The sequence below is a fragment of the Malus sylvestris genome, chromosome 2 (assembly GCF_916048215.2).
Source record: "Malus sylvestris chromosome 2, drMalSylv7.2, whole genome shotgun sequence".
Taxonomy (NCBI): domain Eukaryota; kingdom Viridiplantae; phylum Streptophyta; class Magnoliopsida; order Rosales; family Rosaceae; genus Malus; species Malus sylvestris.
Window position 1 is genome coordinate 29,291,538 of NC_062261.1, and position 70,348 is coordinate 29,361,885.

At 38.2% G+C, this 70,348-nt stretch overlaps 6 protein-coding genes, 1 long non-coding RNA gene and 1 pseudogene across 19 annotated transcripts in view; 4 read left to right on the plus strand and 4 right to left on the minus strand.

Annotated features, from left to right (window-relative positions):
• The first annotated feature begins 1,879 nt into the window (after window positions 1-1,879).
• On the plus strand, window positions 1,880-18,601 carry LOC126602895 (uncharacterized; annotated as a pseudogene).
• Window positions 18,602-19,029: 428 nt separating this feature from the next.
• Window positions 19,030-21,819, minus strand: LOC126587256 (glucosidase 2 subunit beta). 2 transcript variants are annotated; one of them, XM_050252298.1, is made up of 6 exons: window positions 21,645-21,817; window positions 21,391-21,504; window positions 20,754-20,849; window positions 19,757-19,939; window positions 19,571-19,676; window positions 19,030-19,467 (listed from the first exon to the last, which is right to left on the minus strand). In XM_050252298.1, the coding sequence occupies exons 1-5, from the start codon at window positions 21,751-21,753 to the stop codon at window positions 19,579-19,581; spliced, it is 600 nt and encodes a 199-aa protein (XP_050108255.1). In that variant the 5' UTR covers window positions 21,754-21,817; the 3' UTR covers window positions 19,030-19,467; window positions 19,571-19,578. The 2 variants fall into 2 exon arrangements, with proteins under 2 accessions (XP_050108255.1, XP_050108262.1); XM_050252305.1 differs by lacking the exon at window positions 19,571-19,676 and having other exon boundaries at window positions 21,645-21,819.
• Window positions 21,820-22,693: 874 nt separating this feature from the next.
• Window positions 22,694-28,603, plus strand: LOC126611635 (acyl-CoA-binding domain-containing protein 4-like). Of its 3 annotated transcripts, none has more exons than XM_050280015.1 (15): window positions 22,694-22,996; window positions 23,647-23,700; window positions 24,126-24,251; window positions 24,424-24,501; window positions 24,580-24,693; window positions 24,847-24,913; window positions 25,031-25,092; window positions 25,328-25,467; window positions 25,559-25,685; window positions 26,610-26,724; window positions 26,857-26,945; window positions 27,266-27,349; window positions 27,462-27,779; window positions 27,859-27,918; window positions 28,033-28,603. In XM_050280015.1, exons 3-15 carry the CDS (start codon window positions 24,135-24,137, stop codon window positions 28,207-28,209), a joined length of 1,548 nt encoding a protein of 515 aa, XP_050135972.1. In that variant the 5' UTR covers window positions 22,694-22,996; window positions 23,647-23,700; window positions 24,126-24,134; the 3' UTR covers window positions 28,210-28,603. The 3 variants fall into 3 exon arrangements, with proteins under 3 accessions (XP_050135972.1, XP_050135964.1, XP_050135955.1); XM_050280007.1 differs by lacking the exon at window positions 23,647-23,700 and having other exon boundaries at window positions 22,695-22,996; window positions 28,033-28,219; window positions 28,314-28,603; XM_050279998.1 differs by lacking the exon at window positions 23,647-23,700 and having other exon boundaries at window positions 22,695-22,996.
• A 19,133-nt stretch (window positions 28,604-47,736) lies between these two features.
• On the plus strand, window positions 47,737-49,569 carry LOC126613937 (UPF0548 protein At2g17695). The gene is made up of 5 exons (XM_050281547.1): window positions 47,737-48,040; window positions 48,555-48,615; window positions 48,713-48,889; window positions 48,976-49,174; window positions 49,327-49,569. Exons 2-5 carry the CDS (start codon window positions 48,557-48,559, stop codon window positions 49,513-49,515), a joined length of 624 nt encoding a protein of 207 aa, XP_050137504.1. The 5' UTR covers window positions 47,737-48,040; window positions 48,555-48,556; the 3' UTR covers window positions 49,516-49,569.
• Window positions 49,570-51,220: 1,651 nt separating this feature from the next.
• Window positions 51,221-57,816, plus strand: LOC126613860 (protein ROOT PRIMORDIUM DEFECTIVE 1-like). Of its 8 annotated transcripts, none has more exons than XM_050281473.1 (4): window positions 51,221-53,442; window positions 54,684-54,735; window positions 55,277-55,514; window positions 55,804-57,816. In XM_050281473.1, exon 1 carries the CDS (start codon window positions 51,976-51,978, stop codon window positions 53,236-53,238), a length of 1,263 nt encoding a protein of 420 aa, XP_050137430.1. In that variant the 5' UTR covers window positions 51,221-51,975; the 3' UTR covers window positions 53,239-53,442; window positions 54,684-54,735; window positions 55,277-55,514; window positions 55,804-57,816. The 8 variants fall into 8 exon arrangements, with proteins under 8 accessions (XP_050137430.1, XP_050137435.1, XP_050137431.1 ...); XM_050281478.1 differs by lacking the exon at window positions 54,684-54,735 and having other exon boundaries at window positions 55,804-55,977; window positions 56,061-57,816; XM_050281474.1 differs by lacking the exon at window positions 54,684-54,735 and having other exon boundaries at window positions 51,221-51,630; window positions 51,894-53,442.
• LOC126613861 (probable CoA ligase CCL5) lies at window positions 55,552-57,586 on the minus strand. The gene is made up of 3 exons (XM_050281481.1): window positions 56,109-57,586; window positions 55,901-56,006; window positions 55,552-55,811 (listed from the first exon to the last, which is right to left on the minus strand). The coding sequence occupies exons 1-3, from the start codon at window positions 57,584-57,586 to the stop codon at window positions 55,683-55,685; spliced, it is 1,713 nt and encodes a 570-aa protein (XP_050137438.1). The 3' UTR covers window positions 55,552-55,682.
• Window positions 57,817-58,630: 814 nt separating the features above from the next.
• The window catches only part of LOC126612063 (uncharacterized), a 12,658-nt gene continuing 940 nt past the window's right edge, over window positions 58,631-70,348 (minus strand). The window contains exon 2 of one of the 2 annotated variants that reach the window (XR_007618955.1): window positions 58,631-62,267. This is a non-coding gene — a long non-coding RNA (uncharacterized LOC126612063). Of the gene's footprint in view, window positions 62,272-70,348 lie in introns of both variants that reach the window. The other variant, XR_007618954.1, reaches the window with a different exon arrangement.
• Window positions 65,843-68,952, minus strand: LOC126612048 (uncharacterized). 2 transcript variants are annotated; one of them, XM_050280358.1, is made up of 2 exons: window positions 68,175-68,952; window positions 65,843-67,358 (listed from the first exon to the last, which is right to left on the minus strand). In XM_050280358.1, the coding sequence occupies exon 2, from the start codon at window positions 66,608-66,610 to the stop codon at window positions 65,936-65,938; it is 675 nt and encodes a 224-aa protein (XP_050136315.1). In that variant the 5' UTR covers window positions 66,611-67,358; window positions 68,175-68,952; the 3' UTR covers window positions 65,843-65,935. The 2 variants fall into 2 exon arrangements, with proteins under 2 accessions (XP_050136315.1, XP_050136308.1); XM_050280351.1 differs by having other exon boundaries at window positions 65,843-67,576.

The window sequence follows — 70,348 nt, forward strand, 5'->3', positions numbered from 1 at the left end:
GCCCATAATTTTTAAAGTTTATTTGTATTGTACCCATATTTTTTTATTTATTTGTACCCATTTTTATATTTGCTAAATGTACCCATGTTTTGATACAATAATTTTTTGGTTATTTTTTATGAATGTACCCATGTTTACACACACACACACAATAGTATATTTATGTTTTAATATTTTTAATCCCACAAATTATGGTTTTTTATTTAAAATCTCATTACTATAAACAACTATAAATTTTAATTTTTAATTTAAAAAATATAGTAACGTACATAGAAATAAATTATTAATTAATTTTAGGGACTTGAATCAAAAATTGAAAACCAACAAGGTTTCAGTAAAAAACTGTTCATAACTAGGGACCGCATCCAAAGTCTCCCAAAATAAAATAACAATTATAGTGCAAAAGTTATATTTAATATTGTTAATTTAACATAAATGCTTATTTAAATTATTCATTCCATTTTCTCATAACAATTCAAATTGTAAAAAAAATTAATTTAACATAATATATTCTTATATTACTAAAAATGATAAGTTTATGTTATATTAATATTGTTAATTTAACATAAATGCTTATAAATATTATTCATTTCATTTTCTCATAACCATTCAAATTGCAAAAAAAAATTCTTTAACATAATATATTCTTATATTACTAAAAATGATAAGTTTATGTTATATTAATATTGTTAATTTAACATAAATGCTTATAAATATTATTCATTTCATTTTCTCATAACCATTCAAATTGCAAAAAAAAATTAATTTAACATAATATATTTTTATATTACTAAATATTATAAGTTTATGTTATATTTAATATTGTTAATTTAACATAAATGCTTATAAATATTATTCATTCCATTTTCTCATAAATATTCAAATTGCAAAAAAAAATTCTTTAACATAATATATTCTTATATTACTAAATATTATAAGTTTATGTTATATTTAATATTGTTAATTTAACATAAATGCTTATAAATATTATTCATTCCATTTTCTCATAACAATTCAAATTGCAAAAAAAAAAAAAAATAATTTAATATAATATATTCTTATATAACTAAATATTATAATTTTATGTTATATTTAAGATTGTTAATTTAACATAAATGCTTATAATTATTATTCATTCCATTTTCTCATAACAATTCAAATTATTCTCATCTAATCCATTCTAGTAAATAACAACAAAAAATTATCAAAATAACAACAAATTAAAATAACAATTAGAGTGCAAACAAAATTAATTTAACATAATATATTCTTACATTACTCAATATTATAAGTTTATGTTATATTTAATATTGTTAATTTAACATAAATGCTTATAAATAATATTCATTCCATTTTCTCATAACAATTCAAATTATTCTCATCTAATCCATTCTAGTAAATAACAACAAAAAATTATCAAAATTAGAACAAATTAAAATAACAATTAGAGTGCAAAAAAAATTAATTTAACATAATATATTCTTAAATTACTCAATATTATAAGTTTATGTTATATTTAATGTTGTTAATTTAACATAAATGCTTATAAATAATATTCATTCCATTTTCCCATAAAAATTCAAGTGACAAAATTAATTAATTCGCCTAAATATGAATTAATTTAACAAAAATAATAGAAATTTATCTAACTACTTAAATTACAATTTTTAAATAAATAAACTTGTGTATTATACAATTTAAAAATTAAAGAATTTAGTGATAGAAACCTGAATTATAGAAGAATTCCGTCGTCGATCAATTCTTTATATACTCAACCAGCTCAAATAAATTCCCTACAACAATAAATTGTATCAAAACATTAAACATAAGAGGAGAAAATAAAAATACTACAAGCAAGAAAAACTTACCTTTGTGAAGAATGAACTTGGAAGAACTCGGAAGGTAAGAGAGAGAACAACAGAAGTTTTGTAAACCGTGAGAATGAGATAAATGCAAGAGAAAACGAAGAAAACACGGGGGAGGGTATATAAAGACCATCAGTCTGTCGCTTACAACCGACACTGGGTTTCAAAATATTTAAAAAAATAAAATATATGTCGCTCAGAAACGACGTAGGATTTAAAATATATAAAAAAATCAATTAGTGTCGCTTCTATATGCGACACCCATACTTTATGTCGCTTAAAAGCGACACTGTTTTATTTAAAGCGACGCCAGTATTTAAAATTATTAAAATGTGTGTCGGTTATAAGCGACATTAAATGTTTACGTCGTTTAAAAGCGACGCAGGCTTTCTAAAACCGACGTCATATTCAGTGGGTGTCGCAACTCTCTTGTGCGCCACTATATTATATTAAACCGACGCAACAACTGACACTATAGGGACCTTTTGTAGTAGTGACGTTGAAGCTCGCGTCAAACAACTCCTGTCTCGTATGACTTTGAAAGGCAAGGTTGGCCAGATGACCCTAATCGAGCGCCAGGTCGCCACTTCCGCTGCAGTTAGAGACCACTTCATAGGTGTACAAATATATATATATATATAGTAATTGATGGAGGGCTATTTATATTATGGGGTTGGCAGGGAGTACATTCAGTGCTCCAGGCAACGTGCCCTGTGAAAAGGCTTCGCCGTCAGAATGGGCGGACATGGTGGATGGGCTTCAGAGGTCAGCGCTAACGTCGAGGCTTGGGATTCCTCTCATATATGCGACTGATGCGGTTCATGGCAACGGTAATGTTTATGGTGCTACTATATTCCCTCACAACGTTGGTCTTGGCGCCACCAGGTAATTAGTTTGTCTTTCATTTTTGTTTTAAATTTTCCTCAATGTTGTAATATTGTTACGTGGTGTTACTGAACCACCCATGGTATAACCCGAGTTTAATTTGTCAACTCTATAAACACCTCGCTCCCCTGACCTAGCTATATTGTAACAAATGGATTATAGTTTGGTTTAAATTACTGAATTGTAGACTCATAATCATATTTTGGTTAAACCAAAATGAAAGGGATGAGTCTTCGGTAGTCCTCCTTCATTTCCTCTAGTTTAACTTTTGAATTGTGTTATAGAGATGCGGATTTGGTTCGAAGGATTGGTGTGGCAACTGCTCTTGAAGCCAGGGCTTGTGGTTTTCAGTATATTATCGCTCCCTGTGTGGCTGTAAGTCATTATAGATTCCGTACTAATTACGTTTATCTGTTTTATATTCAGAATGCAGTTTATCAGATTGGGAATTTAGTGTCAATTTGCAATATATAAGTACTTACCCAGGCTCTGTTTGGATCTTAGAATTTGGATTTTAATTTTCAAATATATATGAATTTTGAAATCGCTCATTTTAAGATATATTAGACATGATAATGAGGCATGAACTGGATGGGTTTGTGAAGAAATTCAGTTGAATGGATTCCGAGAGTTTTGACAGGTATGCAAAGATCCGAGATGGGGAAATTGCTACGAGAGTTACAGTGAAGACACTGAAATTGTATGCAAGATGACATCTATCGTTTCAGGCTTAACGGGGCAGCCTCCCCAAGGACATCCAGAGGGCTACCCTTTTATAGCGGGAAGGGAGAGAGGAGTTATATCAGTCGATATTTTATTATTCATGCTTCTTTTTCATGGAACATTTTGCATTTATCTCAGTTTGATAAGTTACTGTTGGAATGCATGCAAGTCATATCTTTTGTTAAAATGCATGCATGAAATAAACATGTTGGATGACTAGTGAAGTTAGGCTAGTCAACATTCTTTGTGTAAATTAGGTTAGGCAAGTTAGGAAATTAGGCAAATTAGGCAAGTTAGGCAAGTTAGGCTTATGTTCTCTTTCTTTTCCTATATAATGTTTCATCTTGTAATTGTTTTGATATGAAATACACATCAAAAATTCTACATGGTATCAGAGCAATTATAATTATGTAGAATTTTTTATGTGTATTTCATATCAAAACAATTACAAGATGAAACATTATATAGGAAAAGAAAGAGAACATAAGCCTAACTTGCCTAACTTGCCTAACTTGCCTAATTTCCTAACTTGCCTAACTTGCCTAATTTACACAAAGAATGTTGACTAGCCTAACTTCACTAGTCATCCAACATGTTTATTTCATGCATGCATTTTAACAAAAGATATGACTTGCATGCATTCCAACACTCCCCCTCAAGCTGGATCGAGGGGATTCCTTGAGCCAAGCTTGGACAGAAGGCGCATGAACTGAATCGTAGGAAGAGGTTTAGTAAAAATAACGCTTTGCTTCTTGCTGCGCCATGTTACCAAATTCCCACTTGAAATGGCTTCGTGCCGCAAACTAACAGTAATGGCTTCGTGCCGCAAACAAACAAACTTGAAATGGCTTCGTGCCGCAAACAAAGAATAATGGCTGGCTTCGTGCCACAAACTTGAACAACGTTAGGTAGAGCTAAAGCATCCATCGAGCTCTCAGCTTCATAATGTTCTCCAACCATCTTGGCTTAGAGTAAAAGAAACTTAGCGGAAACGATCAACAGAGCCAGGAATTTCGAGTTCCTGCTCTGATACCATATAGAAATTTTATGTGTATTTCATATCAAAACAATTACAAGATGAAACATTATATAGGAAAAGAAAGAGAACATAAGCCTAACTTGCCTAACTTGCCTAATTTCCTAACTTGCCTAACTTGCCTAATTTACACAAAGAATGTTGACTAGCCTAACTTCACTAGTCATCCAACATGTTTATTTCATGCATGCATTTTAACAAAAGATATGACTTGCATGCATTCCAACAGTTACACACTTGTACGTTTTCTCTGTTCCAAAGAATTTGGAAAAAGAACGTTGACATGTTTGAGGTCATTTCTTCACTCTGACACTCACTCTTATGCCTACCATAATCTTAAATATTTTTAATTTTCTCCTAATTCGTTTTATATTTCAGCAACAACACTATTGCATGTGCCATGCATTATGTTGTGGAAGAGGGGAATGAGGGGGATGCTCTATTATCTTACGACGATTTAGAGAGGATTCATATGAAACCTTATCTGGACTGTATTTCTCAAGGAGTTTGTACTGCTAATCAATGAGGGGAATGCTGTATTATCTTACGAGGATTTAGAGAGGATTCATATGAAACCTTATCTGGACTATATTTCTCAAGGAGTTTGTACTGCTATTATGGCTTCCTATAACAGCTGGAATGGAGATAGAGTACATGGTCACCGTTTTCTCCTTACAGAAATCTTGAAAGATAAGCTAGGTTTTAAGGTGAGGAAACCATATAATTTGCATAATTTCTCATCTCAAAGTTTAATTGGACCGTTATTAAATGTAAACATCGGCATCTTGTTAGTGTATCTTGACTCTACTGGTTTTATTTTCAGAATGCTGAACAGAAGCAAAGCAAAGATAGAAGTTGAACCGAAAAGTTTTTTTTTTTTTCTTCTTTCTCTCTCTGCAAAAGTATTGCAGAGGAATATTTGTACTGCACAGAAAAAATGCGCACTAACACTGCTTTACATTTTAACTGATGGCCTTAGCTTTAGGACCACACAAAACACTACTTTTAATCTTAGTCACTCATCACCTAATTACATGGATTAAATACCACATGGCACTCATGGCCTTACATCATTTAACCTTACACTTGGCAGATATGCTCAAGTGAATACACACATTAAAACTCATCTTATTTCTAATACTTAATCAGCTAGAGACTTATAATTCAACACTCCCCTTTAAGTCTTGAGCTGATTTCACTCCTAGCATGCTCCTGAGATAATTAAACCGATCTTTAGGCAGAGGTTTTGTGAAGATATCAGCAAGTTGCTCATTAGTTGGACAGTACACCAGATCAATGATGCCATCCTTCAGTGCATCCTTGATGAAATGGTATCTTCTGTTAATGTGTTTGGTCTTTTGATGGAACACAGAGTTCTTGGTGATTGCAATTGCTGAGGTGTTGTCACAGTGCACTGGAGTGGCTTCGGTTTGAAATTCTCCAAAGTCTTCAAGAACAAATCTCAACCAAATGGCTTGAGTAGTTGCTTCTGAAGCACTGATGTACTCTGCTTCTGCAGTGGAAAGAGCAACACAATTTTGCTTCACAGATGCCCAAGAGAATACTCCACTGCCAAAAGAGAAAGCATAACCAGAAGTACTTTTACTGTCCTCAATTGATCCACTCCAATCACTGTCACAGAACCCAATTAACATTGAGTTCTTACCCTTCACATATTCCAGACCATAATCAAGTGTACCCTTGATGTATCTTAGGACTCTTTTAGCAGTTCCAACATGCTTACTGGTAGGACAGTGCATAAATCTGGCTAACAGACTGGATGCATACATAATATCAGGCCTGGTTGCAGTGAGATATAAGAGGCTTCCCACCATGCTTCTGTATAACTCTTCACTTGCTGCACCACTTCCATCATCCGTGGTTAACTTCTCAGTTGCAACCAATGGAGTAAGCACAGGTTTGCACTCTTTTAGACCAAATTTGTCTAACAAAGAGCTTGCATATTTCTTTTGGTGAATGAAAATGCTTGAAGTTGATTGAATTATTCCCATTCCAAGGAAATGATGGAGAAGACCCAAATCAGTCATCTCATACTTTCGTGTCATGTCTTCCTTGAATTCTTCAAGCATTTGTTTGTTGCTCCCAGTATAGATTATGTCATCCACATAGATCGACACAATCAAAATGTCTTTCTCTTCTGCCTTGATGTATAGTGTTGGTTCACTTAAACTTCTTGTGAAACCACATTGTAAGAAGTATGTATTAATCTCTCCATACCAGGCCCGTGGTGCCTGCTTTAAACCATACAAGGCTTTGTGAAGTCTATACACCCTGTCTTCCTCCCCTTTAGCTACAAAACCATCAGGCTGCTCCACATAAACCTCTTCCTCTAGAACACCATTTAGAAAAGCCGATTTGACATCAAGTTGATAGAGTTTCCAACTCTTTTGTGCAGCCAATGCTATAAGGGTTCTGATTGTATCTAATCGAGCAACAGGAGCAAAGGTCTCATTGTAGTCTATTCCTGGTTTCTGTGCATATCCCTTTGCAACAAGCCTTGCCTTGTTCTTTTGCACAGTTCCATCCAGGTTGAGCTTGGTTTTAAACACCCATTTTACTCCAATTACAGGCTTGTTACTTGGCCTGTCTACTAACTTCCAGGTTTCATTTTTTTCAATCATGGAGAGCTCATCCTTCATAGCATTCATCCAAGATTCATCCTTAGCTGCATCTTCATATTTCTCTGGTTCTATAATACACAGATTACACTGAGCAAGAACATCATCCAGCTTTCTCCATTTTAATGGAGTATGATCAAAAAACTGAGTGTCATTCACACCTGCACTTGACTGAAAATTTATCTGTGTATCATCAATACCACTTGCAGATTCTTCCAATATGCCAGATGATAAATCACTTGGAACTTGAGGGCCATTTTCTGCATTTTCACTTCTTTGTGTATCAACAGAGTCAAACTCATAAGTAGGCAGTGACCTATATCTTTCTGTGCTTCTTTCCCATTCCCAAGCTGAGTTTTCATCGAACACAACATCTCTTGACAGAATCAGTCTCTTAGAGATTGGATCAAATACTCTATACCCTTTCTCACACTTTGCATATCCAACAAAAACTCCTTTTATACTCTTGGGTTCTAGCTTGTGTCTTAACTCGGATGGAGTATGGACATAACAAACTGATCCAAAAACCTTCAAATGAGCAATGCCTGGTTTCCTTTTGCTGTAAGCTTCAAAAGGTGTTATACTATCCAGTGATTTGGTAGGGCATCTGTTTAACAGATAAACAGCAGTATGCACAGCTTCTGCCCACATACAGTAAGGCATTCCTTTGTCATGAAGCATAGACTTGGCCATTTCGATCACAGTTCTGTTTTTTCTTTCAACCACTCCATTTTGCTGTGGAGTGTAAGAGAGAGACAGTTGCCTTTGGATTCCCTCTGTGTCACAGTATTGCTTGAATTCATTTGATAGGAACTCCCCTCCTCTATCACTCCTTACACATTTTACCTTCATTCCACTTTGCAACTCAGTCATAGCCTTGAATTTCTGAAAACAAGTAAAAGCTTCAGATTTAAATCTAAGAAAATACACCCATGTCATCCTGGTTGCATCATCTACAAGCAACATGAAGTTCTTGTTTCCTCCAGTAGACTCAATTCTCATCGGTCCACACAGATCTACATGAACCAATTCAAGTAGAGCACCAGCCCTTTGTGCTTGACCACTAGGAAACCTTTCTCTGTGTTGCTTACCATATTGACAGCCTTCACACACTTTGTCATACTCATCTAGATATGGTAATCCATGAACCATGTCATTATCCTTCAATTTCTTGATTCCACCAAAGTGTAGGTGGCCTAATCTTCTGTGCCAAGTCAGAGAACAATGAGCAAAACTGGTCTTCAACACAAGTTGCTTCTCAGGCCTTAGAGATAGAGGATAGCACCTGTTTTCTTTCATTTTTACACGGATAATTTGACATTTCAGAGAAGGACCATCAAAAACAGTACACATATGTCCACCAAACATAAGATAATATCCGTGCTCATCCATTTGTCCTACACTTAATAGATTCTCTTTCAAACCAGGTAGGTACATGACTTCTCGAATGTATTTTCTTCCTCTGTTAGTCTCAATTTCCAGTGATCCCATTCCTGCCACATTAACTAACCCTCATGTTGGCATTTGAACTTTCCCTGCAACATTTGTATTCACATCAACAAGAAGATCAACATTTCCTGTCATATGATTACTGCAGCCACTATCTATGTACCAATCTCCATTAACCTTAGTCTCAGCAACTGCACAATTTGCATAGAATAAGTTTCCTGTTACTTCCATTTTACTTGCACAGTTTGCCTTTTGAACAGACTTTCCAACAGTACACTCTCTGGCCCAATGACCAAATCTATCACAGTTATGGCACTTGGATTTCCCCTTATATCTACATTCACCATAATGAAACTTTGAACACACCTTACATTGAGGTTTTACACTCTCTTGACCCATACCCTGTGAGGAAGTACTATTCTGTGCAACATTTGTGTATGATCTTTGCTGAAACTTTGATTTTGAATCCCATTTCTTACCCTTTTGATTCCAATTTCTCTGTGGTTTAAAAATACTAGACTGAGCATAACTTCGATTCTGCCCTTTTGAACTAACAGTAAGAGAAGAAAATGCTCTCTCAGTTGCATCTGAGGAATGCAAATCAAACCTCTGCTCTTGACTCTTCAATATAGCTAGTACCTCTTGCAGTTCAACAGATTCTAAACATTTGGTATTTTCTATCACTAAGCATATAGGATCATATATCTTAGTGAGACTGATTAATACCTTCTGTACTAATCTCTCATTTGACATAGTTTCACCAAACGTTTTCATTTGATTAATCAGATCATTTAACCGAGTAAGATACCCAGTCAAGGATTCATCATCACGCATTCTAGTGTATTCAAATTCTCTTCTAAGATTCTGGAGTTTCACATATCTTACCTGATCCCCACCGTGATATTCGCCATATAACAGATCCCATGCCATTTTTGCTGAGTCTGCGTTTGCGATTCGAGGGAAAATCTGATCAGAGACTGCGTTTTGAATGATTCCGAGTGCTTTTGCATCTTTCATGAAGGTTGCAGCCATTTTCTCATCATCGTCAGCATCAACTTCTGTATCTTCATCAGTCTTAGCTTTCTTCTTCTTCGAATCAGAAACCGAAATCCCTTTTTCCACCAGATTCCACAGTCCATATGACTTGAAAATGGTAACCATTTTGATTCTCCAGAACTCGTAGTTCTCACCGGAGAAGATCGGGGTCCTCACTTCAGCACTCCCAGATCCAGCCATCGTGAGCTTGTGTGAATCCAGAAACACGTAGTTCTTAGATCACAGATAAGCTCCGGCAAACTTCACCGAGTCCAGAAACGGTGATGTTTGAGCTCACAGAAACACGCCCAGATCTAATCGAAACAAGGCTCTGAGGCCATGTTAGTGTATCTTGACTCTGATGGTTTTATTTTCAGAATGCTGAACAGAAGCAAAGCAAAGATAGAAGTTGAACTGAAAAGTTTTTTTTTTTTTCTTCTTTCTCTCTCTACAAAAGTATTGCAGAGGAATATTTGTACTGCACAGAAAAAATGCGCACTAACACTGCTTTACATTTTAACTGATGGCCTTAGCTTTAGGACCACACAAAACACTACTTTTAATCTTAGTCACTCATCACCTAATTACATGGATCAAATACCACATGGCACTCATGGCCTTACATCATTTAACCTTACACTTGGCAGATATGCTCAAGTGAATACACACATTAAAACTCATCTTATTTCTAATACTTAATCAGCTAGAGACTTATAATTCAACACATCTACTGTTGCTGCAGGTAATTTTGATTTCTGACTGGGAAGGAATTGACCAACTTTGCGAACCTGAAGGTTCAGACTATCGTTTATGCATTTCCTTAACCATTAACGCAGGAATAGACATGGTATAAACACTCCAAGCTTATTGGCCAAAACAATTATTCACTTTCCTTGATCTTTACATTGTCTGATTGGGTAGGTATGCGTGCAGGTCATGGTGCATTTCAGATATGAAAAATTCATCGAGGAATTAATATATCTTGTGGAATCCAGGGAGATACCAATGTCTAGGATAGATGATGCTATTGCAAGAATACTGAGAGTGAAGTTTAAACTTTGCAGGACGTAGTTGATTGCATGGTAATCTTCTGAGCTCAGTACGTCTTACAATCTTCTCGTTGAACATTCTGTTAGATTAGAATTTAGTCTCAGACTTGGATCACAGCATTCATATAAGTGTTAGTCAATTATGATTGAATAATCATATACATATACACGTACCTGAGGAAGCCATGAAGTATGAGATGAATGCACGGAAGAGAAAACTATCAAAACGTGTTCTACTCACACAGTCCTTATGTCCAATACTAGTGATAGTCTAGTGATCGAGTGAACGTGTGTGTGGTGAGCAGGGACATTCGTACTTATAGAGTATATTCCTAACATGATCCCAGCTATCATGGGATCAGTTAATACCCATTAATTTACACGTTCGAATGAGGCTGACTAACCTCATTTGTATCACGTTCCCTTAATCCTAAATAAAAGGAAAGCAGTTTTTTCATATGGCCACGACTCCTAGTTTAAACCACATTTAGTATCCTTATCATGATATGTGTAAGTTCAAAACCTAACATTTTCCCACTTTAAACTTTCACTTATCATGTTCCTTGTGCAATGTATTAAACCAATCCCTTGTGATCACATGAGTCAAATCAACCATATAACAACTCATGCGCCATGAATAATTTCAAAGATTTGAACCCCAGAAAATTTGTACTTCATAAATTGTACTAACACTCTGAGATCACATCCTCCAAAACTATTCATGCATGATATTAATGGAGCAGACAAACATATTAAAATGTCCATCCTATACACTCCCACTGATCAAACCAAACATCATTGAAAAGCCTTCATTTGGCTCCAATGAAAAGCTTAAATAATTCAGTTTGTTAATCCTTGGTCTGCTCTCAGTTTCATTATTTCAACACACACACGTATATGTATTTGTATTCACATACAATAACTGAAACAATCAATTCTCATCAATTGCCATGATAATATAAATATACGCGTACATTAGTCCATGCTTATTCAAAACACATGGAAAATTGAGATGAAAGGAACAACCTTTACTACCACATAGCAGCTGAATCAAATAAGTCAATGACTCCCATATTCATGACATGATCTTTGAACACTCCAACAGCCAAGGGCTTCGTGAGAGGATACTCCTGCCTTCACCTTTTCTTTTATGGACAAATATTTCACGTCCATCATTCATACATGTTTATGTTACACCTTTGTGTAAGAAACATAAACAACCATCATTTTGAAAATAGATTATGTAACCTTAATGTATAACAGTCATGTAAAAGATTAAGAAAACAGACAAGATTTCAAGTCTTTGGACAAGAAAGCGGTCAACTTAATTCTCTTGAAAATGTTATACCCTATAAAATCTCAAACCATTTATGTATTTCTCTCTTTGGAAAAGAATATTGACATGTTACAAGTTTTAAAACCATAATTTACATAATCCAGTTCCTGAAGTCTTTTCACTTTGGTGAAAAACATATGTACACAAGTTTGCACTACAAATCTCGTTCAAAAGATTTTTCCTGAAGAAGTAAAGGTCAGTGAACAAAATATTATCGCAAAATACTTTATAGCTATGATTGCAACCATCTGAAGAAGCCAATAAACATCAGTGAGGTAAACCCCAAACCCTACCGATCATAAAATAATCATTGGTCAAAACCAATTAAGCAGTCTTTAACTCAAAATTGCCTCAAAACTCAATCAGTCGTGAAAACAAGTTCATTTAATCATGCATATTTATGTCACACTTTTGAACAAGAGACCTAAACCGCCTTAATTCTTTACCGTACAACCATCATAATAGATTAAGATAGAATAACCCTTTGATAACTTAATGCCCAAAACCTTCTTAACAATATGATTAGAATAACCCAAGAACAACTCCCATTAAGTTTTTAGAACTTATACACTTATTGCAAATAAGTTAATGAGTGTGAAGCTCAATTTTCTTTCACTAATTCTCCCACTTGGGCAAACACTTGTTAATATATTATTTCAAAAAATGTATCAAAAAATTATTTTCTTCCTAAGGAAACATCTCCAATATATGCCATAAATTAGCCTTGAATGAATTCCACATGCCTTTAAAATTCATATGTTCATCACCTCCTTATAAACATAACCACTTGACCAACGCATTACATAAGAACCAATATTTAATTATCACATAATTACTACAAACCTCATTGATTTGTATAATGTCTTGCCATAATTACTACAAACCTCATTCATTTGTATAATGTCTTGCCACTGAATGCTTTCTTTTGTTCCATCCATGAATAAGCAATGATAAGTACGGAGAAGCTCAAGCATTAGCCTTCAATTCCGATAAACCTCCCTCATCAGAATTAGTGCTCACACCAATGACAAAAGCTTGAGATATAACTAACCGCATTGCATCAAGTAAACTATAAAGCAATCTCTGTTTTTCCCAGAGAAAACAAGTCAAACTCATCCATAACAAAGATAATTGTATGAGCTAATCCACACTCCCTTTACATGGCTATCTTAAAGTGGGTTATCATCAAATGATGCCATTCTCAACAGCACCAACTGATGGACCATGCATAGCTGCCTACTTGGTACATAATGTTGGAACTTTATTAAGGTTAGCTCATAATCAAGGATTACAAACAATTAGGGAACAAGGTTACATACATACATACATACATACATACATACATACATACATACATACATACATACATACATACATACATACATATATATGGGTAAATTACATGGTAGCCTATCAGGTTTAAAGTCTATTACAACCACATACAACATCTTTAAAACATTTCACTTTCATACCTCACGTTCTATTTTATTTCAAAATAATACCTCCGTTACATTTTTCATCCATTAATCTGTTAAATGCTGACGTGACTGCCACATTTGTACCACGTGGCTACCAAATGTGTGCCACATGGCAAAAAAAATAATTTTTTTAATTTAAAAAAAAAAAACTAAATCTTCTAAATAAATTATAAAACTTAAAAAAAAATTCAAAAACCATACAAACCCAAAAAACCCCCGATCCACTTCTCCATCTCCTCCCTCTTCACCCTCCCATCCCTTCTCTCTCTCCCCAGACCCACACCTCCCATCCCTTACAAACCGTCACCCTCACCCTTCTTCTCCAGTTCACCCGTGTCCCGCCGCCGCCGTCTTCCTCCTCAAACCCCCTGCTTTGTTTATCCAAATCCATCAAACAAAACAAAAGCAACACCAATTTCACATCTTTACAAAAAATTCAGAAATGCCAATTAAACCCAAGCCAGTCGGGAACACAGTCGATTCGGAGCAGGGCCTGCGAGCTCCAGTCAATTAGGAGCGGTGGGTCGGAGGCTGTGACCAGATCGAGATGAAGGGGGTTCAAAAGATGCAGCCTTGGGGGTAGCCATTTGCGTGGGCGAGCTTCCAGTGCACGAGGTCGAAGAGTTCAGGTTCATGGTGGTGGATTTAGGGTGGGAAGAAGGGAGTGAATTTTTTTCTGGTTGGGCTAGGGTGGTGGTGGGTCGAGTTCGTTGGGGTCGGGGGGGGGGGGGGGGTTGGGGGATAATGGCTGAGGTAGGTCACGTGGTGGGGGGTGGGGGGAAAGGTGGGAAAGTTTTTGGGTTTTGGTTTGCAGGGGTAGGGATTGCAGGGAGGTGTCTCTGACGTTTTTTTTTTCTGGGTTGCGGAGAAGATGAAGATGGGGAATAAGATGGGTGCAGTGGGGTGTGTAGAGGAGGGAAGAGGGTGGGTGCAGGGGGTGGGTGCGCGATGGGTGCCACAGGGAAGATGAAGATGATTTTTTATTTTTTTTCCTCCTCTTCTTCTTTTGGGTTGCAGGTTGCAGGTTGGGTTTTTTTTAGGGGGGGGGGAGGAGGGAGGGAGGGAAGACGAAGTGGGCTTTGGTTTTCGATTTTTTTTTTTTTTAGTTTTATAATTTATTTAGAAGATTTAGGTTTTTTTTTAAAAAAATTAAAAAATTATTATTTTTGCCACGTGGCATACATTTGTCAGCCACGTCAGCATTTAACATATTAATTGATGAAAAATCTAACGGATGTATTATATTGAAATAAAATAGTACTTGAGGTATGAAAGTGAAATGTTTTAAAGATGTTGTATGAGATTGTAATAGACCTCAAAACTAAAGGGACTACTGTGTAATTTACCCTATATATATATATATATATATATAAGCGTGCATTGCAAGCATATAGTAGAAACACAGAAAGATTAGATATTCCATTGCTCCATCCATCTTGCAGCAGTACATGATTGCATACACAAATGGAGGTGTGAAACAGTCGAGAAATACCTGCCCAGTTCAAAACAGTGACGCCCTTCAATCAATGGCCTGTGTTCAACTAACCACTTTGAACGAAAATGTCCCAGGCCATATTTAATTGGCATTCAACTGATTGAATGAAATTTTCGGACGACCAACTCCATCCCAGGAAACGCGTGCCTCCTCTCTACGAAGCTCTGCTGGCTTTCTAGGGAAGAAGGCAATAGAAGCTTTGGGAATTTGAAACTCGAATTCACAAGATCCAAAACCCAAATTCAATCCATCAACCACAGAAACACAGCAATCCATCCCAGAAAAGGAGAGAAAACTCACACACATTAGTTGAAGAATTATATTGCCCAAGATCAAAATATAATCAACGACAATAGTAATTAAAAGAATCGAATTTGTTCAACATTCCACCAAATACTATGTTCAAATTCACAAATCGAACCACTCAAAATATTCCCTTCTTTCAAAGGAAATATATGCACGTTATCATGGATGAATCACAATTTCGTGCAATCACAGAGTCTTTCCGAGATCTTTCCTTTATCCATTTTGATGTAGTTTGAGACAGGTGATGCACGGTGATGTATTGATATAAATTGGAATAAAGGTCGTACCCAGTGCACAAGGCTCCCGCTTTACGCATAAATGAGACTAATATGGCTCTGGTACCATGTAAAATTATCAGAGAAATGGGCCGAAGTCCCACTTTTAACAACACCGATATTATCCTCAACTTGATAATTACCACCTGCACAATCCATCAGGTTTGTTGTTTTATCTCAAAATGCCTAGGTATTAGCTAGAGTGGGATTAAAATATTTAAACTATTACTTTTGTTTTTCTATGACCGATGTGGGATTTGACACACCCCCTCACGTGGGACCTAATTTGTGGGTCACACATGAGAGATCCACACATCGGCAACCACGCAGGGCCAAGGGACCCACCATCATTGCGCAGGGACAAGGGGACCCACCCATCACGTGACAGTACGTACGAGCCCGCTCTCTGGCGCTGATACCAAATGTTAGATTAGAATTTAGTCTCAAACTTGGATCACAACATTCATATAAGTGTCGGTCAATTGTGATTGAATAATCATATATATATGAGATGAATGCACCGAAGAGAAAACAATCAGAACGTCTTCTACTCACACAGTCCTTATGTCCAATACTAGTGATGGTCTAGTGACCGAGTGAACGTGTGTCTGATGAGCAGGGACATTCGTATTTATAGAGTATACTCCTAACGTGATCCCAGCTATCGTGGGATCAGTTAATACCCATTAATTTACACGTTCGAATGAGGCTGACTAACCTCATTTGTATCACGATCCCAAATCCTAAATAATAGGAAAATAGTTTGTTCATATGGCCACACAATCAATTTAAACCACATTTAGGTATCCTTATCAAGATATGTGTAAGTTCAAAACCTAACACATTCCACAAGCTTTGCCTGTTACCATTTGAAAGTGCATGATCAGTGAACATCTGACAAAACCAGTTTGAATCAAGTTAGTACTAGTGAATTAATTTTAACTTCAATGATTCTTGGGAGCAGCTGCACAGAGATCTAGCACGTGAAGCAGTTCGCAAGTCATTGGTTCTTTTGAAGAACGGAAAGGACCCAATGAAACCTTTTCTTCCATTAGAAAGAAATGCTAACAGAATACTTGTTGCTGAAACACATGCCGATGATCTTGGAAATCAATGTGGAGGATGGACGGCTACAAGACAAGGTAGCAGCGGCCCGATTACTATTGGTATGGAATCATGTGGCTATTTCCATTAATTTTTTATAATTGAGAGACTAATTGTGATCAATATAACTTAACAAGACTACGATTTCCCTTTCTAAGAACTTTAAATTCTCAAGTTTCGAACCAGAATTCTTCAACTTTTCAATAACCATTACAACAGCCTACGTAGAAGTTGTGTTTTCTTGTGCTTGAAGAAATCTGGCTATATATTGCTACTTTTAACGGATATTATAATCTTAATTAGGCTTAAATTGATAGCCTGTAAATCAGCATTGTTATATCTCCTCAATTAGGCCTGGCATTTTGGACCCAACCCGTTAACCCGACCCGACCCAACCCGTTAATATTTGTATTTGGGTGGATGCTTAACGGGTCGGGTCGCTAACGGGTGAACCCGTTAACAACCCGTTAAATAACGGGTCACTTTGGGTCAACCCGTTAGACCCGTTAGGACCCGTTAACATCCGTTAGCACCCGTTAGTTGAGGATATTTTAGTAATTTTAGTAAAGTCTTAATAACAAAAAATAAACTTTATGAAAAAAAAATAATAATAATAATTGTTAACGGGTGTTAACGGGTGAAACGGGTGACCCGTTAGCTTAACGGATCGAGTTCGGGTGACCCATTAGCTTAACGGGTTGGGTTCGGATGACCCGTTAACTTAACGGGTCGGGTTGAACCCGACCCAAACCCAATAAACCCGACCCGTTTACAGGTCTACCCTCAATGCCTTTATTGCCCTAACTTATTAGCACATGTACATGTTTAGGGACAACCATCTTGGAAGCTATTAAGAAAGCAGTTGGAGATGATACAGAAATAATTTATGAGAAATATCCGTCACACTTTAGCGCGTCAAGATATCTCTTTTGCGATCGTGGTTGTTGGTGAAGCTCCGTATGCATTAGGGGCTTACAGTTCGGAACTTATGATCCCGTTCAATGGAATGGATGTCATAAGCTCGATTGCTGACAGAATTCCCGTTTTGGCAATTCTGATTTCCGGAAGAACCTTAGTTTTAGAGCCCTGGCTCTTGGAAATGATGGATGCTCTTCTTGCTGCTTGGCTCCCTGGTACTGAAGGAGAAGGAATTGTAGATGCAATCTTTGGAGATTTTGACTTCGAGGGTAGACTCCGGGTGACATGGTTTAAAAGGGTTGAACTACTGCCTATGCATGCTGCAGACCCTTTATATCCGCTTGGCTTTGGGATGACATTCAATAAGGAGTAATGTTTGCACCAAAGGATTTGAAGATAATGCTGTTTTACGTTTTGATTCTGAGTTTATTGAACTGGTTTTAGCATAACATTTATGTTGGGATTTACGGCTCAAAATTAGGATGATGCAGAAATTAGCTTTGTGTTACCTATTTTATTTGGTGTCCTATTTGTGCTTGGATTTGACTTCTTGGTTGAATTATTTGCTTGGTGGAGAGATTTTGTTAATTACCTATTTGATTGGGATTTGGATTTGGATTTACTTCCACTTAGATTTAGGATTCTTATTGTAACCTAAGTCCTATGCACTATAAATAGGACCTTGGGGTTGGTTTATTTTGTGTGCCTCACCATTAGTTTAGAGAAGTTTCTCTAATTGGGTTTTGTGTGGAGGTCACCATTTGGAGTCATGAGTGTGTGGCAAATTCATGGCTCATTCGTTTGGGAATTTGGTAAGAATCATTTTGAGTTAGAGAACAATTTAGGAGAATCTTGTCCATTTATTTGTTTTGAGTTCTCTACTCGTTTGGTTTAGGATTTGTAGTTTGTAGCATTTGGGTTGTGAAAGTTAAACACTCTTTTGTAATATCGTCTGTTTAGTGAAATTCATCGTCGTGCTTCACTAGTGGACGTAGATTTTGTGTGGAACCAGGTTAAATCTCTTGCATTCTTATTTGTTTTAGTTTTCGCCTACGACATTGATATGTAGTACTTTATCAGAATTCGCTTCCGCTTACGCATTAAAGTACCACAATTTATTCATGTATGCATCTTTTTTTTATGCCAATGTCTCCGTATCATCGACAATATCTTTGCTACGAGAGCCACGCGGTCAAATGTAGGGCAGTCCAATAAGAAGATGTCACGTTGACACGAAAGGAAGATAGATTTGAAATCCCGCCGACTTGGCATCTCAGCTGCATACAAGTCGACCAGGATGAAATGGGATGCCTTTTAATTTACCTTTTTACTCTTTGATTTCTTTCCGCATTCTCATAATTTCCACTATGTACCTTACACAAACCTCCTGAGAGTTTGAGACTACAGTTCAGGGGTTTCACCTGCTTATTGCAATGTACAAGTAAATCATTACAGGGCATTTCATATACTTATCCACACGACATTATGTAAACAATTCGTTTGCCTAAGGCGAAGGTTTTGTCCGGTCAAAAATTTTCAAGAGAACAAAAAGATTGCGCCTACAAATACACATGGAACAAGGAGTACTTCTACTTTACAAGCTAGACGCAACTCTGAGCAATGACAGAAACCCCTACAGCATAATCTACTGCATGTTTAAGTTTCAGATACATTAGTGTGCACCTGCCGGACGAAAATTTGATGTGCAGTGCAACTCTTGCCGTAGAACGACTGGATAAGTGTGAAGCTTCCATAAACTCTCTTAATATAGGGCTCTTAGTAAACCCTCCCAAGGCAAGCCAAGTTCGTGTATTGAAATCCTCGAACATATTTGGAGTATCCCATTAAAAATCAGCAATTTATGGCAATACGACCTGAGAAAATATTGATTCCATGTTTGTAAGGTATTGAGGAGATAACAACAAGATTAGTCGCGAATCATATTATCCAAAGTAGAAAATAGAAAAAGTGAATTACCATCAAGGCTAACGTCTTCTTTTAGATCTGGTACGACGGCGGAGAATCCGGAAAAACACGACAGTAATAGTGAGAACTACTTGTATGATGATTAATATCTTCAAACCTGGAAACACGAAAAGCCCCAACTTTTGTTCACACATAATTTTTAGCTTATACTAAGACAAGTAAGAAAGAAGAGATTACCTGTAAGCTTCTGAATCAAGTCGTCCAAATTAACTCCACTTTTGGATTGTTTTCTGTCAATTTGCCCAAGACCACCTACTCTTGAGAAGCTATGGATGGTTTTGTACTCAATATTCCCGCCCATGATGCATGTGTTTGGACAATTGACACTACCATCATACTCGTCACTTCCATCGCAACAATCTATGTAAATAGTGGATGGCAACAGACAAACATCATAAATCTAAATGCATAATGGAACTATATATGGAAAGCAAACACATGATTAGACCAGACCGGAGCTTAGAATTAAGTGCCATGGATTTTCTGATGTCAGAGCTTAGAGATAATGGGACTATATCATGCCAAAAGTTAGAGAGCTTCGGAATTCAGACTGAAAGCCCATCCTCAACACTGGATGCAGTCATATATTTAAACCATGTAAAGAAATATTACAGCAAAACGAGTGTGCAAGTGTGTTCATATATACAAGCTAACAGCTGGAGAAAAACGTATAGAATTCAATTATTCAAATACAATGAGCAACTGAAAACATTTTTTTTAGTATAGCAATACCACAAAGCAAGGCATCTGTAACACCCCAGCGATAAATAAGGGAAAACTAGATGTCACTTCCTCATAGAGGAGACTAGTGTTTAAAGAATAATATCAAAGAACACAACTTAAATAAAAATGTAAACTACGACTTAGGCCCCGCCGTATCCTACTAATACAGTTACCCATTTTTTAAAGTTATGTTTTAAGTTTTTCATTAACCTCTGGAGGGTGCTAAATTGTTTTGAGTTTTCCCTTTTTGCTTTAAAGCAAGTTTCCTCTACAAGGGAAGTGATATCCCGTTTTCCCTTATTTATCTCTAGGATGTTACAACATCAATTCATCTCGTTGAAAAAATTAAGCTGCAAGCTCCATGAACCATGTATTCCATAGAATTAATTAACAAAAGCCTTAAGTAAATATGCGATTCAAGCAAAGAAGTAACTATAAATATGATACTTACCACAAACATGATCATTAACTCGAGAAGAAAATAGGAAGCGCGGAGTACTTCCTCTATTCAAACAATAGAATTTTCCTGCAGGGCAAGCGGAAGTCCCTGAAAAATTCAAAAGAAGCCTAAATGACTACTGGGGACACAAACAGGGGGATTATCTGCATAGCATAAAAACAAAACTTTATAGTAGGAAGAAACACTTGGAAATGAGAACCGAAACTAATATTATTAAGGTGTAGTTACAGTTTACTCCAACTCCAATTATCATACTTTCTTTTTTATTTACACACCAGAAAAATTAGTCTTTCCTTTCCACCCCATTTCGATTTTTTTTTTTTTTTTTGTAGATAGGTCACATTGTCATATTTTCTACCCTATTTGAACCCTAAAAGTTCCTAAGTGACTGCAAGTTTCCGGCATTTCCGATCAAATATTCCTGTCAGTAGAGTTACAAAAGTTAGTCCCTGCAAATTGCAATCTCCTTATGTGCCTGTGTTTTCTATTTGGGCGTTCACCAATAAATGAGTGACCCAATTCAAAATTAGGGACAGGAAGATAAATGGAAAAGTTTAAAGAGGCCAATGCAGAAACAAAAATTCAAAGAGGGGTTATTAATAATTGAGAGTTTAGAGCGAGTGAGTACCAGGCTCATCGGTTCCGTCAAGGCAGTCACAGAAATCATCATTGAGACGGTCTCTAGTGAAGGATTTGGAGTGATCCCTGCAGCTGATCACCTCTGAACCATAGTAGCTTTCATCTGCATCCACAAAAGAGAAGAAATTATTTAAATTTCATATATATATATATATATATATATATATTTATTTATTTTCATATATATATATATATATAGAGAGAGAGAGAGAGAGAGAGAGAGAGAGAGAGAGAGAGAGAGACCGAGTGGGTGAACTCCAAGAAGAGGTGGGATGGGGAGAGAGTGGGGAGAGGTGAAGGAGGAGGTGAGTAGGAAACACACGGAGACAAGACGGATGAAACTCGTCTCCATGTCTTTCTGCCAGAAACCCTTTCTTTGTTTTTTGTTTCTTCAAAGGGATATTTTTCTTAATTTGCCAAAAAGAAGGTATTGACCAAGAAAAAGAGGTTTATTGACCACGAAATTTATTTTTCTCGTTTTCACCCTTGACACTTCGGAAACATCAAAAGTCATTCACGCACGAAACAAAAAAAGAACGGAAAGATAATATTAAAGAAATTAAACATGTAAGCTAAATTTTATAAAAAAATTGTATAAAAGTTAGTGATTGAATTATTATTTAAATATTAATTAATGTTGTATTTTCTTATTCGTAAACATTATTTAATTTAAGAGATGTATTCAGTCTAGATTTTGAGCGATTTTAAATTTTGTAATGGATTTAAGAGTATTCAATCAGGATTTCAAGTGATTCTCTATTAATTTTAAAGTGTATTCAAGAAGGGCTTTGATGTCACATCCTGGGCCCGCTCTACCACCGTAACATGATATTGTCTGCTTTGAGCTTACAATTCCCTCACGGTTTTGTTTTTAGAAACTCACGAGCAACTTTCAATGGATCACCCATCATGGGAGTGCTCTGGCCTCAGCTTCTCGCTTAACTTCGGAGTTCCTACAGAACTCGAAGCCAGTGAGCTCCCAAAAAGCATTGTGCTAGGTAGGCATGTGAATATACATTTAAGGACCACTCCCCTAGACGATGTGGGATGTCACATTTGAGATAGTTTATTTTTATAAATTCAAATGTATTTAATTAGAATTAAGAAAAAAATGCAATATTGTATTTAATTAAAACTTAATTTTAAATAATTTGAGAGAATTAAAAATTTCATACTCCATTTTAATCATTTCCAAATCTCAAAACTTTTCATAAAATTTTTTAGAAGATTGAATTAAAATTTTTACATAAAATAAAATCTCCACAAATTAATAAAAACTCCATAAACATTCATAAATAAATTCATAAGTCGATTAAAATCTCTAAAATTCGGATTGATACAACCCCAAAGTCCAAACGTCGACTTTAATCTTGTACTGATTCCGTCGGTCTGTACGGAGACACTCGCAGACAGAGCAAGCCAGACCGCCTGGGGATACAGAAACAGATCTTAACGGTGGCACTTTACTCTTCCCTCCCAATTATTGAATCTCCACCGTCCGATCTCCTCAACATTGTCCTTCAGATTCAACTCTCCGGCCGCCCATCTCCTCCCTGATCTCCTCTCGACAATAGCATTTCCCTCGCAAATTCAAGGTGCATAATCGTCTCTTCCCTCGTTTTTCGTATCAGAATATGACCTCATTTCATTAATTTGGTTCACGGTTTATCCCCTTGATTGAATTGTCCGTTTGTAAACTTATGTATGAAGGTGGACACACATTTTTGTTTAGTTGCTGAGATTTTTGAGAGAGAAAATTAGAAATTCAATCTTGATTTCACTTGAATTATGATGGGTTGGTTTCGGAATACAGAAATGTGAACTGGGCAGTTGCAATTTTGTCAAAGGATTTAGTCTTGGTCCTTTTCTTTTGATTGGGGTAAAAATAAATAAATAAAAATTGTGTCATGCTTAATGGTAACTGAATTCAATCAATTTCAATTTCAGTGTTTGATAAATTCTTCGTATGAACCGAATTTGCTCGCTGTTTCTGTTATTGTCTTTGAAAACTGATACTCGTTAGGCAAATTGTGCGATTGAACTAAATTGAGAAAAAACAAAACAGAAGGGAAGAAGATTGGTTGCAGCTAAACAGTTTTCGGATACGAGTGTTAGCTCAGATCATTAATCTGTTTCTTGGTGTTTCGAATATTTTCACATTTTTTTTTCTTTGGAGTCTTCATAATGTATATGGTAAATCCTTTTTTACATGAGAAATGGAATGGAAACTAATATCAGTGAACAGTACAATTGGATATTACTGAGGACAAGATGGGTACTGAAGCGAATCGGAAGGCTGGTAAGAGTATAAAGTTTCACTCTCCTTACAAAAAACTGCCTCTACAAACTGTAACAGGTCTTTCATGCTCATGTTCAAACCACTGTAGTTGCCTTTCCGTCATTCTTTTCACATGTCGTACTCTAGGTTCCATTGGATTTTTTGTTTTTTAATCTAGTATTAGTAATTTTTATGTTGCACTTTTCGAATTTCTGTGCTGTCGGTAACTAGCTACATTATAGGGGATTCCTTCTGGTAGGCTACAATATCAAGTGGGTCTTTATCATAGTATTTCTGAAATGATACTTAGTGGTGATGTATTTTTGTTTATGCTCTCAAACAGGAACTGTGTTTATTATGAAAAGTTGGTGGAAGTAATGTCCGTTTATTTTGTTAGTTCTTTCTTTTGGTGATTTAATACTTTAAATAAATTGGTTCACCTGCAGACAGCTTCTATGGGAATCGAAGGGATTGTGAAAGATGTTGATACCAGCAATTGGCAAACAGATTTGGCCTATGACCAGTGGATAGCACTCCCTGTTTCTGGTCCACGACCACCAGCTCGGTATAAGGTACGCATATATTTTAAGTTTAGATAAGCTCTAGATTAAAACCATAGAGAAATATTTTGTTAAGTTCACATTTTTTTCTTCTTTTGTGATTCCTAAAGTCATTTTTATTAAAGTCAGTGCAAAATCAAACTGGTGGTCGTGGATGACCATGCTATTTCTCTTTTCACTGTAGCATGCTGCTGTAGTCGCGGATGAAAAATTATACATTATTGGTGGGAGTCGTAATGGTCGGAACCTATCTGATGTTCAGGTATTGTACATGCTCATGTACTTTTTGACTTTGAGCTTCGTCTTTTTTGTGTAATGTGGTACTGGACTCTTCTTGCAGGTCTTTGACTTTAGAAATTTGTTGTGGTCTAACATTAAACTGAAACCCAATTTGGATAAATTTGAAGACAGCGGCTTACAGGAAGTTCTTCCAGGAATTTCTGCTCACAATATGGTAAATGTTCATGAGTACTATTTTGTGTTTGTCTGTGCATATTATTTGTTTGTATACGTCCTATTCGTGTTTTGTCTGGCCGTCATCCCCTTCATTTATGATTCCATGTGGTTTTCATTATCCGGTTGAACACTTGTGTTTATGTCTTGGCAGGTTAGGTGGGGAAATAAACTTCTTCTTCTCAGTGGAAATTCAAAGAAATCGTCTGATAGAATAATAGGTTTGTTACTAAAACAGCCATTTTGTTAGTTCATGGATAATATTTTCTCTTGTGAGACATTTGAAAGTGCACTTTAATTGGTGTTTAAAACCTTCTGCAATGTTAATGGACTTGTAGTTTGGTTCATCGATTTGGAAACCCATGTCTGTGGCATCATTGAGGCCTCAGGAAATGTTCCGGTATGATGGCTGAATCCCTATTTTCCTTGTGCTTTGTGCTTTCAACTGTTTAATTAACCTGTTTGGTATGCATTCATCAAGTAATTTCTGGATGGCAAACTGATATTAGCAAAACCACACAATGCAATGGGTTTCCATATATGATATCCCTTCTCTAATTTTGTTGCTCTAAATATTTGATCCATTGTTCTGTGGTAATTCAACCTGTTTGGTATGCATGCAAATTATTTTTCAGGTAGCTCGTGGGGGCCAGTCCACCACACTGGTTGGTTCTAGACTGATAATGTTTGGTGGAGAAGACCGGAGCAGAAGATTGTTGAATGATGTTAATGTTCTTGATTTAGAGACAATGACTTGGGATGTCATGGAAGCAACGTAAGTATCCATACACTTTTATTTCGAAACAACTTCTGTGCCGTGTTTTTTTTTTTTATGAGTTCTGCATTACTTTCTTATGTTGTGATAGGCAGACACCTCCAGCTCCCAGATTCGATCACACAGCTGCAGTACATGCAGAACGCTACCTTCTAATTTTTGGTGGTTGTTCTCATGCTACTTTCTTCAATGATCTTCATGTACTTGACTTGCAAGCAGTAAGTGATTTACTGATTACATCAGAACTAGTTTACAAATTGTGCAGTCTGTTCAAATACACATACATGTGCATTATTTAAATGTTTAATTTATTAATTTTCAGTTCACCAGATGATTTCTGAGCTAGAAGCGTACTGAAGTGATTAATGAAAACTAACGCAGAATATAGCTAGTTGCTAATTAATACGTTGGTTTCCAATGAAGGCAACAACTTTTATCAACACTTCTGAGCTTCTGAGACCATTTTGCAACTTATATTTATGAAATTAATAGATCTCTCTTTCACCTTTTTAGATTTTTACCGAAAGTGCTATATATTGTAAGAGCTCCTTTTTATGCATTAATGAGCATCTCATGTTTTTGCTTCCATCCTGCTGTAAACCTAGAGGCCTCAGTTGAGTGAGCTAGGAACATCTTCTTTTGTTTTGTTTTTTGCTTTTTTATTGTGTGTATCTGTATGCTCTCTTTCAACCTTGAGATCAGAAGATTCATACTTCATTTGAACAAGTAGAGGACTGCTTGTATCAAATAGACTTTAGGAATCGTGGGCTTTTGCACAATAAGAGAAATTGGCTATGATGCAGAGCGAAATATTTACTTTCCGAGTCTGTCCATTTGCCTTCTACCATATTCCACACATCATGGAATGTTTATGAGTTTTTGGTGACTTAAACATTTCTGGTTTCAGGAGCATAATTTTTTAAGGTTTTTCGTCATACCTTGAAAGATAATTATATCATCCTATACTAACAATAACCTGTTCTAAGTAGAGGCTGAATGAAAAATTACTTTTTGTTGTAACCGAAAACTGAATCATTATTAGTAGTATGATTTTCCATGCTTTTTAAGCTGCACAATTTTCCAGTTAATTGTTTTATTTTCTCTTCTTATATTTCTTGCCCACAATTGCCATTACTTTTCAGAGGGAGTGGTCCCAACCACAAATTCAGGGTGATCTAGTGGCTCCTAGGGCTGGTCATGCTGGTATAACCATTGATGAAAACTGGTATATAGTTGGCGGTGGAGATAACAAAAATGGTATATATATTCATTGCTTACTAAATCTTATAATGAAACTATGCGCACCTTAATATGTACTATTGTGGCTTTTACGTACTGGATAAATGTACTTTTCTAGCTTTCTGTGATACATTCTGTAAAATTTTACAGGCTGCCCCGAAACTCTGGTGTTAAATATGTCTAAGCTAGTGTGGTCAGTCTCAACCAGTGTGAAGCAAAGGGATGCACTCGCTAGTGAGGTCTGTTCCTTTCTTTGATTATATATGTTTTTCCGAGAAGTTTCAATCCGAAAGAGATTTTGATGACTGCATCCACTGACATATAGTTCCAATAAAATACTAAAGGAAAATGGCAGTTTTCATAGTTAGTAATATACTGGACCAACAATATACTTGTAACGTATTGTCATTACTCTAATATGACTTGTTCTCCAGCTTTGTTACATAAAAGGTTTTTTGCACCCGGTGTAACTGAATATCGTTTAGGATCATCCCTTTTACAAATATACATTTCTAGTTTATTGGTTTGTACTTGAGCAATGGATATGATTTGGAAACAGGGACTCAGTGTCTGCTCAGTGACTATAGATGGAAAGAAGCATTTGGTTGCCTTTGGTGGCTATAATGGAAAGTATAGCAATGAGGTATGTTACTCAATGCCAGGTTTCGTATCCTATTATTCAGAAGCCTATGTTGCATCGCATGAGGTGTGTTGTGCATTCCCTTATATTGTTCATTGCCTTTCTTTTCTTACAGTTTTTTGTAATGATGCCCAAACCGAGGGACTTATCGCAACGCAAGATATTCCAGTCACCAGCAGCGGCTGCTGCAGCAGCTTCTGTTACTGCTGCATATGCCTTATCTAAAATAGAAAATTTGGATTTCAAAACAGCAGAGCTGAACTCCAAGGGACCTGAAAGCCATCATTATGAACAAGATTTCACAGTTGAGATAGAGGCCCTTACAGAGGAGAAAAGTGTGCTGGAGTTGTCGCTGGCAGAAGTCAGGACAGGAAATTCCAGGATCGGGCAGAATATTGAAGAAGTCAACAATACTCATGCTGAGTTGTCCAAGGTATGCTCCTTAGAGACACTGGTTACTAAGGTGATTATTGTGTTTTTGAGTTTCTCATCCTTTCAACCTTCCCTTTCAGGAACTTCTTTCAGTCCAAGGGCAACTAGTAGCTGAGAGATCAAGATGCTTTAAATTGGAGGTTTCTCCTTTCATAACTTGTTTAATTTATTTCGGTTGGGTCATTTGACGTGTCCTCTACGAATGTAATGTGTTCCATGTGGCAGCTGATTCTTTTCTTATATTGTTTTCCTAGGCTCAAATCAGTGAACTGCAAAAGAAATTAGAATCGGTGCAGTCCATTGAGGATGAGGTGCAGGCACTTCGGGGTCAAAAATCTGCATTCGAACGGGATGAGCTTGCCTCATCTGTTCAAAGACAAGGTTCTGGTGGGGTTTGGCGGTGGATTGCTGGGGGTGGTGGCGACTCATAAAAGTCGCAAGGTCAGTGCATGAATTCTTGACAAAAAAGAGAATGATACAAGTCAGTGCCGGAATATTTAAATGGAAAGCTCACATACCTGGTTATCTGTCCCAGCTCCCTCCAGAAGCTGAGGCAGATCCCAGCAGTGGCCTACCGGAAGCGGTGGCCTACAGAAAGCGTTCTTACTAAGATAGCCAGTAAAAGGGATGAAAATTACAGTCTGAGTTATAGGATTTATATAAACGTTGTTTGTTTGGGATTCATGAACAGTCATCTGATCATTTTTTTTGCGTCGTTCGATTTATTTTCATGTCTAAATTGATAGAGTAGTTGGATTTGTATGTACGATACGGTTCAAATTCTTTATGTTCTCGTGCTCTCAGAAAAAAGTGATTGATATTTAATTTTCATGGCCATTGGAGAATGAACATTTCATTAGCAGGGGTCAAATACAAATTTGGTACATGACAGAAACCCTAGCTTGAGGAGGGTTCTGCTAAATACAAGTATCAACAAACAGCACAAATACACCGAACCGTGATTTAGACACTACCAATGACACTGGCACTTGCAAAATAAAATGACATATACATTATAAAGTGTTAGAACATATTGAAAACATGGGAAACAAGTATATAATGAGTGTTCATATAAGTATTCAACAAGTTTCTTACATTTTATTGAAAAAAATAGAATGCAACATAAAAGTTATCGATTTTCTATATAATTTAGTGGAGTCTGTAATGGGATGACTTTATGGCACTTGTCGCCTTGTCTCTCTTTATTTCCCTTATTTTCTCATTGTTCCTATTTTCTTTGTTGGTTAGCCTGCGTTGGGCTCTCTATTTACTCCTTTGACTTCGTCCCTGGTCATGATTATCTAGTTTTTCAAGAAAAAAGGAAAAACAAGGAAAGCCGGTTTAGGACAATGGCCAGCCGTTTAGAAATTAATCGGAACGATGATCAACAGCTTATATGGGACCTAACGAAATTTTTTAGAACAGTGCTTGTACCCCAGCCAGCCTCAATGATGCAGATCAGATCTACTTTCACACCATCAAAATCAAGGAAGCCTGCAAACACTACAAGAACAAAAGATCGATTCCACAGTAGATCTGCTCAAAAAGGCAGGGAAAGCAGATGACTGGAGGAGGCAGCTCTCCGCATTGACTTAACGTGGGGAGAGGTTTTAAAATTACGTCTCTAAGAATTAAACCTAAAATTTCTCACATACAACTAAGTGTGAATACTACTAGACCATATTACTAAATGACACTCTATAACATCTTCTAATTGCCAGTTCGTAGTTGTTTTTTCATAAATGATAGGTTAAAGTTGAGATTACCACCACCATCCCACGCACAAGAGAATGTACAGTTCATTAGAAAATAATGAAGATCCATGTGGAATCATAAAATCATATATATATTTAAAGATGTAAAGCTAATCAAAGATGCTTCAACAAGATTAGTATCTGGAAAGTGTCCAAAATAAGATAGATTGTATTGTGGTGTGTACTTATCACATCAATTAATAAAATTTATCTCATTGAATGATGATTGCGTGCATCACTTATCACATAAAATAATACATCAATAGCCACTCAGTATTACAGTCTGGGCATATTCATCTTCACTTATAAGTAAGAGGTCTTAGGTTCAAATCTCATAGATTGCGAATTTGATACCAAATTAGGTAGTCCATTGTGTGGCTCAACTGAACTCCCCTCCCCTTAGTTTAAATATATCGCTATACTAATAAATAAATAAAAATAATAATACATCAATATGATATGAATATGTGATCTTCTTAGCATTACTCGATAAAAATATTGAGAAAAATGAGTAATGAATGTATTATATATATGCTCTCGAGAGTAAATAAAGGCCTTAATAATATAAAGGGTTAATCTCAGTTTACTATCTTAAAGTTTTTTGGCTTTCAACATTTGATACATCAAGTTTTTTTCATTCCATAGTGGTACTTGAAGTCATAATTTTTGGATAGTTTCATACATCCATTAAGGTTGTTGTTAAATCAGTTGTTAACTGGTGATATGGTGCCCACGTGGACAAGAATTGAGCGCCATGTGTCAATATAGGTCCACATGGATATTTAAAAAATTAAAAATTATTGCCGTCAACTACCTCATCAACCCCCCTGGACCCCTTCCCTTCTCTTGGTTCCTTGTGTAATTTTCGACAATTTACCCATAGATTTTTCCTGCATTTCACAGCCATTCACCACCACCAATCATCACCACGCCACTTCCTTTTCATTTTCCACCCAAACTCAATTGGGTTTGACCCCAGTTTCGTGACGAACTCACCCTGTCCACTTCTCTACTTCATGGCAATGATTCCACCGTTTCTGCAAGGTCCACCGTCGATCTCCACCATCATTCAACTTCTCTTGAACCCAAGAACAAGACCCAGGCAATGGTTGAGGCATCGGAGCCCTGGTGAAGTCAAATCAACGATTACCCTTTATAGGGTTTTTAGAGGTCTAAAGGTGGGTTCAGACATTTTCCGTATGAAAACCTGATACCACCAAAAGTTGTCACGCCTTGATCCCGACATACGTCCCGGATCAACACGTGACATCATCAAGTATCCGTATATCTAACATACCCCGCCTCCGGGATACAAACAAAGCACAACTCAAGCTTCGAATTGCATAGTGATTTCGTATACTTTATGGCTGCATCTAACCTCTTCGTTAGACTGCCTACGTACCATAAATAGGGATCAAGCCATTCGTAGTTCACCATTTGTTAAACTCTAAACTTTTCATAAAATCCTTCTAGCTGAAAACATAGAGTACCACACTACACATCAACCATAAGCCAAATAACAATTGTCATCTTGCCATGCACACATGTATGCTATTCACACACACATGCTTTCCAACTCCATTCCACAATCACATCAATCAATAACACATACAATGCATCAAAATGTAGGGCTAGAGAGACATAGTTCAACCGAAACTTACATATTTGAAGAATAGGATTTCGTATCACTCAACGAAATCCAATAACATCGGGTTCTGGACCACTCAAGGAACCAAAATACCAAGCGACTTCTCATAATCTACTCAGACCTGTCACCTGTACAATTAGTGCCTACACCATGGGAATGGTGCACTGGGCAAACAAGAACTCGGATAAGCTGTGAAGCTCATGTGAATGAAAATAATACAACGTATGTGATAATAAAAAAAAAAACCATCAATCACAGTTTATAAACCTCAAAAATAAATTCATACTTATGAAATCATAGTCAAGTCACTAAAAAGTCCAAATGAGTCACCCAGACATCCAATGACATTTCTAATTCAAACCACAAAGATTCTCAAAAACCATCATTCATAAATACACTAAAAATTAGGACTAGAGGGATGCAATTTGGCCAAAGCCTACATAAGTAACCAAACAGGAAGTGGCCCTCATAGCCGATTAACCAAGCAGAGCAACCTCTGAAAAGGTAACCAAGTAGGTAGTGCGCGGATTAACCAAGCAGAGTCACACCTACGAAACTATTAGGCAGTGATCATCCATCGTGGATTAACCAATCATGATCACCCCTAATTATGTATGGCCTAGACCCTAATTATGTATGGACATAAGGATCGCCCATCGCGGTTTAACCAAGCATGATCTATAAATAGTATGGTCCTCTATCATGGATTAACCAAGCAGGACCACCCCTGAGAAGGTAACCAAGTAGGTAGTGACCCCTCATCGCGGATTAACCAAGCAGAGTCACACCTACAAAACTGTTAGGCAGTGATCACCCATCGTAGATTAACCAAGCATGATCACCCCTAAGTATGTATAGCCATAAGGATTGCCCATCGCGGATTAACCAAGCACGATCCATAAATAGTATGGTCCCCTATCGCGGATTAACCAAGCATGACCACCCCTTAAAAGGTAACCAAGTAGGTAGTGACCCCCCATCATGGATTAACCAAGCAGAGTCATGCCTACGAAACTATTAGGCAGTGATCACCCATCGCAGATTAACCAAGCATGATCTCCCCTAAGTGTGTATGGCCATAAGGATCGCCCATCGCGAATTAACCAAGCACGATCCATAAATAGTATGGTCCCTTATCGCGGATTAACCAAGCAGGACTATCCATGCACCACTACTACATGGTGCAGACTCGATGTCACCTAACCCCGTGACACTAGGGTAACAATCCTCTACTAACCCTCACGTTTCTCAAACATTTCAAATATATATTTTAAAACACAATTCATAAACATTTCAAGTCACCTAACAATTTCATAAAGTAGATCGATGGCAAACTTTATAAAAACAATTATTTAACATAAAACATAATTTAGAAATCCATAATGTATCCACAAAGTATACTAGGACATGAGGTTTTCAAGGTAATAACTATATCACATGTATTAAAGTCACTCATCAAGATAAGCACGCAAAGCCTCACTGAGTCTCTAGTAATACTACTTTTAGTATTTCAAACGGTTCGAGACATGTTGACCAAAAGTCAACTCTAAATTAGCGGTGCGGACCACAACTCTACGTAATTCAATCCGGAATATCCACCTATGAATTTTTGATCTGTAACTTCCCAAGAATCTCATTAATCTTCTAGAACAATATTCCAAAATTTCATAACGATCCAACTGTTGAATTCCTGCCAATCACTAAAATTATAAGGCGGTCAATGTATGGTTTACAAATTTAGAAATTCAATTCGAGAAGATTTGTACATTGGATTTCTGATTTGTAAGTTTCTAAGGTCCTCAAATATTATGTACTATAACGCATTAAAGTTTGGTGATGATCCAACGGTCAGATTGTCGATTCATATAATGATCAAGTGGCATGCCATAATGAAACTAGGTTTAAACAATCAAATCACATCGAGCGGATATCAAATCTGAAATCAGGACATCTAATCTAACTTAAAAAGGCATCGTCGACCCACTGGTTCTGCACTTCCGACTAACTCTAAAAATTATCAAAATTTATAGGCATGTAGATCTCAATAAGATGAACAACTTTCATACTTGGGTTGAGATCCAATTCGACAGGGAAACACCTCAAATAACCCTCGATCCGCCGGAACCCAAAAAATAGGTGCTCTCGATTCAACCTCAAAACGAATTCCAACACCTCAACCACTACTTGAGCTTTGTTTCTGAGGTTGATGGAAGTTTATTGGTGGTAGTGGTTGATGGAGTTAGCTTCAGGTTTGGCGGATCGCCGCCTTGGAACCACCGCAAATGTTTTCCAGGTGGTGGCGAGCCTTGGATTGCAGAAAAAATGCCATAGTCGGCGTCAGAATGTGTAGGGAATCGGGTTAGGGAACCAGGTCACGGGTTGGAAAACGGGTCAAAAGGATGACCATATTTCCTCATTTTTCCTCTTTCTCATTTCTCTCATTTCCTCCTTTTGATTGGGCCTCCATCCATTCACTCATTTCTCTTCTCATTTCTCCATCATAACCACACAAATGGCACCAAATCAATGCTCCAACAAATCTGGAGCCTTCCAGATTTATGATCAAATGACCATTTTGCCTTCAACTTCGTTTGTTTATAACTTAGTACATCAATGAGATTTGCACCGGTAGGTTCACTCAGTGGAAGAGCAACCTCCACAACCATTATGAGAAATATGACGGTCTGAAGATCGCTCTAGCAGTTGGGTGCCCTAAGGAGTTGGTGGACCAACGAGATGAATGGGAATGGCTCTGTGACCATTTTTAGGACGAAAAATACCTCGTAAGTATAATATATATTTCAATAATATTTAATCAAAATTTTTATATTTTTATATTTTAAATAATATTTTAATTTTTCATTAATTTGTTATAAATATCCAAACTAATACGCTTTTTTATTCAACAGAAAAAAGTGAAGGCAAACTCGATAAATTGGTCGAAGAAGAAACTTTGTCACCACTCCAGCTCGCAATGCTTCTCTTATAGGTTGGAGAAGCGACGTAAGGTAACCGTATATTTATTTTAAGTTTTGATTCTTTTTACTCTCTATTACACAATTGGTAATCTATGTGTTAATATTTTTTCTATTCAGGGGGTCGAAGTTTCTTGAGATTGACATGTTCAAGGAGGTATACGTTCGGCCCGGGAATGAGTTGGCAAGGTAGCTTCATGTAAATTATTTCAATTTTTAAATATTCAATATATTAATATTAATTACATGTATATTAAAATTAATTTGTTTGTTTTCATTTCTCTAGGCCACCATAGTGGATCAGAGCCAGACCATTCTAGAGGACACCTCCGAGTATGCGAGTTTTCAAAACATGACGGACACACTTGATCAGACCCTCGGTCATAGGCAGGGGAATGTTCACCGGGGGCTTGGGAAAGCCCACCTTTGGGATTCGTCTGTCTCCTCCTCCAGGCAAATAATAGAAGAGGTCGAATCGCTGACATCTGAAGTGGCGGACCTAAAGGAGCAAATTGTTGCCTAGCAGTCTCAGCTTGTGGCTTAGAGTAGTGTGATGAACTAAATTCGTCTCACCCTTCAGTTCTCTGGCATTCGGTCCATTGACGTAAAGCTAACTCCAACAATGACCTCCCAACCCCTGGTCGCAGCAACTACGACCTTCCATGTGACATCCCACATCGCTTAGGGAAGTGATCCTTACATGTATATTCTCATCCCTACCTAGTATGAGGCTTTTTGGGAGCTCACTAGCTTCGGGTTCCGCAGGAACTCTGAAGTTAAGCGAGAAGGGGGTTAGAGCACTCCCAGGATGGGTGACCCACTGGGAAGTTGCTCGTGAGTTCCCAGAAACAAAACCGTGAGGGCGTGGTCAGGGCCCAAAGCGGACAATATCATGCTACGGTGATGGAGCGGGCCTGAGAATTGATCTGCCCCAGGCCGGGATGTGACAAATGCTATCAAAGCCAATTCCTGGCCGGAAGTGTGCCGACTATAATGTCGAGCCCCTAAAGGGGGTGGATTGTGACATCCCACATCGCCCCAGGAAAGTGATCTTTAAATGTATATTCTCATCCCTATCTAGCACGAGGCTTTTTGGGAGCTCACTGGCTTCGAGTTCCGTAGGAACTCCGAAGTTAAGCGAGAAGGGGGCCAAAGCACTCCTAGGATGGATGACCCACTAGGAAGTTGCTCGTGAATTCCTAGAAACAAAACCGTGAGGGCGTGGTCATGGCCCAAAGAGGACAATATCGTGCTACGGTGGTGGAGCGGGCCCGGGAAGTGATCCGTCCCGGGCCGGGATGTGACATTCCAACCCTCCAACGACGCAGCAACACCACCAGCAGGTGATTGTGAGTTGGACGACTATATATTGTAGTTTTTTTATTATTTTCGAATTTTAAAATTTTTCCTTCCGTTGTATGTACACTTTAAATAATGTTTTAATTCAATACTCTTCTTTACATTTTCTGTTTTTAATTTCATTAAATTAATTTAAATTGCATAAAATAATATTATCAATGTTTAAAAGAAAAAATAAATAAACAAAAATTTGATTAAAAAAATAATTTAAATATTATTGCGTGACAAAGGACCTTCGTCGCACAAATATTACTATGTCGAACACTAGGTTTGTCGCATAGAAGATTTCATGCAACGAGCACCAATTTCGTCGCATAGAATGTTTCACGCAAGAAGCACCAATTCCGTCGCGCAATCATCATTTCACATGATGAAGGACTTTCCTCCATCGCCCAATGTCTAACGTCACGAGCTTTGCGCGATGTTGTCTTCACCGTCCAAAATTTTCGACTACCGAATTCGGCTTTGCGCGACGGTTGTGGCTTCATCGCCTAATATGTTATTCTTAGAAGTGACAAGGGCTATTATTTAACTTTTTAACCTATTGTTTCTGGAGTTGATTTTTCATATAAAATTTAATTGTTTTGAATTTTGAATGGTTAATTAACGGAATATATTTAAGCCTTAATTATAGAATAGGTTGACAATTTAAATGGCAAAGTTTGTAGATATGGTAGGTAGGTATTTTATATATGATGTAACGTTGAATATTAAATTAGGGATTCGACATGTTTGCATACTTGGAATAGGAGAAATCATGAATCAAATTTTAAGGAAAAAATAAATGGGAATGTGATCAACTAGTCTCAAAGTTTATATGATTTCTGATTTTTCAAGAAACCGCTCTTTTTTTTTTGTCACAATTTTAACCCTAAAAACTGTTTTGGCAAGGAATAACACTGCATGCATTGACTTTAATATGTTAGATCCACTACTACTTTTCCTTTCCTAATTACTTTGCCTTTGATGTAATTATAGAGAATGGGAAAATCTATGTTAATAATACAAGCTGGTCTTAGTTCTTACCAATGCATATGAGTATACCCCTGTAGACATCGAAATTTCGGTAAATAAATGTTGACTGATAAATCAAAGTTTCAACGCTCATGTATTACATAAATTTTACACGTAGCGTGTGTCTAAACAAAAAATCAAAATAAGTTGGAAAAGTCATCAAACAGGACACGTGTCAACACCTGGCAGAAACGACTTATTTCATCTGGAATATTATATTCAAAATTAGGCCTTGGAAAATTCTATAAATAGAAGGCTAATTCATTTATTTAAGGGGGAACCAATTCATATTACACCTTGAAGCTCTGAAGCTCTGAAACTCCGAAGCTCTCAAGCATCCAGGTTCCCGAAGAATCAAGAAAGCGTTCTTCGTTCTTCGTTCATTGTTCTTCCAAGATCAAGCCCCAACGGCCCTTTAGATCAACAATCATCCACCAATTCAAGATCAAGCCCCAACGGCCCTTGAAGAAAGTGTTCTTCGTTCCTCGTTCATCGTTCTTCCAAGATCAAGCCCCGACGGCCCTTGGATCGACCATCCACCAATTCAAGATCAAGCCCCAAAGGCCCTTGAAGAACTTCCACCAATTCAAGATCAAACCCCGACGACCCTTGAAGAAAGAACCATCGTTCATCATCCGTTCATCCAAGATCAAGCCCCAACGGCCCTTTGAATCAACAACGTCGACAAATCCACACACATCCAACCGTTCTTCAAGATTAAGCCCAAAAACCCTTGAAGATCTGTTCATCACTGCTCTTCAAGATCAAGCCCAAAAGCCCTTGAAGATTCGTTCATCACCGTTATTCAAGATCAAGCCTTAACGGCCCTTGAAGAAACATTCATCCTCAAGATCAAGCCCCAACGGCTCCTTGAAGATCCGCTCAAATCCACCTTCAAAGATCAAGCCCACGGCCCCTTGAAGAAACTTCCAACAGTTCATCCAAGATCAAACCTCAACGGCCCTTGGATCAACGAAACATCCACAAACCAACACCTTACGAAGATCGAATCAAATGATCAAATTTGAGAGAGATTGTAACCCAAAATCATCAAAATACAAATATTTGTTTGTGCACGTTGTTCTTGTCTTTTTCGTTTCAGGAAAATTTCGTGTTCACAAATTTGGCACGCTCAGTGGGACAATCTCTACCTCTCATCTTTTTCTCCGTTCAAGAAATTCAAGCACACTTCTAAAATCAATGGCATCAAGTAAAGGACAAGCCGTTATCATAAATGGAAGAATCCTAAGCACTTCTGCCACAAACAGACAATCCATTGGCGCCACAACCGCTCCTCAACATGCCACTTCAAAGTTAGTGCCGTTAAAAGAGCAAGGGGAGCATCAAAGGTGCGAGTCTGTCATCAACCTGACCTCGCTGAGGGCACCAAAGCATGTTGCTGAGGCACACAAGATGACATCCCAAAACAGCCAACGACGTTCTTTGTCAGCATCCTGGATGTCTAAAGGAAAGTCATGTTTATTGGTTGCACAAGTCATGACCATCGGCGTTACCTCCATCGAAGAACAACTGGCTCAAATGAATGAAGCGATCGCAAGGCTAACACGGATTGTTGAAGAAAAAGACTTGCAAATCGCTGCACTCGTCAGCCGACTGGAGCCACAGGACAGCGAGAACTCTAACCTAGAAGATGAGCCTACGGTGGAGAGAATCAATGTGAAGCCAGAGCCAGACCAAGCAGCGGCACTCATGGGATTTCTTTCTATCCAGCAGCTGCAAGAGATGATCACCAACACCATCAAGGCACAGTACGAAGGGAGCTCAAATACATCCGGTTGTACTCGAAGCCGTATTCAAAGAAGATCGACGCCTTAAGGATGCCGAAGGGTTATCAACCGCCAAAGTTTATGCAATTTGATGGAAAGGGAAACCCGAAACAGCACGTTGCCCACTTTGTTGAAACTTGCAACAACGCAGGAACCGAATGGGACTACCTCGCCAAGCAGTTTGTGCGCTCGCTGAAAGGAAACGCCTTTGAGTGGTACACGGACCTAGAGCCTGAGTCCATCAACAGCTGGGAACAATTGGAGCTGGAATTCCTCAACCGCTTCTATAGCACCCGCCGCACTGTGAGCATGCTAGAGCTAACGAGCACAAAGCAGTGGAAGGATGAGCCACTCATTGACTACATCAACAGATGGCGCACTCTAAGCCTCGACTGCAAAGATAGGCTCTCGAAGACCTCTTCAATCGAGATGTGCGTCCAAGGCATGCAATGGGGTTTGCAATACATCCTTCAAGGCATTAAACCACGGACCTTCGAGGAATTGGCCACCCGCGCCCATGACATGGAGTTGAGCATCGCCCATCATGGGAAGAAGGAACCGATCGCCGACTACAAGAACGACAAAGATCTTGAGACAAAGGTGGAGAAGGTTACGGGGAAATCCACCAAGGAAGCAATGACAGTCAACACAGTTCCCGTCAAAATCCCTACACGAGGCAAGGCGATTCAAGCCGAAGGCTTTCGTGATCAAGAGATGCGTAGACGCACTTTGAAGGAGCTTAAGGAGAAAACTTATCCATTCCCCGACTTTGATGTGGTTGCCATGTTAGAAGACTTGCTGGAAAAGAAGGTGATCGGCTTGCCTGAGTGCAGACTGCCAAAAGAGATGAATCGCACCGACAGTCTAATGTACTGTAAATTCCACCGCTTCATCAGTCATCCGACAGAAAAGTGCTTCGTGCTGAAAGATCTCATCATGAAGCTGGCTCAGAAAGGAATCATCGTGCTAGATCTTGACGATGTGGTGAAGTCAAACTATACCACCATCATTTCTGGCTCTTCCGACTCAAAATCTTCACCTCATTCGCTGGGGGCATGCTCCAAAACCATGCCAGTCAAGCCAAGCGAAGTTGAAGGATGGATTCATGTCACTCCGAAGAAACTGCACAAGAAGCATATGTCTTCTCCACAAGTGCACCAATCAGAAAGGGGGCAAAGCAGCTTTCGCTAACCTCCAGAACAATGTGAAAGTGTTGGAGATAATGAAACTTTGACACGAAGATCATCCATCCCCATCACGATGCGCGATTTCTTTCCTGAAGACTTCTTCAATCACTCGGTCAAGGCTCATTGCTATGAAGATTGTGAGGAACGCCTCTCCAAAATTGCTTGACAAATTCACAAATTCTCCTCGCCTGCATGAGTCTAAACTGCATGGCATAAAGCTCCTGGTCTGCACGAGCATAAAAGGCAACACCAATGCTCCTTGTTCGCACGAGCCTAAACTGCACGAACCAATGCTCCTGGTCTGCACGAGCTGAAACTGCAAAACGACACCAAATGCTCATTGCCTGCACGAGCTAAAACTGCAAACGACACCAAAATGCTCCTTGTCCGCAAGAGTCTAAACTGCATGGCACAACGCTCCTTGTCTGCACGAGTTGAAACTGCAAACGACACCAATCACTCCTTGCCTGATTGAGCTAAAACTGCAAACGGCACAAAAAGAAAATACCAAAAATATGTATGTATTTGAACTACGTTTTGACTTGATCTCTTTCTTTGGAAGGGTACGTAGGCAGCTTGAACATTCAACTTCGAGTTCAATCACATCAAAATAAAAAATAAATAAAAAAAATAAAATAAAAAAAGAGTTTTATTAAACATTTGACTATTGAGAGTCAATTTGATTATACAAAATTATTTATAAAAAAAAAATAGAGAAAAAAAAATGAATACATATATTATTATGTATTTACCAAAAAAAAACAAAACAAAACAAAAAAAAACAAAAGAAAAGAAAAGAAAAATAAATAATATATGAGTGTCTCGACCCAGCAGCAACAAAAGGCTCAAGCCACAAGCCCAATCCGCAGTCAAGTCCAATGCTTGCTCAGACTTCGCTTACAAATCCAGGCCCAATTCTTGAAGCCTTGATCTGCCAAGCCCACGCTCCTGGTCGTCGTCTTCTACTCCAATACCAGCAGCATTAACCTCAACAAAGGCATAGAGGGATCTTCCAGTGCCTTGAAATTCATACCAAACTCGTTGGCTGCTCCCGGCAAGGCGACAAGGATCAGCAATCCACCAGCGACGAATCCACCCCCACAAGTTCCTTCTGATGTCTTCGCCATGACAGGACCTGAGAGACAAGGCGGTTCAGATGGGTGTAGATGCTAGTGTTCAACGAATCGCCGCGCTAGAGAAGGTCGTCGACGTCAACGACAGAGACGGAGAAGAAGCCTTAGAAGATGCGACCGCATAGTCTATGCTCGCTGGGGAATAGAATCCGGAGCGCGACGTTTGAGGGTTTGATCCACTGCTAGATTTCATTCTCGAGGTCATGCCATGGCATCATGTACCGAACAATAACCCATATAAGGGAATGACAAGTCTGTCATATAGTGAAAACCTGCCATCTCTCTTCCCTCTCTTCTTATGTCTTGCCGTTGATCTTGATCAGCCGCTGTTTGTTGTTTTGGCAACAGTAGTAGCAGAAGTACAAGTAGGTTTCATGGACGTGACAAGTAATGTTGGAGATGTGGTAAGGTTGGTGGTGGTGGTAGTATGATGACGACAATGATAAAAGTTGGAGGATCCAAAACTTTAAAATTACCGTTCATCCGTAAAAAAAAAACAGCTTGTTTTTCTCTATGAGAGCGTCTTATGATTTTTTCCACGATAGAACATAAGAGAAAGATTACGTAATGATTAGGGTTTGATTATTGAGAATGAGTTTATTGATATTTTTTTTTTTTATTAATTTTATTTTATACTTGATGGTAATTATGCAATATGATAATAAAGATATTTCATGTTTAAAGTTAAGCCGAGTATAGAGAAGTTATACGAGTTCATACTAAATTTTCCTTCATAGATCTATTAGCCAGGATACCATACCATGACAATGACATCATCTCAATTAGTATATGCTATCTACCTTATTGAGCTTGACGAAAATATATGGTTCTTTATATACTATCCACCTTTTTGAGCTTTACGAAACTATATGATGCTTGATAAGAACTTACGTAAACGTATTTATCATGTCATTTTATTTTTGTTATATAATGTTATGTGTAAATTTTTTAAGTTGTTTTGCATTATTGAATTGAAATATCACAGTAACGATAAACGCGTTTGTAGAACACGGAAAATTTCCTGAAACGAAAGAGACAAGAACAACGTGCACAAACAAATATTTGTATTTTGATGATTTTGGGTTACAATCTCTCTCAAATTTGATCATCTGATTCGATCTCCGTAAGGTGTGTATTTGTGGATGTGCGATTAATCCAAGGGCCGTCGAGGCTTGATCTTGGATGAGCGGTTGAAAGTTTCTTCAAGGGCCGTTGAGGCTTGATCTTGAATGACGATGATGAACGGATCTTCAAGGGCTTTTGGGCTTGATCTTGAAGAACAGTGATGAACGGATCTTCAAGGGCTTTTGGGCTTGATCTTGAAAAACAGTTGTATGTGTGGATTTGTTGACGTTGTTGATCTTCAAGGACGTTTGACGTTTGAGGGTTCGGTTTTTATGCTAAACCAGACAAAATTCAACCATGCCCACCCATATAAGGGAATGACAAGTCTGTCATGTACCGAACAATAACCCAGCAACAGATCAACCATCTGCAAGGAAAATAAGCGATGAATAGAAAGGTCCACTTTGAAAATAATTTAATTTGTATAGAAGGATCAATAGAGAGGGGGAAAAGGTTAGCTCGTTGAAATAAGCAATCTATTTTTTGGAATCAAATAAGCTATGAGGATCGTCCGTTTATATAATTGAGGAACTTCAGGTTAGGGATTCCATTGTATCAATGACATGTTAGAGATTTAAACAAAAAGAGAAAGTGTAGAGCACACTGTGTCCTTATATGGAGTGGAAAAATTTGCGATAACAATGGCGTCGGAATTGAATTACAACATTCTAGGAAAAATTTCTGACATTCTGTCCTTATATACAGTTGATAATGAACCTAAGTAAAGAAGCAGCGGAAAAGTAAAGAGTAGTAAAATAAAAAATAACAAGGAAGCAAGCTCCTCGTCAGCCACGGAAAAGAAAAGCATCTCTAATAAATGACAACCCATTACTACAGCCTGAAAGTTCGAAATCTTTTAGCAAGAAAAAAACGACATTAAAAGCCTTGAGTTTAATTTTTGACAATAAAACTGTAGGACCGATTTCATATCTTGATGCATGCCATGTTGATGTATTTTATCGACAGATTTTTAATTTTTGTTTTTTTATTTATTTGCTCTTTGAGAAGTATTTCTACTAGCTAGTAAATGTTTAGCTTATTTTCTTTTATATTTGGTTTAATAGTATCACCTTCACCAAATGACACTATGCATGAGCGTTGAATTTGTTGAACCCGGTAATTGGATCTTCGTTGTGCTAAACATTTGTGTCTTTGCCTTGAAGTCATTGAATTTCGCCTCTTACGTTGATGATCCCGCCATTGTTCTCGTTGGCGCTCTCTCTCATCAATAATATGTGCATTTTATTGCTCTAAACCAAGAAAATGTAATGGTGCACGAAAAATGTAGTTAGCATATAATATTATATAAGTACGTACATAAATTAGAAAATTTTTGGGACAAGGATTGTCTGCCCTCCTAGTTGTGGTGCCCTTCCATGCCCTCCTATTTTGTTCAGTCACGGTTAAGCTACGTCAATATTTTATATTTTTATTATTTTTTGTCTTATTATCTCATTAAAAAATTAATATAAAATATTGACGTGGCTTAACCGTGACCGCACAAAATAAGAGAGCATGGAAGGGCACCACAACTAGGAGGGCAGACAATCCAAGTCCAAATTTTTGTATACATAACACAAATATTAAATGGATGATGAGTAATAAGATGATTTTAATAGTTCATACAAAAATATTCATAGATGAATTTACAAATATATAATTACTAGGGTCCAAAAGAAAGAAATCATAGTTACTTGTTGATTTTGATCCTATTGTTTCTTGGTTTTCTTTCATTTGATTTTGTACAATATTTACGGAGTTTAATCGAGTTTGATAATACGGAGTTCAATCAAGTTTGATAATTGGCACATCGTTGCATTTAATTTTGAGCTCCTTGTGATGAATTTGCAACTCGGTGTCTTTGTCTTTGTTGATTGCTCCTACGAAACCTTTGATGTGATTGTTCTTGACAATTGTGAACATTTATTTGTCCCAATCGAACTTCGTTATTGCTGACCTATACAAAAAAATTACAAAAGAGAATGAATTTTAGTTCTTTTAAAAAAGGAAAAAAAAATCATATTGAACAAAAACGAAGGTGCAATTGTAAAATCTCCAACCAAAATGCAGGTTTAGGTCTTATGTATTTTGATCCGAGTGAAAAAAAAAAGTTTTTTTGTGTGAAAGTAAATGAACCCTACTAATATAAAAAAAAAAAAAAATTGAAACTTTAAGCAACAAAACACTGAAATTTCAGTTAATAAAAAGAGTAGAAACGCAATTAAGACGACAACCTATGATATATTGCTCCTATCATTTCCCTTCATACTTGATCTGTTGAAGTCAACTTAGAATTTTTCGTATTCCTACATGAACAAAAAGAAGAACACGATAATTTTATTTTTGAAAAAAAAAAAGAAAAGAGAACATGAGGATTGTGAATAGTCAAACAATTAACTAACATATGAAAGTGATGTTAATAATATAAGTTCATGTGAAATATTTCATACAGTACCATTTATGTGCACGTTGTGAGTTACAAATATTAATGTTGCAACAATGGTCATTACATACAGTCTCTATCTCTCTCTCTTTTAAGATACACTAGCCTTTATGCACACGCTCACGTGCGTGCAGAAGACATTTTTTGAATCACGGCGTGCTACTCGCAACTTATATGTTTTAAATGTATTTATATGCATAAATTGACAAAATGAAAGTCAAATATTTGAAGTAAATAAATAATTTTAGATTATGCTAGAAGAAATCCCTCATAAACCAATTAAAGCAGCTAAATTCACATAATAAAATCAGTCTCTATAGAATTTACATTAAGAATGAGAAAATCTGAGTATTTATCAAATATAGCCAAATATTAGCCCCTAATTTCAAAAATGTCAGTTTTTATAAAAACTTTCAAATATATCCAAAATATCACTTAAATAGACTCAAATACCCTTAATTCATACAAATAACTAGTTGTTGATTAAAAGATTCTTGTGCGATAATCAAGTGGTGCTTTCACTAATTTTTCTAATATGCACTTGAAGAATTTCTATTCCGTAAACCTTAAAATATGCTTTTTGCACTTTCTAAGAACACAACAAATCTCTTGATTCACTACCACAGTCAATGATAGCCTTCAAAACAAAATCCGGACATAGACAACACCCTTAATAATGCAAAGATGAAAAATTAAATATGAAGCACATATAATCCAAAGGAAAATTGAGATAAATAATGTTGCAAGAATTGATAGTTCATTCTTCCATAAATATTCAATCGATGGAAGAAACTACAAAAGCAAAGAGAAAACATAGACAAGAAAAAGTGCAAAAAATAACCATCTACACTCATCTTCGTGTAGGGGTGATAATTCTTCACCAACAGTCGATGCCTTCACTAGGTCTCCTCCAATTTTAAGGTTTAGCTGTGAGATCTTTTCATCTAATAGGGTTTTGGTTTTTTAATTTATTAGGTTTAAAGCTTAAGGGTATTTGTGTCTATTTAAGTGATATTTTGGATATATTTGAAAGTTTTTATAAAAACTGACATTTTTGAAATTAGGGGCTAATATTTGGCTATATTTGATAAATACTCATTAAGAATAGAGAAAATAATATTTAATAAACAATTGATTGAATCATATTATTGCTAGCCTATTGTGAGGCTAAATTTAAAAAAAAAAATCATTTGACAATTAATTTAATCACATTATTATCCGTGTGCGAAAGATCTTTTTTATATCCGGCATTACACGCCTCTTAAGATGTTTTAAACGTGTTTAAAAATAGAGAAAATGATATTTATTAAATAACTGATTGAATCACATTATTGCTAGCCCATTATGAGGTTAAGCCCACCCCCTCCCCCTTAGTGTAGATAATATCGTTTGTTAAAAAAAATCATTTGATAACTTATTTAATCACATTGTTATCCACGTGCGAAAAAACTTTTTTTATAACCGACATTACACGCCTCTTAAGATGTTTTGAATGTGTTTAAAAATAAAGAAATTGAATCATATTATTGCTAGCTTATTGTAAGATACTAATTTAAAAAAAAATAAAAAAGTAAATTATTAAAGAAATACTGTTAAAATGACGAAAATGACCCTACCTTATTAGATGTATTATTTTGGAATGCCTTTGAAGTTTTTTGTTTTGGGGACTTTTTTGTCCAAATATTTTTATTGAAGCATGGTGACACCAAATCGGTATTCACTTTTTCCATTCTATTTATATATAATAGATTTCTTTTATACAAGATAGTGTAATGTTTTTTTTTTTTTGCCTTTGGAAAAAATGATATTATCTATACTAAAGGAATGAGGATTAGTTTCACAATTGACCAACACTAATATAGCTCAAATGTGCTTTTGACGAGAATCGAATCTAACACTTCTCAATTACAAAGGAAAAACACTAACACTAAATCATAATACTAAATGATAAATAATGCACTATTTAAACACATTATTATGGGTAAAAGACTGTTTACTACCCTCATGTTTCATGGTTTTCAACATTTAGTACATCAAGTTTTTTTCGTCTCAAAGTCATACCTAAAGTGTAAATTTTGGGACAGTCTCATACATCCGTTAGTCAAACTGTTAAATTTGCCGTTAATTGTGACGTGGCGCCCATGTGGACAATGACTGGGCGCCACATGTCAGCCATGTTTTTTTTTCTTTCTTCTTTTCTTCTTCTTCTTCTTCCACCCGACTGCAACATTTTTTTTTCCTTCCTCCTTCTCCTTCCTTCCCTTTCTTCTCTTTCTTCCTTCTCTTCCTCCGAATCTGGGGAAGTTTTTTTTTTCTTCCTCCTTCTTCCTTCCTCTTCTTCTTCTTCTTCTTCTTTGGCAGATTCGGTTTTTTTTTTTTTTTTTTTTTGGAGGAAGATGAAGAGGAAGGAGGAAGGAGGAAGGAGGAAGGAAGAAGGAAGAAGAAGAAGAAGAAGGAAGAAGAAGAAGGAAGGAAAAAAAGAAAAGAAAAAAAGTTGCAGTCGGAGGAAGAAGAAGAAGAAAGAAGAAAAAAAAAAGCCGAATCTGGGCAGATTCGGAGGAAGAAGAAGAAGAAGAAGAAGAAGAAGAAGAGGAAGGAAGAAGGAGGAAGGAGGAAGGAGAAGGAAGGAGGAAGAAGAAGAAGAAAAAAAAAAAAAACTTCCCCAGATTCGGAGGAAGAAGAAGAAGAAGAAGAAGAAAAAAAAGGAGAAGGAGAAGAAGGGGAAGGAAGAAGGAAGAAGGAAGAAGGAGGAAGAAGAAGAAAGAAGGAAAAAAAAAAACGAATCTGGGCAGATTCGGAGGAAGAAGAATAAGAAGAAGAAGAAGGAATAAGGAGGAAGGAGAAGGAAGCAGGAAAAAAAAAATTCCCCAGATTCGGAGGAAGAAAAAGGAGAAGGAGAAGGAGAAGGAAGAAGAAGGAAGAATGAGAAGAAGGGGAAGGAAGAAGGAGGAAGGAAGAAGGAAAAGGAGGAAGAAAAAAAAAAGTTTGCAGTCGGGTGGAAAAAGAAGAAGAAGAAGAAAAAAGAAAGAAGAAAAAAAAAATTTCTCCAGATTCGGAGGAAGAAAAAGGAGAAGGAGAAGGAGAATGAAGAAGAAGGAAGAAGGAGAAGAAGGGGAAGGAAGAAGGAGGAAGGAAGAAGGAGAAGGAGGAAGAAAAAAAAAAGTTTGCAGTCGGGTGGAAGAAGAAGAAGAAGAAGAAGAAAGAAGGAAGAAGAAGAAGAAGAAAGAAGAAGAAAGAAGAAGAAGAAAAAAAAAAACAGTGTCACAAAAAAAAAACGTGGCTAACACGTGGCGCCACGTTATTATCCACATGGGCGCCACATCACAATTAACGGTAAATTTAACAGTTTGACTAACGGATGTATGAGATTGTCCCAAAATTTACACTTTAGGTATAATTCTGAGGCGAAAAAAACTTGATGTACTTGAAAACCATGAAACATGAGAGTAGTAAACAGTCTTTTACCCCATTATTATTATATATGGCCTCGGTAACCCCACTGAGAATAAAGATTAGTTTCAAGACACGAGCTGTCCTTATACTGCCAATTTTTCTGGTGACAATAAATTTGGGATTGAGCATATATTGGATTGGCCAACGGATCTAACCCGACCAACCCAACCGATGCCCTGTGTTGAGATACTTGGTCTCTCTGCACCCAAACGCAGAGACCAATCCCCTTCTCAGTTCAAACCCAACGCCATAAACCCCCACACCAGTCCGTCTCCGGCGACTTCGACGGCTTCGAAGCAGTTGCGACGGCGGCGCCACCATCTCTTCTCAATTCCACCTCAGATTTCGACTAATCTTTCAGACTTGGACGCAACCGCAACCAAGGTCAGTTTCATCTCCTCCTCCTCAATTTTTATATAATTATTTGATTATGTATTCGTGAACCCTGATTTGGATTACTTCATCTGCTCTTACCTTTGCGTTTCCAAGTTGAGATATGACATTGGCTTTTGCCGTTGTTGTTTGAATTGTTTGAAGAATTAAACTTTTTACGAACCCGAATTTCGGAAAATTAAAGCATTTATAGTTTTGGGTTCACTAGATTAGCGATGAATATGTTTCCTACGGTTAGGGGGTTGATATAATTTTGGTGGGTGTTGTTCCTTGGAGAATGCTACTTCTATTTGTTGGCCAAGCTTGCTTTTTCTTTACTTCATTTTGCATTTTATATATTTATGTTGTCGAAATAACACGGGCCATTTGTATGTCGAAGTACGATTAGTTTGCATTCTTTAATTTTCATTTGCTTGAATTTGATGGGGGGTTTGCTCGAACTCCATGAGCACAAACATTCTTTTGCTCAATGTGTCATTTTTACTACTGCGGATGCGTTTGGCAGGCATGGTTTTCTTGAGCTGGGGCAGGCCAACTCCTCAGGAACAAAAAGCTTGCATTGACAGGTAAACAACATTGCTCTTAATATATTTTCATTTCTGCTACCGACGAATTGGAAGTTGAAGCCTTATTTATGAATTTGTGCGTAATGCTTATAACCAGGTCAGGTAGCTTTAACTATGACCCTAAATTCAAGGGAGCTACTGCTAAGTCCCTGTCTTCCCTCCAAGAAGATAAAGGGCTCTCAAAAGATGGTTTCTTGTTAAACCATTCTCGTAATTTGGTTGGTTCGGGTCTGGATGCTTATGAAAAGGGCAAGACGGCTCTTCAGGACTGGAGGTCAGCCAATGTCGTTTCAAGATTAAAGGAATCTCAGTTGAGAAAGGAAAACGTTATCTTATGACAGAATGTGTTTGGTTTTGCAGGCATTTTGGATTGAATTGGGCATTTGTTGATCCGAAGACACCAGTTCAAAATGGAGTGAAGTTTTGTGTTTGTGTCAAGGAGTTTCTGCCGTGGGTCATGATGCCTCTCCAGGTTGTATATGTAAATGAAAATAAAAGAAGTAAACAGGCCATGGCATCTTTCCGTTTTGGAGGTGGTACCCTTCAAGGTCACCTGCTGGTTAGTTCTTTTTCACTTGGTTCAGTTATGCCTTATATTTTCTTCGTGAATTTAAGATCAAGAGTGTTTAACTTGGAAAGAGAAGATTATAAATTATAGAGTTATATGAAAATCCAAACTGATTTGTGGTCCACAAATTTTGTGGAACGTAGGCTGGGGAAGAACGCTTCTCAATTGAACTGGATGAGAACAACCAAGTGTGGTATGAAATACTTTCCTTCTCGAAACCAGCCCACCCGTTGTCATTCATTGGATACCCATATGTAATGCTTAGGCAGAAGTACTTTGCTCATCAATCTACTAATGCAATCATGAAACATCTGAATGCTTCAAAATCCTAGTGTATTTATATGCTAATGAAATTCCTTTTATAATAAAAGCTTTCATTGTCGGTCTCTTATCTTCTTCTTATGGTTTAATTGACGGATATCATTATGACTCATCGTATTGACTCTGGTGTATGTTTTTGTTAAATTGATTGATTTAACATGAATTTCACTTCTATTTTCTTGTGAAGCATCGTCTTTGGAACTTTGTCTTGTTGTTATTAGAGACATTAGATGCGGACTCATTTTGAAATAGTAGCTACCCCTCAATTATCACAGCCAAACCGGTTTTGAATGCTGTTTGGTTGTTACTGCTTTCGTATGCTAATAGAAACATTCTATTTGGTTGAGTTCCATGGAGTTGGGAGTATTGTCTCCTTACCTCTGTAACCAAGTTGCTCTACGTCAGTATGGAATGCAACGGTGAGAGTTCAGTTTCCCGGAGTCAAAGCTCCTAACCGCATGTCCAGCTTCGGTTTGACCAAGAAGTGGGGTGCCAAAGCGAGATTAGCACAGCCTCGATAATGTATTTGGTAGTGGAAAGTGGAATAGGATCCTCTCCGGATCTTCTTTGTGGGGATCTGGATGATCAATCAATCGTGTCAGTTCATCGTATATCGTGTGGTTAGAAATTATTTGAAATTTAAAATTTAAAATTGAATATAAATAGTACTTAATGAAAACTGACCGCATGATGTACAATGAGTGGACATGATTGATTGATCTCCGGATCCTCTTGATGTACAATGAGTGGACACGATTGATCGATCTTTGGATCCCCGCAAAGAGGATCCGGAGAGGATCCTTGTCCGTGGAAAGTCTTGAGCAGAAGCAGAGAAGCAGTAATCCTCACCCACAAACAATATTCGACCATTTGAAAACTTTAGATTGATTATATTTGGAATAACTAGCTGGATGTGATACATTTGAAATGATTATATGCAAGGAATCGTTTTATTTTTCACTTATTCTAAGCATAAGTGGAGGATATTATGACATGTTTAGAAGTGCTTTTAAAATGATAGAAAACGTTATTGGTGAAAATGGTTTTGGGTTCTAAAGTATTTGAAGTGCATTTTGGAAGAAACCAGTTATGTGCTTCTTTCAAAAAGCACTTCAAGTGCTTTTCGAAGATTCACTATCATTTTTACTAAGGTATTGGTTTCGAAAGTGCTTTTAATCCATTTTGAAAGTACTTTCAAACACACATGGCAACCAACTAAAAACATATATTATTAAATTTATACTATCTTTATTTCAGAAAAACACCAAATGATAATTTAAATAAATTGAAAATTCTTGACGTGTTTGTTGGTCAAAGTACTTTGATCAAATCTTAAGAAGGAACATATCTAAACTCTATAACTTGTAAGGAGAAGTCGGACTTGGCTACAATGCGTTTATATGTTTACTACAATTACCAAATAACGGTCTCATATGATATGATGACCCATAACATAATATCTTACCGCTTATGGGTAGTTCGCCAGTCCCCAGAAAATGAATGCAGCTAACAAAAAGTAAAAGACAAGTACACATACACAAACTTTTTAATCTTATGTGTTGCATCCGTATAATTTATTCAGTTCGACGTCTAAAAATTAAGAATGAATGTAAAACTAAAAATTGTTTGTGAAAATAATTGAAATGATCAAAACACCGCGCAAGACAGCGAGAGTCAATTGAAATATACGGGTTTTAGCAATTTTATCATGGTCAGCCTCTCTCTCTCTCTTGACAGCTATCGTTGTATCATAGAATAATACGGGTTTTAGCAACAAAGTGGTTAATTAAGGGTGTACCGTGATCGGTATTTCTGACAAGTGATAGTGAAGTATTTGCAACATGGCTTATGAATTGCATCGCCTTTGATTGCTTTGGTTCCTTTCTTTTTTCGTTTCTTTTTGGTTTTGTTTTTGTTTAATCTGCATTTCATCAACAAACAAGAATGTTCTTGTCTAACTTTAATACACTCTGTCGCTTGGCACCGATAAATCTCGGCCGATAAATTGCGGAATGGGGAGGTTTAAGGATATAGAAAGAGGAGAAGAAATGCAGCGGGTGCCATTGAAGCATGCTAACAAGTTTTGGGGGGCCATATTGAATCATTGATGCAGTTGAAGGTTTCAGGTTTAATTTGATTATCGGGCAATAGTTTAAGGGGGGATGGTGATTTATAAAATAGATTATGAAAGTTTTAGATTCGGTTGGAATCAGCCAACATGGAATTAACTCTTTCAAAACCCAAGGCCAAACCCGATTATTGTTTATTTCACATGTTACTCAGATTCTATTATCGTTTGTTCTTATTACTCAGATTATTGTAATTTCTCATGCATTTATGTGCCATGTTTCTGATAGAGTCGTTGCATTTGTGCCTTCGAGAATCGCAGGCAGGGGCAGATGTACAAGCCAACCACAACCCTTGATGAGGGCTGTGTAAATAGTTCATCTTAACCCACCAAATCAGGACCCATGAGACTATTCGAAAGCTCCAAACTCAGCCTCTTCGAGTTCAAAGCTTCTGTATTATGCTCACAAGTGACCCCTTTTGGCCCCTTCAATTCCTTTGTACAAAAAAGATGGCTAAAGCCTGTAATTTCGGCCCGAACACGCTTAGAAGACCGAACAAGGGACTCGAAGCTAGACAAACTCACAACCCACCTCAAGAAGCTCGATATCATCCTAAAGCTCCATGACCTCATGTCCAGTCGGAAGCGCGGACCCTTTGTGTCCTTGCAACTGATGTCTCGATGGAGGAACCTTGTGGGGCTTAATGTAGGCATTGGCGCCTTTGTTCACAAATACCCACATGTTTTTGAGGTGTTTAAACATCCCGTACGATGCAGTTTGTGTTGCAGGATCAGTAAGAAAATGAGGGGTTTAATAGAGGAAGAGGCAATGGCTATGAAACAATGGGAACTCGAAGTTGTTCATCGTGTAAAGAAGTTGTTGATGATGTCTGTGAGTGGCACTCTTCGTGTCCATGCTTTGAGGTTGGTCAGGAGAGAATTTGGATTGCCCGAGGATTTCAGAGAATCTATCCTTGGTAAATATTCAAAGGATTTTAGGTTGATTGATTTAGAGGTTGTAGAACTGATTAGTAGAGATGAGAATTTGGCTGTTGCTGAAATTGAGAAATGGCGAGAGAAGGAATTTAAAGAGAAGTGGTTGAGTGAGTTTGAGACAAAGTACGCCTTCCCTATAAATTTCCCAACAGGGTATGAGATCCAGGCAGGATTTAGAGATAAGTTGAAGAATTGGCAAAGGCTTCCTTACGTGAAGCCTTATGACAGGAAAGAGGTTGTCCGCATTCGTACTTGTGGAGGGATAGAGAGTTATGAGAAACGGGCGGTTGGTATTCTTCACGAGTTCTTGAGTTTGACAGTAGAGAAGATGGTTGAGGTTGAAAGATTATCTCATTTTCGGAGAGATTTTTCTGTGGATGTTAATGTGCGGGAGCTCATCTTGAAGCACCCTGGAATATTTTACATATCAACCAGACGTAATAGTCAAACTGTTTTTCTTAGAGAGGCTTATAGTAAGGGGTGCCTGATTGAGTCCAATCCGATATATGATGTTCGGAGGAAAACTTTAGATCTTGTTTTCCTAGGGCGTCGAAATACTAGACAAATGCCAGCTCCAAAGGAAATTAAGGAGTTCAAAGTAGATGGGGATGGCAAAATGGATGGTGACTGGGTTATTCCAATGTTAGAGAACTTGGACAATGGAAGTTGAAATTGGTAATTCAAGGTTTCACAAATACAATGAGAGTCCTTGAAACTAGTGGAATGGATATAATTATTGGGGGATGGAAATGTTGATCATTTGATGATGATCCATATTTTTAAACACGTGTCATCTGAAAAATAACTTGAGTTGGACTCTTCAACGAAGAACCCTCACAAACCACTTGAGAAGAGTGAACCTGCGGACGAAGTGGTAATGACGCTTCCCTCTTAAGAGATCTCTGTTGATATTTATTTTGTCTTAGATGTTCATAAACATATATCATTTTTGTGGTCGAAAAAAGGATCTTCTACTAGGTCTGATCAGTTTTACTCTGTAGTTCCAATGCCGCATCATTGCACCTTCTTAGCTATTAAGCAAAACTTGTTTATTCGTATAATTAATTTTCTTCTAGTAATAGCTCGCTCTCCATAAATGGGGGTAAGGCTAGCCGACATTCACCTCTCCCAGACCCTGCGTAAAGCGGGAGCCTTGTGCACTGGGTACGACCTTTTTTAATAGCTCGCTAACCACCAATATAGCTTTTGGAGGATTATTTATGCCACATTCACTATCCATCTCATAATTTATGTAGTGCTGAAACCAGGATATGTGTGAACATGAAAATCTCAGATAGTCGTGAACTCTAAGAAAGTCTTAAATACTTGTACATGCCATATTTACCTTTATTTATGCCGGCGAGTCATATCTTCTTACTTGGGAAATACTGTCCTTCTTTCATGTTAGTTTTTGCATAGATCCATGTGAAATTGTTTTGGTCCAAACTAAGACAGAGTGAGGAAAAAGAGGTTCAGAGTTAGGTTAATTTTGGATTTGAAAGGTGTTATCGTTTTCAAATCGTCTATGGTGATGCACTGTTGCTTCTTCTTAATAGCTATTTTCCTTTTTAAGATCATCAATAATATTTATAGAAAAAATACATTTCTACGTAGGCAGATGTAACCCAAATAGGTCGTACCCAGTGCACAAGGCTCCCGCTTTACGCAGGGTCTGGGAGAGGTGAATGTCGGCTAGCCTTACCCCCATTTTATGGAGAGGCTGCTCCCAAGTCTCGAACCCGAGACCTACCACTCATGGGCGAAGGCACTTGCCATCGCACCAAGTGCGACCTCTAGATGTAACCCAAATGCTTAACATATATTCTTTAATAATTGTATTCACCAATTCTAATGATACAAGAGGGTGGTTTTCTGAAAAATTATTATTTTTTGTTACCAAACTAAAACATAACCCAATTGAAGATTACTTTATCAAAGAGTTTTCTAGTTTCTCTCTTATTTGGTGGTTTTCAAAAGAACTTGAAATGTAGTGGCATGGTTCTTACATGGAGCCATGGATGTCTCACTCTGGACGGGTTTTATTGTTTCTTCCTTCCAACATTAAGTGATTAACACCGTCCATCTGGTTAAATTGGTTGGAAAAACTGATTCTAGGTTGGAAAGAGATGATACAAGAGGTCCAAATTGTTATGGTTGATGCTTTTAGGTTTGTCCTGTAAACTCTCTTTATACTCGTATGCCTTCATAGATGAATTGTTTTATATTAGAAGGTTATATACCAAAACTGACTTCTTGCCTTGGACATGACAATGGTTATATCTTAATCTAATATAATTCAGTAAAGTGTATGACAGTCAAAATGTTATGGTGCAGATCATACTAGGACGTAGTATTATAGGTCCGAAGATACTTGGTGGTTATTCAGCTTCTTTGACATTGAAACTATACAAGCTTTTGTGTTTGTCATTTCAATTGGGAAATTTTATCTCTTCTTCTAAGAAAAAAAAAGAAGAAGAGAATTATAATAATGTTTGATGCTAGGGGTAGGAGCCTAGGAGATAACATCTTATTGGTAGAATGACATAACAGTCGACGGTGCCTTTGTATGCTAGGGGTAGGAGCCTAGGAGGGCGAGTTGATATTTTGCTATATCTTGTTGAAGTGAGTTTTAAGAACTTGGTGTTTCTTACTTAGTCTTTTTGCCCTGTCTGAAATGTTTACTGACTGATCTGTCATCTGTTGTACAGGCATAACCCCAGTTTGCTATTATCTAAAAACAACATGACAAGAATGCCTAGTACCGTCAAAAAGATGTCTGCTTCCCAATATATGGGGGCTATAACATTATGGAGCCGAGGTCTTGGCATTTTCCAAGTTGATATTATTTTGTAACAAAAAGTGCCGACATATTCAGTGGCTCATTCAGGTCATTAATCTTCAGGACCTCTCATCGAATTGCTTTAACTCCCATATTTGGGTTATATGGTGAGTGAGCAATGCATGCTAGAGAAATATGGATTGGTTCTTAGTGTGGATAACATTGATCTTTATTGAATTTAAAAACCTCAAATGTATGATTCAAACGACAATAATCTATAACTCTTACTTTATATTTTGTAATTCGCTTATCCCGGAATGGCAGATAAAAAGGCATTACAATCTAGAGACTGTTTGCTGTTTGTTTTGTAAAATAACCAGTTTCTTCCTTAAGATTTTACTTGCTGGTGACCGCGGAATGGCAGAGATAAAGTCCACTCTTCTTACTTTTTTGTAGGGAGCCACCTGAAAATTTCGAGTACAGAAGTTAGAAGACTGTTTCTCAAGATTAGTGGCCTACTGAAAAAGGATGCAGAATGAGCTCAAAGACTGACCTGGCCTGCAACAAATTGGATGACTTGGTCTTCAGTGAGTCCATCTGGACTAGCTGTTCTCACCACATATGCCATTGGTATTTGTCCTGCTTCTTCGTCTTCAACACTGCATCATTTTTAGTCGTATTATATACACAGATAGATATAGATATGGATGCAGATATAAGGAGCTTGTGCGCATTTTGAAAGAGGGAGGTAAGCAACACACGGTATAACGGCTGCATCAAGAATTTGAGGATGACTCAAAAGTATGGCCTCCAATTCTGCCGGAGCAACTTGATATCCATTATGCTTGATGAGCTCCTTTATCCGATCAACGATGAAAAGGAAGCCTTCCTCATCAAAATAGCAAAGATCACCAGTTTTCAGCCAGCCATTTGAGTCAATAGTTGCAAGTGTTGATTCCACATTCCCCAAATACTCTTTCATAATAGTAGGGCTCTTTAGCCACAGCTCTCCTTCCTTATATGGCGGCAAGGCCTCCCCTGTTTCGATATCCACTATCTTAGCAGAAAAACCTGGCAGCAGCACCCCACAAGAGGCGGAGTGAGCCTTTGCCTGCTTGTCTGAAATGAAAATAGTTGCTGCACCACAGCTTTCGGTTAGGCCATAGCCTGGCCTCATCTCAACCCAAGGAAACCGCTCTCTAAACTCATCAATCAATTCTTTGCTCAACGGTGCAGCCCCTGAGCTCACCCTCCTCAGAGACGACAAGTCGCAGGCAGCTTTGCTTGTGTACTTTACTAGTCCAAGAATCACCGGAGGCACAGCTGGTATGTTGCTCACTTTGTGAGTTTTTATAGCATCCAACATGGTGTTGAACTCAAACCTTTGCATCAAAACAGTGGTGGTTCCTGCGCAAAACAATCCAAGGCCGAAGAAAGCAAGCCCATAGATGTGGAACATAGGAATGAAGCACAAAAACACATCGTCCTGTGCTGATGTTTCGTCCACCGTCCATCTGAGCATTGTGATAATGGCAATGAAATTTGCATGTGTTAGAACTACACCTTTACTTGTCCCAGTAGTCCCTGAGGAGTACAAAATAGCAGCAGTGTCTGACTGAGTCGGACGGGCTTGCATTAACTCGGTTGGAATGGGATCATAACCTTCAATCAACTGTTCAATGGTGAGTGAGTCATCACCACTCAACGGCCTTGATGTTAATATTGTAGGCACCCCAGTTGGGACCAATTTGTGAAGCTCCTCAGGAGATGAAATAGCAAGCTTGGCGCCCGAATCGCGAACTTGCTTGCCGATTTCTGACTCGGTGTTGATTGGATTTGCCGTGGTTAAAATTGCACCAATTGACAACACTGCCAGGCATATGGTTGGGTACAAAAGTGAGTTAGGTGACAAGAGAAAAACCACATCCCCTTTTCTAACACCAAGTGCCTGGTACAAGCCTGAAGCAAGAGCATGAATTGAATGAAGAAGCTGTTCATAGGTGACTTGTTCGTTGGTGGCCGAGTCAATGAGTGCAACTCGCGACTCGGCCTCATGATGGGGCGGTAACTGCGACAAAACAAATGTGGCCGTGTTGAGGTTATGCTTGGCGGGGATTTTGTAACGGGGACCAAGGTTGAGAGGGGAGTGATATATTCCGGTTTTTGGATCAAAACCATTTGTAGTACTTCCGGCAATGTGGACTCGATCATCCCCGCCGGAGAACTCTTGGAGAGACATTATGCTTTTGAAACTGATATGTGGCGAATGTGTTGTGTTAAAGTTTGGTGCAACATAATGCAGATATATAGGACAGGATTTCGGGTTATATTATTGTTGTTTGAGTATGACATTCGAGGTTTAACATTGTCAAAAACGTCAATGAAAGTTGGATTATCGTTAATTGCTTCAAACATTCATATGTTCTCAGTGGCCGGCAGAACAATTCAACGGAATATTCACTGAATAAATCTATGTTTTATTTTTTGCCTTAAAACATTCATAGATTTCATATATCTGCCGTACAGAAAGAAAAAAAAAACAAAAACAAAAGAAATGTATTAAAAGGGTTGATGAATCATAATCCGTGTTGTAAACCCTAAATTACAGGAATGGAGTTTTGAACTTGGGTGCAGTCAGGCAAGTAGACGGCTCTAGTCATTTCGAACTTGGGCACGGCGAGAAGGGGAATATGCGGATGTAGTCAATTGAGCTAAGACTAAGTCCGCTAAACAAGATATTGATGATTTGAGTTTTTGGAGATTGTGATGGCATTCGGCAGCAGCCTGAATCCATAAGAAAGTTGTTTGGAAATCAAGCTGGCATTAGCATTGTGCAGAGGAATAAGTTTTAAGGTTGCAGCTGGCATTTCAAAATTTAAGGAAGATATTAAAAAGTCGTTGAACTTGCGTAGTGAGTTGATAATAATGCTTTTGTAAACAACTTAAATTATGAACATATGAGTTTAAAGACAAAGGCTTCATCCAATACGCAATCCACCACTCGTTTGTATGTCTTCTTCTCTATGGATTTACGCAAACAAACAAAAAACATAATTAATTGAAAACCTTTTTAAATGAATAATATATATAGAATAGGGGGGACATCGAACACACAATTTGACACTTTTTTTTTATAGGAAAAAAAGATTTCATTAAACAGAAAAGTTTCTAGTACAACCGATTCCCAAACAATCAAATCTAAAAACATCCAAGGCCAAAGCAGGTAGACAATAATCCCAAAAATATGGATGTTGTGCTTGAGCACCAAATGAAACAAATAAAATGAAAGAAATAACTCTCAATTTATTAACTGATTGAGATAACAAATGTACAAAGAATAATCTCACAAATTGGTTCACTCAAATTATTTTTACGTGAGCTCCTTTTATTACAAAACAAATGGTTTGCATTCTAATATGTAAAGCCATAAACAAGTTTGTGATTGAGAGAAAAACAAGGATAACCAATACAAAGTAATTGACCAAGTTTTATATCGAGCCACATGTCAACAATCTCCACCTTGGCGAGATTCGTAATCACAAACATATTCAGGCACATAGTATATGAGCTATGTTCAAACAATGCTCAAACTTGGTAGGTCCGAGCGCTTTAGTTAACATATCAGTTGGGTTGTTTGCAGTTGGAACTTTCTGAAGAATAATCTTTCTTTTGGACAAAATCTCACGAATAAAATGAAACCGAACATCGATATGCTTTGTCCTCGAATGATAAACTTGGTATTTATACAAGTGAATAGCACTTTGACTATCACAATGTAGCTCCACTTGCTTTTGATAAATTCCTAGATTCTTTATTAGTCCATGTATCCAAATGACCTCCTTTACAGCTTCTGCAATAGCCATATATTCGGCCTCCGTTGTTGACAAAGAGACTGTGGATTGTAGGGTGGACCTCCAACAACTGGCCATTTGGCCATGGTAAATAAGTAGCCAGTAGTCAATCTTCTTTTATCCAAATCTCCAGCATAGTCAGAATCAACATATCCAACCACAAAATTCTCAAAACTACTATCACTTTGCTAAAAACATAAGCCGACATCTCGTCCCATGTAGGTATTTTAGAATCCACTTAGCTGCTTGCCAATGTTTTTTTTCTTGGATTGTGCATATAGCGACTAACCAAACCAACGACATGAGCAATATCTGGTCGAGAATATACCATAATATACATCAAGCCACCAACCAAATTAGAATATGGAATATTCTTCATCTACAGCTTCTCTTCATTGTTTTTTGGAGATAACAAAGCACTCAACTTAAAGTGAAGAGCCATTAGAGTGCTTACAGGTCTGGTGGCATCATTAATACCAAAACATTGAAGCAATTTACACAAATATTGCTTTTGTGTAAGATACACCAAACCTTTTTCTCGGTTACGAATAATTTCCATACCGAGTACCTTTTTCGCTTCACCAAGATCTTTCATCTCAAACTTGTTCTTCATCTGTACTTTCAACTTTTCAATCTCCTTAACATTCTTTGATGCAATTAACATATCATCAACATACAATAATAAATAAATGAAGGACCCATCTTGCAACTTTTTGAAATAAACACAATGATCATATTGACTTCTTAAATAGTGTTGACCTTTCATGAATTCATCAAACATCAAATACCACTGTCTTGGAGATTGCTTCAATTCATACAAAGACTTATTCAATTTACAAACACATTTCTCTTTTCCAGTTACCTGATACCCATCAAGCTGAGACATGTAAATTTCTTCATCAAGATCTTCTTATAAGAAAGTCGTCTTAGCATCAAGTTGCACTAGTTCAAGATCAAATTGTGCAACAAAGGCTAACATAATATGAATAGATGAATGCTTCACAACAGGAGAAAATACTTCATTATAATCAATACCTTCCTTTTGTGCATATCCTTTTGCTACCACTCGTGCTTTGAATCTTACATTGTCTTCTCCTGGACGACTTTCTTTTTTAGTATACACCCACTTGCAACCAATAACTCTCTTACTGGGAGGCAATTGAACTAACTCCCAAGTGTTGTTCTTCACAAGAGAATTCATTTCTTCATTCATAGCCTTACGCCATTCTGTATTTTTAGAGCGGTTCATAGCTTCCTTATAACGTTCTGGGATTTTTGCATTAATAATAGGAAGAGCATAAGCAACATAATCACTATATCTTGCTGGTCTCTTTGTGTTTCTCTTGTCTTTGCTTGTAGCAATGCACTCTATAACTGGAGGCTATTGGGTATGAGCCTCTTCTTCATCATGGTAAGAGACATCTTCATCTTCTTGACCTTCATTTACTTCTTGTTCAATCAAAACAGGCAGTGGAGTAGTGGTAGCAATCTTTTCAAACACTTGTCTTTGAGTTGCTTTGTAACATAGAAGTTTCGTCAAAAGTCACATCTCTGCTGATTACAAGTTTCTTCAAATCTGGACACCACAAATGGTAACCTTTGACGCCACTATTAAAGCCCACAAAATAGCCTTCTTGGCTCTTGGATCAAGCTTACTTTGAGTCACATGGAAATAAACGAACAACCAAAAATATGAAAAAAATCATAATCAGAAGCTCGTTTTCCAGTCCACTTCTCAATAGGTGTTTTACCTTCAATTGCAAACGAAGGTAAACGATTGATAATGTGACAAACATATGTAATTGCCTTTGCCCAAAATGCCTTACTTAAACCAGATTGAGCCAACATGCATCTAACCTTTTCGAGTAACATTCTGTTTAACCTTTCAGCAACTCCATTTTGTTGGGGAGTACCACGAACAGTGAAATGCCTTATTATACCTTCTTCTCTACAAACTTTGAAAAATGAATCAAAGGTGTATTCACCACCATTATCTAACCTCAAAACTTTAATTTTCTTACCAGTTTGGTTTTCAACCATTTTCTTCTAGTTTAAGAAAATATTTAACACCTCATCTTTGTGTTCCATTGTATAAACCCAAGCTCTTCTAAAGTAGTCATCAACAAAAGTTACAAACCAGTGCTTATCACTCAATGATGTAGTCTTGGTAGGACCCCAAATATCTGAATGCACATAATCTAAGATTCCTTTAGTTTGATGCACAACAATACCAAATTTAACTCTGGTTTGCTTACCCAAGACACAATGCTCTCAAAAGTTGAGCTTGCAAGTTTTGGCTCATTTCAGCAGTCCCTATTTCAAAAGGGCTTGAAGAGCTTTTTCACCAGTATGTCCAAGTTTCATATGCCATAACTTGGTGTTGTCAGTATCTGGTTTTTTAGAAATTGTGGCTGCACCACCTAAAAATGTTTTCCCCTGCAAGAAATATATATTCTGCTTTCGGATTCCCTTCATCATAACCAAAGCACGTTTAGTAACTTTTAGAACACTATTTGACATATTTACATTAAACCCATTGCTTTCCAAGGCATTCAAAGAAATTAAAATTTTCTTCAAAGCAGGAACATACCACACATTGGACAACTCTCTAAAGACGCCATCATGGTGTTTCAACTTAATTGTTCCTACTCTATTTTTATCACATGCATAATCATTACCCAATAAAACAGTTCCCGCCTTTACAACTTCTAGATTAGTAAACCAATCTCGATTTGGACACATATGATGAGAACAACAAGAATCCAAAATCTATACATCAGAATCACAAGCAGAAAAATAACCAAAGCATAATCAGATTCATCATCACTAAGTGCAACGTTAACATTGGTATTTCTATTATTCTTCTGCAGCTTAAGGCAATCCTTTATCCAATGTCCCTTTGTATGATAAAATGCACATTCATCTTTGTCTAATATTTTTCTATTTTGTGAACTACCTCATGGTCGAGATTGAGATCTTCTTCTGTTATTGAATCTCCGTCTTTCATTCATTCCGTCTCTAACAAACAAAGCATCTGATGCTGTATTCTAGACTTGCTTATCTTTATGTCTAACTACATGGTTCATCAATGCATTAGACACATATTCAAAATTTATGGTGTCTTTACCATAAATTAAAGTAGTAGCTAAATGATCATACGCCTCAGGTAATGAATTTAACAAAATCAAGGCTTTATCTTTATCCTTGACATATTCATCTAAATTTAACAAATCAGGCCGGTCCCAAGCCCGGATAAAGGAGGAGGGGGAGGGCGTCAGGTAGTCGACAGCCGGCACTCCATCATCACGTCGAATCCTTATGAAAATGAATCCAGAACAAAATCGCGCTAAAGCTAGGGCGTCACCCGTAAGTGGCGCGCTGTGTGGCCCGAGCACAGTGATAAGTGAGCAAGGGTCGCTGTATCTCCATCGGCACCCGGATGCAGTGTTAAATGAGCAAGGGGGCCATAGAAACTTCTTTTCGAACGACTCCACTCAAAGTTGTTTGGGAGCATATGCTCCTATCAACTTTACCCGGGACACACAAAAGAAGTACTTTGATCCTATTAAACGGGGGAGGGTGAAGAAGCTAGGACAGAAGGGTAGAGTTCAAGAGAGCAAAATGCGTTTAGGAACGTGGAATATAGGAACCTTAACGGGAAAATCTATGGAAGTAGTGGAAGTTATGGTGAGGAGAAGGATAAATATTATGTGCCTACAAGAAACTAAGTGGGTTGGTAGTAAGGCAAAGGATCTAGAAAACTCAGGGTTTAAACTTTGGTATTCGGGCACAAATAGAACGAGAAACGGTGTTGGCATCATCGTGGACAAGACCTTGGTACAAGATGTTGTAGATGTCAAGAGGGTAGGAGATAGAATCATGGCAATCAAGATTGTAATAGGACAAGAACTTATCAATGTGATTAGTGCGTACGCACCTCAAGTAGGGTTGGATACGAGTTCGAAGGAGAAATTTTGGGAAGATCTTGGAGACTTGGTGCAAGGAATTGCTCAGACAGAGAAGTTATTTATAGGAGGAGATTTAAATGGACACGTGGGCAGGGAGACAGGCAACTATGGAGGTTTTCATGGTGGCCATGGTTTTGGGGAGAGAAACGAGGATGGGGAAGCTATCTTGGATTTTGCAATGGCATATGATCTCTTCTTAGCCAACACCTTCTTTAAGAAGAGAGAAGAACATGTGATCACCTACAAGAGTGGGTCGTCAAAAACACAAATAGATTTTCTTCTAATGAGGAAAGGGGATCGTATAACTTGTAAGGATTGCAAAGTTATACCAGGAGAGAGCGTGGCTAATCAACATCGCTTGTTGGTGATGGATGTACATATCAAAAGAGTAAGACAAAAGAACAAGACTTGGAAGTGCCCAAGGACTAGATGGTGGAATCTAAAAGAAGAAAAACAAGTCATTTTCAAAGAGAATGTAATCACCCAATGTGTGTGGGATAGAGAGGGGGAAGCTAGCCAAATGTGGGATTCCATGGCTAGTTGTATCCGAAAAGTAGCAAAAGAGGTATTAGGAGAGTCCAAGGGCTTTGCCCCACACCAAAAGGAATCTTGGTGGTGGAATGAGGAGGTACAAACAAAGGTGAAGGCTAAGAAGGAATGCTGTAAAGCCTTATACAAGGAGAGGACCGATGAAAATGGTGAAAGGTATAGAAAAGCGAAGCAAGAGGCGAAGAAAGCTGTCAGAGAAGCTAAGTTAGCGGCTTACGACGATATGTATAAACGACTAGATACCAAAGAAGGAGAGTTGGATATCTATAAACTATCTAGAGCAAGGGAAAAGAAGACAAGGGACCTAAACCAAGTGAGGTGCATCAAGGATGAGGATGGAAAGGTTCTTGCTACAGAGAACGCGGTTAAAGACAGATGGAGAGGTTATTTTCATAATCTTTTCAATGAAGGACATGAAATGAGTGCTTCTTTAGGGGAGTTGAGTAACTCAGAAGAGTGTAGAAACTACTCTTTTTATCGTCGAATCCGGAAGGAAGAAGTGGTTGTAGCTTTGAAGAAGATGAAGCATAAAAAAGCAATAGGCCCAGACAATATACCAATCGAAGTGTGGAAACTTTTGGGAGAGACAGGTATAACATGGCTCACTAACCTTTTCAATAGGATTTTGAAAACGAAGAAGATGCCAGATGAGTGGCGAACGAGCACTTTGGTGCCTATCTACAAGAATAAGGGCGACGTACAAAATTGCATGAACTATAGGGGTATTAAGCTAATGAGTCATACAATGAAGCTCTGGGAGAGAGTCATTGAGCATAGATTGAGGCAAGAGACACGGGTTTCGGACAACCAATTCGGGTTCATGCCAGGGCGCTCAACCATGGAGGCAATCTATCTCTTACGAAGATTGATGGAAAGATATAGAGATGGGAAAAAGGATTTACACATGGTCTTTATAGATTTGGAAAAAGCGTATGATAGGGTCCCAAGAGACATTCTTTGGAGGATTTTAGAGAAGAAAGGAGTACGAGTAGCATATATCCAAGCTATAAAGGATATGTATGAAGGAGCAAAGACTGCCGTAAGAACTCATGAAGGACAAACCGAAAGCTTTCCCATAACTGTAGGATTACATCAAGGCTCATCCTTAAGTCCTTACCTTTTTGCGTTGGTAATGGATGAGTTAACAGGACATATTCAAGATGATATTCCTTGGTGTATGCTTTTCGCAGACGATATAGTGTTGATAGATGAAACTCAGGAAGGGGTAAATGCAAAGCTTAACCTTTGGAGAGAAGTGTTGGAATCTAAAGGTCTTCGCCTAAGCCGATCAAAGACAGAATATATGGAGTGCAAGTTCAGTGCAAATGGAGGCCAAAACGAGTTAGGGGTGAAGATCGGAGATCAAGAAATACCAAAGAGCGACCGTTTTCGTTACCTAGGATCTATCTTGCAAAAGAACGGAGAATTAGATGGAGATCTCAACCATAGAATACAAGCTGGATGGATGAAGTGGAAGAGTGCATCCGGCGTGTTGTGTGACCGCCGTATGCCACTGAAGCTCAAGGGAAAATTTTATAGGACGGCAATAAGGTCGGCGATGCTGTATGGCACAGAATGTTGGGCGGTGAAACATCAACACGTTCACAAAATGGGTGTAGCGGAGATGAGGATGCTTCGTTGGATGTGTGGGCACACGAGAAAGGATAAGATTAGGAATGAGGATATCCGGGGTAAAGTAGGAGTAGCCGAAATTGAAGGAAAGATGAGAGAAAATCGGTTACGGTGGTTTGGACATGTGCAAAGAAGGCCTACTGACGCTCCGATTAGAAGATGCGACTATGGGACAGAGGTTCAGGGCCGAAGGGGTAGAGGAAGACCTAGGAAAACTTTGGAAGAGACTCTAAGAAAAGACTTAGAGTACTTGGATCTAACGAAGGACATGACACAGGATCGAGCACAATGGCGTTCTAAGATTCATATAGCCGATCCCACTCAGTGACTTGGATTTTCCAAGTCTCCAACCGAGAAGTTTTCCTCACTCGGGAAATTAAGGGAACATTACCCCAACCTACATGCTCCACTCAGAAAGCTTCAACATACAAGCTTCAACAAAAGAAAATTCAAAGAACTTAGCGAAGAAGGCTTTGGTGTATTTAACACAATACGTTGAAATGAAGGAAAGCTTATTTATTGATATCCCCGATAAGCTACAAATATGTACATATGCATGAGTCAAAATAAACACACAAGAGGGAGCCTTCACAAAGGTTGCTTAGGAGAAGTCTCAGCAGTCGGTAGAGCCCCAGAAAGAGAAGGCACCGGAGGGGGATCATTTGGAGCCTCAGTACTGGACAGAACCCTAGAAGGAGGAGGCATCAGAGGTTGATCATTCGGAGCTTCATTATGCGGTACAGCCCCAGAAGACGAAGGCAATAAATGCCTTTGGAACAAACCCACAAATCTCTGATGATCAAGTAAAACCTGACCATCAGTTTCCTTCATCTGGTCAAGCTTCCTCTTCATGTTTGTAGCATAGTCATGTGCGAGCCGGTGCAACTGTTTATTCTCATGCTTGAGCCCCCTAATCTCCTGTTTGAGACTCATCACTTCAGCCGCCAATGACTCAACTTGGCGGGTTCGAGCAAATAGGCGTTGGGCCATATTAGACACAGAACCTGCACACTGAACACTGAGAGCCAGCGAATCCTTAACAGCTAACTCATCAGACCGTTTGGAAAGTAGTCTTTTATCTTTGGGAGTGAGAAGGTTCCTGGCCACCACCGCAGCGGTCATATCATTCTTCATCACGGAATCCCCAACGGTAAGAGGACCAGTAAGGGAGACGAAGGATGGGCGCCATATGTTGTCTGGAGAAGGCGGGGCTGACTCTTTAACAAGGTTCAAGTCAAAACGACGGTCAGAGGGGCCAGACATTTTCAAAGGTGTTGAAGAGAGAAGAGGTCGGACAAATCAAGATCTTCGAAGTGCAAGAATGAAGCTTCTACTGGTGGAGATTCAAGTGTGCTTTGGAACTTAATGCCAGCCCCTATAAAAATCTGCACTCGACGGAGCTTCAGAAATCGAAGAGGCGCCTGCTCAGAAATCGAAGAGGCGTTTGCTTTCTCAAAAGTTGGGCTGCTTAGAGATCACGAGGGTTGATCTCAGAAATCGAAGAGGCGTTTGCTTTCTCAAAAGTTGGGCTGCTCAAAGACCACGAAGGCCGATCTCAGAAATCGAAGAGGCGCTCGCTTTCTCAAAAGCTGGGCTCCCCAGAGACCACGAGGGCCGATCTCAGAAATCAAAGAGGCACCTACTTTTCCAGCCTTGTCAGCACCTGTCACACGCACACTCAGCTTTGCGGAAATTATGGGCATTCTGTCGAAGACTTCTGGGGAAGTAGAAAACACATGAATCTTACTGTTCAATCACCCACTTCCCACACGCAACAATAGCTCACGGGTACCACAGATAACTTTGCCAAAGTTCTCTGCCAAAGTTGAGCACGTGAAGCTTGCAGCTCCCACTACATCGCTCTGACCAAGAAGGGTAAAAGAATAGCAAAGAAACAACACTAACAAAGTTTAGACCCATAAATTTTGAAGGTCTAGCTACCATATTATTACCCACAAGGGTAAAGGAACAGTACCATTGCTGGATAATTGGAAAGTCCCTGTGTGTCAACCTCTGTGCTTCGTGGCAAGGTAGACTAGCAAACATGCCCAACCTTTACTCACATTCGAGAAAACACTCCCAATAAGATTGCTTGCTCCAAAATCGAAGAGGCACCGTCCTCCAAATCTCGAGAGCCAGACTCCCAACATGACTACTTTCTTAAAAATCGAAGAGAGGGTAAAGGAACAGTACCATTGCTGGATAATTGGAAAGTCCCTGTGTGTCAACCTCTGTGCTTCGTGGCAAGGTAGACTAGCAAACATGCCCAACCTTTACTCACATTCGAGAAAACACTCCCAACAAGATTGCTTGCTCCAAAATCGAAGAGGCACCGCCCTCCGAATCTCGAGAGCCAGACTCCCAACATGATTACTTTCTCAAAAATCGAAGAGACACTGCTTCCCGAATCTTCGAGAGCCAGACCCCCAGCATGATTGCTTTCTCAAAAATCGATGAGGCATCGTTCTCCGAATCAATCGAAGAGGCGCTCGCTTTCTCAAAAGCTGGGCTGCTCAGAGACCACGAGGGTCGATCTCAGAAATCGAAGAGGCACCTACTTTTCTAGCCTTGTCAGCACCTGTCACACGCAACAATAGCTCATGGGTACCACAGATAACTTTGCCAAAGTTCTCTGCCAAAGTTGAGCACGTGAAGCTTGCAGCTCCCACTACATCGCTCTGACCAAGAAAGGTAAAAGAATAGCAAAGAAACAGCACTAACAAAGTTTAGACACATAAATTTTGAAGGTCTAGCTACCATATTATTACCCATAAGGGTAAAGGAACAGTACCACTGCTGGATAATTGGAAAGTCCCTGTGTGTCAACCTCTGTGCTTCGTGGCAAGGTAGACTAGCAAACATGCCCAACCTTTACTCACATTCGAGAAAACACTCCCAATAAGATTGCTTGCTCCAAAATCGAAGAGGCACCGTCCTCCGAATCTCGAGAGCCAGACTCCCAACATGACTACTTTCTCAAAAGCGAAGAGAGGGTAAAGGAACAGTACCATTGCTGGATAATTGGAAAGTCCCTGTGTGTCAACCTTTGTGCTTCGTGGCAAGGTAGACTAGCAAACATGCCCAACCTTTACTCACATTCGAGACAACACTCCCAACAGGATTGCTTGCTCCAAAATCGAAGAGGCACCGCCCTCCGAATCTCAAGAGCCAGACTCCCAACATGATTACTTCCTCAAAAATCGAAGAGACACTGCTCTCCGAATTTCGAGAGCCAGACCCCCAGCATGATTGCTTTCTCAAAAATCGAAGAGGCATCGTTTTCCGAATCTCGAGAGCCAGATACCACAGACCACTTTTTCAAAGTGCTCTAACAGAGTTAAAACATGTGAAACTGGCAGCTCCCACTACCGTGCTATGACCAAGCAGGGTAAAGGAATAACATTACTACTTGTTGTTAGGGAGACTCCTATATATGTCGACCTCCATCCCCAACGGACAGGCAGACCTGCAAAAATGCTCAACCCTTCATCATATCTGAGAGGGCACTCCCAACGAAGCCTTTCGAAATATTCAGCTTTCTTTCCCCCCGATAATAACTCTGCAAACAAGCTATACTAGAGCAAGAATATCTCATATCATCAGGGTTAAAAGCAAGAGTATCCCATATCATGCTTTTTCCCTGTCTTTTCCTTTGGCCTTGTTTTTACCTGCAAGACAAGGAGAAAGAGAGCAATCAGTCAGCACTTGGAATCAAGCTTCCAGCCAGGAACTGACTGCCTGGAACCCCTTACCTGATTACTTACCTGGCATTGCTCTCGAGTACTCATCTTCAACATGTTATGTTTCCAGGGAAGATTCCGCATCTGCTTGAGGAACAGATAGGGCAAGTGCGAAGGATACAAGGAAGCATGTGGAGACAAGCGTAACAGCACACGTGCCGATACATCCATTACTCTGTCAAAAGCAAAAGTATCCCATATCAGCAGGGTGGAACGTACTCTAGATTTGATGGACTTGTTTTGACCCTCAAATTCTTCAGTCGGCCTTATACTCTGGAGGAAACCAGAAAACCCTCCAGCTCAGTTCAAGAATAAGCCTGTGGAAAGTTACTTCTTCAAAAGCAAAAGTATCTCATATCATCTCTTCTCATTTTTCTTCTCTTTATCCTTCATGCTGCTGCAAGATGGGGAGAAGGTGAACAATCAATCGGAGCTCTGATTGCTTACCTTGTCTGTCACCTCTTTCAGCAGACCCCCTAGCTCGGCGACTTGGGGGACTCCTACTACATGGTTTGTATCGCGCTTGACCAAGCCTGAAACTACAAGTAAGCTTCAAGTGAAATTGATACATTACCTTGTGCATCTCCACCAGTTAAAGATACCACCCCTGGATGGAGGAAGAGTACTTCCAGAGAAGATGCCACATCTACCTATGAGACAGATAAGGCAAGTCAAGACGACACCACACTCCGATACTTAGAAGTTTCGTGATTACGAGATCATTCTCCCACAATATTTCCTAATGTCATTTGTACTAAATCATTCACCTGTACTCACTAAAGGAGAGCTTGAACCTATGTACTTGTGTAAACCCTTCACAATTAATGAGAACTCTTCTATTCCGTGGACGTAGCCAATCTGGGTGAACCACGTACATCTTGTGTTTGCTTTCCTATCTCTATCCATTTATATACTTATCCACACTAATGACCGGAGCAATCTAGCGAAGATCACAAAAAGCGACCGTTTTCGCTACCTAGGATCTATCTTGCAAGAGAACGGAGAATTAGATGGAGATCTCAACCATAGAATACGAGCTGGATGGATGAAGTGTAAGAGTGCATCCGGCGTGTTGTGTGACCGTCGTAGGCCACTGAAGCTCAAGAGAAAATTTTATAGGACGGCAATAAGGCCAGCGATGTTTTATGGCACAGAATGTTGGGCGGTGAAGCATCAACACGTACACAAAATGGGTGTAGCGGAGATGAGGATGCTTCGTGGGATGTGTGGGCACACGAGAAAGGATAAGATTGGGAATGAG

Bases quoted from the DNA above. Each gene is read 5' to 3' on its own strand.
- LOC126587256 (XM_050252298.1), bottom strand. From the start codon at position 21,753: ATGGAGACGAGTTTCATCCGTCTTGTCTCCGTGTGTTTCCTACTCACC. The intron at 21,505-21,644 runs GTCTCTCTCTCT...TTGTGGATGCAG, and splicing joins TCTTGGAGTTCACCCACTCG to ATGAAAGCTACTATGGTTCA. The intron at 20,850-21,390 runs GTACTCACTCGC...TGAATTTTTCAG, and splicing joins TGACGGAACCGATGAGCCTG to GGACTTCCGCTTGCCCTGCA.
- LOC126611635 (XM_050280015.1), top strand. From the start codon at position 24,135: ATGGGAATCGAAGGGATTGTGAAAGATGTTGATACCAGCAATTGGCAA. The intron at 25,686-26,609 runs GTAAGTGATTTA...ATTACTTTTCAG, and splicing joins ATGTACTTGACTTGCAAGCA to AGGGAGTGGTCCCAACCACA. The intron at 27,350-27,461 runs GTATGTTACTCA...CTTTTCTTACAG, and splicing joins ATGGAAAGTATAGCAATGAG to TTTTTTGTAATGATGCCCAA.
- LOC126613937 (XM_050281547.1), top strand. From the start codon at position 48,557: ATGGTTTTCTTGAGCTGGGGCAGGCCAACTCCTCAGGAACAAAAAGCT. The intron at 48,616-48,712 runs GTAAACAACATT...GCTTATAACCAG, and splicing joins CAAAAAGCTTGCATTGACAG to GTCAGGTAGCTTTAACTATG. The intron at 49,175-49,326 runs GTTAGTTCTTTT...TGTGGAACGTAG, and splicing joins CCCTTCAAGGTCACCTGCTG to GCTGGGGAAGAACGCTTCTC.
- LOC126613860 (XM_050281473.1), top strand. From the start codon at position 51,976: ATGAGACTATTCGAAAGCTCCAAACTCAGCCTCTTCGAGTTCAAAGCT.
- LOC126613861 (XM_050281481.1), bottom strand. From the start codon at position 57,586: ATGTCTCTCCAAGAGTTCTCCGGCGGGGATGATCGAGTCCACATTGCC. The intron at 56,007-56,108 runs GTGTGTTGCTTA...AAAATGATGCAG, and splicing joins CTTGATGCAGCCGTTATACC to TGTTGAAGACGAAGAAGCAG. The intron at 55,812-55,900 runs GTCAGTCTTTGA...CGAAATTTTCAG, and splicing joins TCCAATTTGTTGCAGGCCAG to GTGGCTCCCTACAAAAAAGT.
- LOC126612048 (XM_050280358.1), bottom strand. From the start codon at position 66,610: ATGTCTGGCCCCTCTGACCGTCGTTTTGACTTGAACCTTGTTAAAGAG.